General features: G+C 43.2%; 3 protein-coding genes across 3 annotated transcripts; 1 reads left to right on the top strand and 2 right to left on the bottom strand.

Moving 5' to 3' along the window:
- The first annotated feature begins 2,125 nt into the window (after positions 1–2,125).
- On the top strand, positions 2,126–4,654 carry LOC139932311 (Rieske domain-containing protein). Its single transcript, XM_071926034.2, has 3 exons — positions 2,126–2,225; positions 2,667–2,782; positions 3,856–4,654. Exons 1-3 carry the CDS (start codon positions 2,135–2,137, stop codon positions 3,952–3,954), a joined length of 306 nt encoding a protein of 101 aa, XP_071782135.1. The 5' UTR covers positions 2,126–2,134; the 3' UTR covers positions 3,955–4,654.
- Positions 4,655–10,948: 6,294 nt separating this feature from the next.
- cilp2 (cartilage intermediate layer protein 2) lies at positions 10,949–29,434 on the bottom strand. The gene is made up of 9 exons (XM_071926029.2): positions 29,371–29,434; positions 21,210–21,305; positions 19,846–20,115; positions 19,088–19,270; positions 17,477–17,632; positions 17,016–17,333; positions 16,336–16,444; positions 15,463–15,620; positions 10,949–13,368 (listed from the first exon to the last, which is right to left on the bottom strand). Exons 1-9 carry the CDS (start codon positions 29,432–29,434, stop codon positions 10,949–10,951), a joined length of 3,774 nt encoding a protein of 1,257 aa, XP_071782130.2.
- Positions 29,435–32,197: 2,763 nt separating this feature from the next.
- On the bottom strand, positions 32,198–52,919 carry yjefn3 (YjeF N-terminal domain containing 3). Its single transcript, XM_078285654.1, has 6 exons — positions 52,877–52,919; positions 50,823–50,962; positions 39,122–39,232; positions 34,342–34,455; positions 33,509–33,659; positions 32,198–32,987 (listed from the first exon to the last, which is right to left on the bottom strand). The coding sequence occupies exons 1-6, from the start codon at positions 52,917–52,919 to the stop codon at positions 32,791–32,793; spliced, it is 756 nt and encodes a 251-aa protein (XP_078141780.1). The 3' UTR covers positions 32,198–32,790.
- Between the last annotated feature and the right edge of the window lie 581 nt (positions 52,920–53,500).

Below are 53,500 nucleotides of genomic sequence, written 5' to 3'. Positions count from 1 at the left end.
CTCAGTTGTAAAAAATGATGCTGAGCAATGGCCTGAGGTATAACCTCCTGCAAGACAACAGCAACATGTCAAAGAAGTGAAAAGAAGTTGTCTGTTAGCAAAGGCCAATCCCTGCAGAGAACAACACAGACTTCCACAATACCATTATGCTAAAAGCTAGTCCCGAACCTTAACATTCAAAACTGTTGGGCATGTAGACGTCTAATATTGAGATGCCCCTTCCAACATCCCTCAGACCTCATATATCTACCTGGCAGTTGCCTCTTAAAAGGTCAAAGATACACACTGGCAACATAAGTAAGTTATAATGATTAGCTTTCTGCCAGTCTGCTTAGCATGCACACAGCATGTTCCTGGTTTAGGTAGCTCAGGTTTCCCTATGCTGACTTTCCCTTTTCCTCACTGAATCGACATCCAAAGCACATTTGCTCTTGCTGGGATCCAGTGACACAGAATATTCTGACAAGAGGCAGCACCATTCCTTCTTCCTACCCGCAGCACGTATTCACAGCAGTATAGCTTTCCCCTGTGCTCATGCTGCAAACTTATACACGAGTCCGTTTCTCAAAGTCAGGATCAGAACAAGCGGCCTCTGTTATGCATTGGTCCAGTCTAGACAGTAACTCACATAACTTATAGGCTATACTGCCAGCACAATTACTACTACTATTGGCATAATAAAGAGATGGAGACGCAGTGAATAAAAGTTGAAGAAACACAGAGCATTAAAAAAAAATTTACTTTGCCAATTGGGCAAATTTGTGGCTCCCACTTAAAAACTCGACCTCAATGCCACTGGAAAAATCTGTTTTATGTATTGGTGATTAATAGAACTCGTTAATCTTCTTTGATCACAGATAGATGGTTGACTTATTCACAAACGCTCTATAAAAGCTGTCATCAGCAGCAGACTGACTGAGGCTTTGAGAAAAGTTGGAGGTCCTATCTCATGATGAAGTGTTATCTTCCTGAGGTTTCAGTTTAAATGTTATGTGTCCCGTCAGTCGACAAAGGTCAAAGAACTGCTGACTTCTTCATTTTTAAAATTGAATTATTTTATATGCAGTGAGTGATAACATCATACATACAACTAAAACACTGGCTGAGACACAGCTGGGTTCACAAACAATTTGAAATATTGTTAAGAAACTACATTGTGGAAAACTCAACCTGAAGAAACCTCTTGGCCAAATACCTGTCTGGAGCAGACTGCTTTCCACCTAATTATGAGTCTGCCATAGAAGGACAATAACAGGCATTATAATTGATAATTGAGAAATGGTTTTGAACTATTTGCTCACTACATAAAACGTAATGTTCCACATTTACCACACACTTGGGGAATAATTCCAAGTCTCTGTATACTTAGCTGTGCTCAGCTCTAATAAACTGAAAAGGCCACCAAGAAAGATTACAAAATGCAATGAGCTGCATTGTTTGAAAATAAAACAGAGTGAGGTAATGTCACAGACTGGCCCTAATCATAGAAGCAGCGGATAAGTAGGTTTTGTTTCTAGGCTCAGTCATAATGAAAGATCTACTCTGATCATTGGCCAAATCTGAAAACCTAGGTTTGTTTTGGATGCTGCTTCGAGTAAAATTAGAGGTTTAGATCACTGAAAACATTTTTGCAACAGTTGCATGTAGGTTAGCCTATTTGTGTCCTATTTCTAACTTGATAGTGCCACAGCATCATTAGACCTAAAGGGTTTGAATTTCATGCGTTGAGCACAATGCTCATTTAATAATCTATGACACACTATAAACCTCCATCTTTGAGAAAATGTCGAGCTCGAATGACAAAAATGAAAAGCAATGAAGCAAACAAGCAAACAACGGCAGTCTCCTGCAGCGAAAGGCAGGCGGCTGCTGGGACGGAGGAAGCACAATCCACACATGGCTGATTGTCATACCAGTCGGCGTGGTTATTATGGAATATTTTCACGGAGCAAATTGCCAAATCCATTTGCACCGGCGAAAAAGAGCCCTATAACGAGTGGCGCAAATTAGAAACCAGTTCATTTCGCTGTTCTTTATGGCTTCTGGCTCTGGGAATGAAGAGGGAAATGCGGAAAGCGTTTCATGGAGACTCATAGGCCCAGCCTCGGAGCTTTCCAAGAAGCAATGCCGTCTGATGTACTCCTCCCTCGGCTACGACTCTGATGTCTGCCTCTTCTATGTAAAGGGCGAGTTCTTTGCCATGGATGCCCGTTGTTCTCACTCCGGTAAAACCTCAACCTGTCAACATCCAAATCGCGCGTTATTCCTATATTCCGATTAACCCTTCAGATGACTATAAAGCGAGGATAACGCAGTATATCCGTATTATTAAAATGAAAGTAATCATTTTGCGCAGCAGTGAAAGCGCCTATTGGGCGTAATAGGGAATAGATGCTAGATGCTAGGGAACGATGCTGTGAGCCAGACTGCAGTTGAAAATAACCCAAAACAAAAAATGTGAACCTGTGTGTTGTTTTTCCATCACGGCCAAACAAAAACACACAGCAGCGTCATGCCCCCTGCTGTCACACAGGCTTGTCTGTTTTACACCAGGCTCTTTTTGTTTTTCCAGCAGCATCCCTGCACTTCATCCTAGAACAAGACAGCTCCAATTATTGTTTCTCGGAAGAAAGTGTTATTGACCGTGTGTTTCCCGTGTGCGCCAGGTGGCCCTCTGTGTGATGGAGACATCGAGGAGGCCGACGGGGTCCTGCAGGTCTTCTGCCCCTGGCACGACTATGACTTTAATCTCAGAACCGGGAGGTCAGGAACCGGGTTACAGGTCAGTCTAGCTATTACTCACATGGCCAGGTTTACACCATCTGCACACTGTGACCCCTCATAATTTGCCTGACATGTATTTTTTTTTTTACATAAGACTGTAAAATAAACAATGTATTGCCATATGAACCAAAGTTGCAGCTAGAAATTGTGTGTGTGCTGAGCATAAAAAAGGATAGCACGTGTACATATACCCCAATATAACGCCATTTTTAACATACAGTTAAAAAACACATGAATCAGTCTGATGAAGCATAAATCTCCAAAAATGTTTGATGTAAAACAGGCCAAGCATGATCATTTTTGAGCCCCTGTATGAACTGTGGATTCACTTATTGTCTGGGTGTTGCCCTGTATATTCTCACTGTTTATGTAGACAAATCATCCTCCTCCATTTGATGTAGGTCCAACTGATTGACATGAGACAAATCAAAGCTCATCAGTCACAGCTGCATTATGTTCTCATTTTGTTTTATTATATGATCAACATCTTTCTTACCCATTTCAGTTGCTTGGATGAGTGAATCAATGAACATATGTTTTGATGTTTCATATTTTCTGCAGTGAAAACAGTCCAAAATAAGAGCTTCACTTTCCCGTAAACGTTTCATCCTCTTTTTCCATTAATCAGTTCTTTACAAGCTAATATTTCACCTGTACTACATCAAACATGAGCAACTACAAGGAGAAACTGAGCTGAGTGCATGAGCTCATCAAAGTCTCACAGGAACATGATTTGAGTTTTCATGATCCCGCATGAGGTATTTGGATCTTTGGAAATGCATACAGTTGTTGTTGTGATTGTGTATGATATTGTTGAAGTGAGTTGCTCAATTAATGAATTTAATTGGTGAAAAGTGGAATATACTGTCAGCCTTCCCTTACAGTAAGCAAAAATGGCAGCAGTAGTTTGTGCTTTGACTCATGAATGTGCTGTGTGTGTGTGTGCGTGTGCGTGTGCGTGTGTGTGTGTGTGTGTGTGTGCTGAGTCCTCACTTCAGCAAGGAAATGTGTTTCTTTTCTACTTTTCCAGCTGCCACATTCCTTTTATTTTATGTGTTTTGATTGTTTTAGCAACAAGTATATGAAGTCAAGCTGGAGGACGGCAGTGTGTATGTGAAGCACGGGAGTCCTCTGTCCTTACAGCCTTTCCCCGCAGACCAGAAGAGCTGAACAACCTGAGCGGCTGTTTCATCCTCAAGCCCTGCGCCAGGCCATCAATTCTCTGATTATGGAGCCTCCTGTCTGTAGCAAGCCTACTTTGGCTATTTTTAAGATTTATTCCGTAAGCCCAAGCCATCCGAAACATTCCTAAGCCTTATCTGTCATTTTCACAGACCTTTTCCACTTGGATTGCTGTGAACTCAGGACAATATCAAGAGCATCGTCTGAGGAAGACATGACGCCATTGAATTGTTTTGAATTCTTTTTTTCCAGCTGAGATACTGGCTGGAGAATCATCGCTGGCGCTAAAAAGGGAACAAGCTTACAGCTGATTCTGATAACACCTCACACAGTAGCAATGGTTTACCTCTGTCCAACATAAAGTACATTATTTAACTTGCCACAACCCATATTATAGAACCAACCAGCATAACTGGCTATTATGAATTTAAGGGAGGTTTATATATTGAATTGTTTTTGAGAAGTAGTCTTGAATGAGATAATTTCTGATGGGAACATGTTGATATGAAAGTGTTTTGAAGTTTTTCTTGCCCCTCATCTTATGTTAGCAGTCACTGTCTGTCCCTGATAGCTTTTGCTCTAGCCATTACCTCATCAGAACGTCTGAATTGAAATCCACTTACCTCATGGCTCCTAATCCACCAAAGTACATCTAAAAACACAGAATTCTCTTCTCTCTAGTCTACTTATTACCTACTGTCTATTATCTATCTGTCTTATCTGACAATCAGTGTGATGATAATATTGTTGCACTCGTGTGTGCTTGTTTGGAAATGATTTATTTTATTAGAATTTGGACGTGGATGTGGAAATGCTCCAAAATGTATTTTTCATTTAAATACAAAGCGTGCGATCATACTTCACAAATCCAACCAGTATTTACAATGGTGGAATACACATGCAAGACATAAAGTGAAGACTTGAAAGTGTTTTTGGATGTATTTTGGAGCTATTTTAGAGGAAATGGGAGTCAGTACAAGATATGCATAATATATAATGCAGTACTAATTTGTAAATGCACAAAAAATGCACAAAATATGGGTCAGTTTAAAGAAAGAGATGAATATTAGAGATGAGGAAAAACTTGATAATACCAATGTGATCCCTTAAGAAGTGTAGATATGATTTGTCAAATGTGGTGTATTGAAATAAGCAGGTCTTCTGTTTTTTTGGACATAAAAACTTCCATTTATTTTGTTATGTTATTATGTTTTCGCTGCTGTTTGTGTTCCTGATCAGACACCTGAACAAGTGAAGTCCTGTCTACTGTAATGGTGGCCTGATGTACGCCATACTGTCCCCATCTGGATCAACTCCCCCTGCCAAACCTGTTGTCTATCTACAGTAGCTTCTCTGTATTTTACCTCAACCATTTAATAGTGAAAGTATAGTGACTGTATAATTTCCAGTGGCCAGGTTCTGACCTCGCCAAACTGTCTCATGCAGTGCTCATTACTCCTCCTGACCTTTTCAGCTGTCCTCTAAAACAACAGTTACCTGTGGCCTCACACAGACAAGCAGGCAAAGCTGTTGAGTTGTGGCCTTGAATACATTTAGACACTTCTTCCAGTGACGTCACATAACAGAAACTCCTCAGTATTACTAGTCTGGTATTAGACCATTTTTAGCCCGTAGTGAGTTCCAGCTAGCAGAACACACATGAATGGCACTGCAATTACGATTGGTTTGAGTCCCAGTGTTGAGAAGTCTCCATCAGCATTTCTCTCCACTCTTGGCTAACGCACAGACAAGTTTGTCCCTCATTGACGCAATGGGACTTAAAAGAAAAGGTCAGCGAGGCGTCGGAGAAGGTTCAGGACCTGAAACGCACCATTGACACTGAAGGGAAATGTATTTTTGCTGCTTTATGTGTATGTGTGTGTCTGTGTGTGTGTGTGTGTGTGTGTGCGTATAAACCCATCTGCACAAGTGTGTACTGTATGTTTAGATTCAAGTGTGTGTTCTCTATTCCTCACCGGTGAGAACATTCAGTCACTGCATTGCTGTCTGCTACATTTTCAGTGTGACGCACAGAGCTGCAGCCAAGAAGGTGTCAGTGAAAGTGTGGCTCGCCACTTTCCTCCCCTCTGCCTCCCCTGTTGTGCGACTTTATTACAATAATATTTCCATTGGCTCAAACTGTCTGTTGTGCGCACCAGGGGCCTTGCTGTGTGTATCATAATTCATCACCTGGAGGGTAATAGACACAATTGAGATGCAGCCATTGTGTGTTGCTAGAACAATCTAATTTTACGATGTCCAGCATGCTGCACAGGCCAGGAGTGGTTTTCACATCTTGGGAAACTTGACAAATATTCTGTTGTTTATCGTGTTGTATTACATCCACAGCTTGTCTTGACACGCTGGGGGAAACCAGCATTTATGTCAGTCCTTTGCTATTCATTACCTTAAGTTTATTTCATTATGCTCAGCTTGTCTTAATGTCATTTCAGGTTTTGTGGTACTATTTATGTGGCCTATATGCTAAAAATGTATTTGTCATTCTCCGGACTGCATTCACTAGCTCATTTTGTTTTTCCTGGCACATTTTTATTTCAATTACCTGTTTGTAAATTGTATTTAATGTTGTGAATTATGCAAAGTTGATAATTTAGTTTTTCTGTATAAAAGTGTTATTTAATTCCCAAATTATGGTATCATATTTTAGTAGCACTGTGATTTCATTATTATTCTAATATATATATATATATATATATATATATATATACACACACAGTATATATATATTATGAAATACTTTTTTTTTTTTTGAATCTTCAGTAATGTGAAATCATTAAACAATTATGATTTTCCAAAGTGTCCTTTAAGACATAAATCAATCAGGACATAATGTCAAAGTTTACAGAAAACAATTTATTTACAATTCTTTGTTTGCACATTTATAGTAGATATCATACAATACACAATTTACACATAAAAACCTAAATCAGAGAGAAAAACAAAAGAGACGGGCAACACCATGCAATAGTTAATGCTATATAACGGTTTGCAGAGCATTTTCAGTAATTGGTTTACATAATGCATTTTTGGGGAATCAGCGTGGCTTCCTGGAGCACAGTGGCAAATATACAACTCTCCTTTTATAGTCCAGACAATGATGGAAAGGTTGGAGGATGACCTCCTGAATAAATTATGGTCTCCCTGAGACCAGCCAGACCAAGACTGATGAATCTGTTCTTGCTAGAGGCTCAGCAAAATTCTTGGTGTTCTGGTGTTTGAGAACTTTGTGCTTTTGCATTTCCTCCTTGACGTTAAATAGAGACAGTCAGTATTAGTTGCAACCCTTGCAATTTTGTGAGTGATGTTATTTCTTGAAAAAGTAGGTGACATTTTGAAAAGAAATGATCTTCACAGATTCATTATTTGAATTTCAAACATTGCAAAAATAATAGTTAAACTAAGATTAGCAAAAAAACGAAAGAAATAAAAGTGCCCTTGAGAAACATAATCACCAAGCACCCAAGACTTCAGTAACAATTATAACCTCCAAACAATAGTGTATATTAAAGGTGTGAAACAAAAAAGGCCGTTCTGATGTTCCTAACCAAAAGGCATCATGTGTAACTTATGGAAAATTGGTGGAAGGGTGACATTGTTGGGCTTATTTCATTAGGTGAAATGCTAATATTAAGCAAAAATCCTGTATTTTTGTTTAGTGTTGAGAATCAGAATGGCATTCTTTTTTACAATCAAAATAGTTAATAATCAACAAAATTTCATATGAGATGGGAGCCCACTGATTGATCGCCACAACCTGAAATCATTGAGCACAAAATCTTTTTGACATCAAAGACATTTTCTTTTCATTAAAACAGGAGTCTTAGCAATGTGTTTGTTATCTCTTGGATTCTCCCCACAGACTTTCCAAACTCCCTCTTATTTGATTCTAAAGACTTTGGAAACTCCAGAATTTTCCTTAACTCATTAAACCAAACATTTACAATGGTTCTTCAATCTTCTTTGAAGTTCCTCAGAAGACAAAGGAACTGTTTGGATAGCTCAGTTACATTCTCATGCGAGGCCTTACATAATGGTTAACTTAGGCTATTAGTGTTACCTTGTCCTTCAAACTCCCCTGATAGCTTCTCCTCATGAATAAGCCAATTCTCCTGTCAAAGCTTTCCCCTCCTAAAAACTGCATTCTTCCATGTGCAACCACTTTCGAAGCCTGAGATTCTGTAAGTGATGGACTGTGAGGCCAAAGACCACTAATATTTTCCCTTTCTTTCTTCCCTTTTCCAAACAGCTCCCCCAAATTATTAAAATCCATCACAAGATAATCTTGTTCCCCTTTCTCTTGATGTCTTTGGTCTAACATTTCCTCCAGTTGCTCTACAGCTGTTGGGCCTCCCTATAGCTGACCTCACACACCATTGCATTTTAATAGAACTTATCTCTTCCCGCACCTGGATTCAATTATTGTCATCTTCCACACAGCTTGGATGCTACGTCTGCGGCAGGGAGATGTTTGTTTTCATCTGGACATCTGAACTCTTCACTCGGAGGGCCCAGCAGGCCTGTGATTAGAGAGGTCAGTGATAATGGCTAGGGTACCATGAATTGTCACTTGTTTTGAGTGGTTGGAATGAGATTGTTTTCTGTTGTGTTTGAGGGCCAAGTGCAAGTATAGAATTACAGTATATGGTTTCCATTTACATAACTTCACATAATCTTGGCCCCTTTTAGCACATGCTAAGCAATAAATCTGTTGCACATTGGAAGTAAATGTAATCAGGCTGAAATGGACTGAGTCAAAAATACCTGCAAGACCGAGTTAACTGTACAGTGGGCTGTAGGCCATTTTGATTGTAAATGTGTTTGACCACATTTCTCTTGGGCCTGATTTATTGTTGTATACTCAACTTCATCCTTTGTATCCTGGAAGTGAATTTGTTAATCTGTTTGTGAAAGTCAGGGTCAAACTGTTTTAACAGTTCTCAAGAGGATATGTAATTTATTTCCTAATTAACAACAGGCTGATATTTACTTGCCAGCCCTGCCTGGTTCCTCCACAGACCACAGGCCCTCTCATTTGGGTTTGGATTAGTTCAGCTCGAGGAGCTCTTCCCCCATGGGTCTGAAGGGACCCACAAGTGCCCATTTTGGAGATAAACATGTTTGAACCTATTATCAGTGGGTGAAGTTTCTTCCTATTACTAACTCCAATTAAAACAGTCCTCTTTGAATGTCCCCCCCACTCATTATTTTAATGACAAAGCACTGATCTAAAGCTCGCAGACAGTGGGGAAATACCCTTTTTCTTATTGTTTTTTGAAAAAGTGTATACATAAAGTTCACTGAGTTAAAAATACCAGAAACATACTGTCACACTAGGAAGATCTGTGGAAATTGGTCCAGTAAATTCAGAGGTGTGTCAGCTCTTAATCCAAGCTACAGTATAAGAATCATGCAGTGGTTTTGGTCAATGAATTCAAGGCTCAAGAATTTAACTCCCACTAATAAGATTGCTCTCTGAAGTTGAAAAGATTACCGTGTGTGTGGTTTATTAATTGTAAAATCTACTGAGTCATGCAGCAAAATATGAAAAGGTTATTAGAATTGATGCAGCGTGGACGGCGTTGAAGAATGATTACATAGCAGTTAAATTATTTGGTGAAAATCACTCAAATTCAAATAAAACCTATACAAAATCCCATACAAAGACCTGTAACCACACTCCCTGCCACATTTACTGAGGGAGTAGCCTGCCTTGTTCACCAGCAGCACCCTTGCTTTACTATATTAGTTTGTCACATGCAATGATCTTCAAGGATTCTCAAGTTAAAATTGTATATAGTTATTGCACTTCAAGATACAAAGACAGACAGCCTTCCACCACCACATCCAACAACAACAAAGTCAATTTAGCCTCTGAATTGGCTTCGGTTATTATTTCTGAGTGGAGAGAGAGAGAGATACTGGGGAATGGTGCTAATGTGGAATGTGCAGAGGACAACAGGAAATTGTGTCATACCCTAGAATCTACTGTCCTGCTTTTAGGTTACTTACCGCAGGATATGTTTAGTCTACTGGTGAAATCCGTTTTGTTAAGGGATGCTTGTCTTGGCAAAGGCCTTGGTCTCGCACATTCTAAGTAGGTGTGGGAGGACGTTTGGCTGAATCACAGATGGCAATGTGGCAAACCAATGAAAAAAAAAAAAAGTTTAGAAGCATGACTGAAAAACGTCCTCTGTTCCACGGGCAACATGCCTCACCCCACTGCTCCCAATGTGTCTCTCTTAAATATGCCTCCCCTTGGTGGAGAGAGTTTCCCAGTTTCTAGAAAAAGGGCTCAGTGTCTGCTGCAGACAACAAGGACCTCATGTTTGCTTCTCTCTGATCTTGAAGGGGAAGTATGAGTTCAATGGAAAGCAAATTACCAATTATGAAGTGTTTGGGGCCTGAGGTGGCTTTTATAGTTACTGTAGGTTTGGATTCAACTCAAGCATTGAGAGACGTCAGCAAAAACACCCACCATGGGGAATGTGGAATGCCACAAATTAGAACTATAAAAGTTACATTCTCAAAAGTCGATTCAGTCTTTTCATTCATACAATCTTGCTAAAGCCAATTAAATAAATGTCCATCACTGCATTAATACAAGCTAGTGATGCATGTCTTGTAGGAGGAAGAAATGAATATGATTATGTATTGCCAAACCCTTCAAGTAAGTCTTAGACTAATGAATATCTTCAATTCAATCACGCTTGGTGGTTTTGCTGAATTGCTGTCTGCCTCAGTTTTGTGATTTTCATAGTCAGGAGGGAGTCCACACTCATCATCAACAGACTGACCAAGAATGACTTTTACTTCCTTGACTTGATGTCATCTTATCAATGTCAACCCAAGACCTAGAAATGAAAAGAAAAGATTATTTGTATTGTTAATAATTTTACACACATGCACACAAAAACACACATACACCACACCTTCTCTTATCTCAGCCTACCTCTCAGCACGTCTATTGACGTTGTTGTGTGCGCATGGATACTCTCCTCCTGGTTGTGCTGGAGCTGACTCTGCGGCTCTGGGTCCTGCCCCGCTGCTCTGAAGGATAGGCCACCACCTGGGTAGATGATCTCTGCACCTGCAGACCCTCCGACTCCCTCATGTCCCTGGCCATTTGAGACAGCGTCTGGCCCGGGTTAGTCTGCAGACGCTGGAAGAGGCTTTCCCTGCTAATTTTCCTCTCTGGGCAGCTGAAGGTCAGCGCCACTCCAGACTCCGTCTTCATCTCCCTGGAGAAACCATCTGAGGTGCCGTCAAAGCAGCGCCCAATTGCGATCTCCTTGGCGACCCTGGGATTCTGGTCTGTGACTGTGTAGATGCCGTAGTTGTGTCCCAGAGGATCAACGGGGGCTAACATGGTGAATGCGTGGGACTCGTTGTTTTGAGCGACTGGAGGATGTTTAATGAGATATTCTTGTAGGAGGCTGTTGGTGCCGACCCTGCGGCAGTTCCCCTGTGGAAGCACTGATATGAGGGATCTGTCCACCGCAGCTTGATCGAACAACATCCCGCTGCATTTGAACTCTACGCAGGCCGCTGAGGTGTTGGCCTCTCTCATGTCGCGGGTGCTGCGTATATCTCTAATGCCATAAAGTTTGCCTTTTGTCTCACGGTGCGTTCCTCCCATGTTCTTTGACCTGACCATCACTTCCTTCTGCCCGTGGATCTTCACCTTGATGAAGCATGCCCTGAACTCCTGGGGATTAGGCCACCAGGAGAGGTAGTCTCCTGTCCAGGTCGTCAAATCATTCTCCTGGAATGGAACAACATTGTATTCGTACTTGTCCTTTTCAACTCTGAAGAATCTGAAATGATTAGCATCAACAGGGGCATTTTCACAGGCTATTAAACTCTGATACGGATATATTGGCCCATTGGTCTCATCCAGATTATTAGAGTTAGGCTTTGCCAAGTTGATTTTAAAGGCTGTTTTCTTCAGGGCTGGATCCTCATGGTCGGAGCGCTGGTAGTCTATTTTATCCAGATATGGTTGAGACACTCCAATGATGTTTGGATTCATCTTGGGAGAGGAAGGAGCAGCCTCCAATTCTTCTCCACCCATGATTGCTGTGACATAGGCTGTGTAAGCATCAGGCCTCTGGGCGTCACAGAAAGCTGGTAAACAGGCCCCGTTATGTCCAGTTATGACACTGTCAAAGCGGCCCCATGCCCTGGGATTAGAGGAGTAGCCAGGCTTGGGTTCCAGGTTTATCAAGCTGATCACAACACCTTCCAGCTGCTCAGTAGGAAGGAACTTGTCACTCATGTAGGCCCGGACTTTGACATAGCAGCGTCGGTTTTCAGGCACATCCAGATTGAAGAGCCTGCGTTCTCTGATCTCCATGTTGCCTATGAGGAATGTGCGCTCCTCTCGTTTGCTCCTCCCATGGCCACCAGAAGTTGTCTGGCTGTAGGTAAAGTCACTCTCCTCCTCCCAGACTCCTGTGTCTGTGTTTAACGACCACAGCTTCATTTTGGGGATGTGCTCCTGCATTTTGACATGCTGTGTGTCAAGAAGGACCTGGACTGCTCCAGCTCCAAGGACATCGTTGTTGGTCTCATCCCTGAAGTCAACAGAGAACATGCCATAGGTCCTCAAAGGGAGCATATCACCCTCATCATCCACAAAGTTTAGGTCGCCAGGAGCTGCAGCAGCTGTGGTGATATTTCTAGGGTCAATGAATGTGACGCTGGCTTTCACAGTTCCTTCATAGATCTCTCCATTTTCCTTATGGAAGGAATTGGGAGGAATAACTAACTGACCTATGGGGTCCTCTCCTTTAATTTCCCCTAACTCAATAGTGTTGGTCTCCGCTGCGTTGATATCAATTGGCGTCTGCTTTCTCATCACTTTCACATCATGGTAGATGGATCCCCCCCTCTTGTCAAAGATGAACACTTTAGGAGTGTCAATAAACTTCTGCGTGGGGTCGACAAAATTCACCACTAATCTCTGCGTGTCCGGTGTAATTTGTAACGTGAAACCTCCTTGGTATCCGGTGGTGCCCACTCTCTCTTTACCAATGTAGATGTGCCCAAAACGCAGAGGCTCATTATTGTCAGCTGTGACCACTCTGCCGCGAACCTGCACAGTAGGCTCCATACACTTCTGACAGCTGCACTCTGTCACGGCCCGGACAGGAAGGCTGTAGCTCCCACAGTCAATTGTTCGACTTTCCATGCTTTGGACGCCACAGCAGAACCCAACTCCATCCCTGCAGCGCATATCGAAGTCCAGGGAGCCAGCGCATTTGTTGTGGAGGCAACGGCCAGCATTGTAGTACTTGGAATCAGTCCCAGGTTGAACGCAGTCCATCGGCAGTCTGATGAGGTGGGTCTCAGGGGTGGAATTACATGCTGGTGTTCCTTTTGCTGTGGATTACACAATACATTACAAGTTAGTGTTGATGTTGACACACAGAACATAAGTTTACAATGTGTTTTATGATTTGATATGTGCACAATATAGTATGTTGCTTTATGCCTGTATAAAAATTTCCCAAACTCCCATCTTGACAATTTTTGCTTTGATTGTGTACAAAGGAATGCAGATATGCCGTTTTGTACACACGCTGATTGGAAAAGTCCTATTCCAGATACCCTAACTGAATGAAAAGCTCTCAAGCCTATAGGATTTTAATCATAAAATCAATCACAGGCTGCTATGTAATCACATATTGCACCATGAGCTTAGAATAAGACAAGCACCCAGAATAAACAGCGACTTGTAAACTGTATTACTGTAAACCTGAGTATTTTCTCTTTTCTCTTCCCTTCTCTTCTCTTTCTCTCTCTGTCACTCTCTCTTTCTCCCCGTCTCTCTCACGCACACAATGTCTGCATGGCCTGAGAATACCTGTGACCAGCCAAGTTGGACTGTGAAATGTCCATGATGGGGTAATTAGACATGAAGTTGAAGAGAACATTTATTTACCGATCATCCAGATGGGAACTGGAAAGAAAGGATTATTGTTCACCCAGGCATTGGCAAAATAATTAATGTGCATGATATCATGGTCGAGTTTACAGTCCAGTATTCTTGTTAAACTCCCCATCTCCCAAATAAATCGATAATTGCAGACAGATGGATCCGTCTGATTTGCATGAAATGTCATTGCTGTACGGCTGATGGCTTTACCAACAACAGTTTGAATTTCCTTTGAAAGTAAAATATTTAGCTTTAAGTCACCTGAATGAACAGAAGTTAACAAGCTTTCACAGGAAGTCAAATTAAACTGAATACTTGAGTACAATGTAAAAAATGTGAAAAGAAACTACGCTCTGCCCTAGGAGTGAGGCAGGTTTGTCATTCTGCTCTCAGGTGTTGTCGTCCTTTTCACAGGGGGAGATATCTCATGCTATAATGACTTCAAGGGGTGCAGGGATTCTTCTGAAGAAGCCTGGGACAGATTACTTTAGCACACTCCCATTCAGACCTTTTCTGTTGATCTGTATCTTGGCTAACAAGCACCTGGGGAATATGAGCAATCTCCCACACGGATGTGGAAATGCATAGCTGTCTGACTCGACCAGCAGAGAGAGAGAAAAAAAGGAAACAGAATTTATTGACAATCTTGGATTTCACTTCAATACTGGGTGTTCTGGAGAGATTGGGCTTGAGGTTTTACAGTGTCTGGGGCCATCTCTCACAGTAAAGAATCTGTGTTTAGAAAGGAGCACTTTCAACCAATGTAAACATAATAAAAACTTGCTCCTCCAAGTGCAGCCAGATTCTGTGAGCCCTGCTATTTTATTTTCCCGTTTTCCTTATGTATAGTGTTGTTTTTTCTCTCAATGAAACAGATAGCCCATTAACCGACTTTTTTCTCACTCACTCAGTTGTAGGACACTGTGGTTTTGTTTCAGTCCTGTCAATGCATAGACTTGGTTCATGGATCACTTAGTTGGAGCTTAGTGTTGGCATTACTAGAAAGAGTATATTTAATCTCCATGGCAGCTGCACTTTATATTAGGAAATGCATTGCGCCTGTTAGCTTTTTTGTGAGTGGTTTTACTTTAACGTTAACCTGTGTAGGATTTTCACTAAATATATCACTGTCAAATGCACTGGGCTGACAACCATGTAGACCCTGTGAGCTATAGCCATAACATAGTGAGCTATCATAATTAATTATTTATCCCTCATGGCTGATTATGATACATTACAATTTACATTACATTACAACTTACATGTGTGCCATCTACTGGAAGTGAGATTTTTGTGTCTTACTGATCTTGAGAACTCCCAACTTCAACAAAATCAGATCACTGGGTCTCCTGTTTTTAACCTTAATATTCACATTGTTTTCTAGGACCGATATGTGTCATCAATATATGAATGAGGCAATTCCTACACATAGCATCTTCAACTACATAACTTGGTTAACTTGATGGTGGAAACGTCACTAAATAACTACACTGGTATAAAGATGAAATAGCTTTCTCAGTATGAGATCCAATACATACCAATTACAGTAAGGAAGGCTGGAGTGGACTTGATGCTGCCTGCATGGCTGCTGGCTTTGCAGTGGTACTGTCCTGACTGCTCAGACTTCAGGTCTCTCAGTACAAGGTCCTCTTCATACTTATACACCTTCCTGTCCAGCAGAGTCCCATTGTGATACCTGGAGGGTTGGAGATGAAGACAAATAGAGACAAAGAGAGAGAAAGTCAATTTAAATGTTAGCAGAGATAGACACAAATAAAATGTAAATAAAATGTATCTTGGTACAAATTGCAATATGCTCATCCAGTGTATCAAAATAAATGACAAAGTACCTGGTGTAAAGAATTGTATTCAATTAACTATCTGTAATTTGTATTTTCAAAATACAAATGTTAAGGCAAAGAAAAAGTGCAGCTTTTGTTTGGGCGCATAAAAATCTCTTTCACTGGGTTTTCATTAAAATTGCCGTTTCAGCCACATGGCCTTCATCGAAATTAAAACCAGAACAAAGACACAAGGGCACATACATAGTTTCTATCCTAATTATGTGTGATGTGGTGCAGCTGGCAAAATAGAAATGACCATTAGCCATAACAGAAAACAAAAAGTGGATGAATATGAATTTGATACTGCCTATTTTATTTTTAGAAAACATCTGGTCTATTCTAGAAATTACTGTAGTTTGAGTATTTTATAATAAAAACACAGCTCACAAAAGTATCTTGATATAAATGAAATCTTTTAACTACAGCCAAATGCAAATTGAACAATATTCAAAAGTAATCAAATACCTATTTCAGATACATTTATTAAAAAAAAATACTGCAGATTTCTGGAAGGTAGAACGTCTGGGATTTTCTGTGCTCCACAAATCTAAAAAACAGTCATCTTACCAGTAATATTTGTCGGGTGTGGGTGATCCTGTTGCCTTGCAGCACAGCAGCACCCGGCCTCCCTCGTAACGCACTTTGTCCTCAGGGTGCTTCACAATGTATGGCTTTTCTGTAGAAAACAGATGGAAGCAAATCCTCAATACTTCACTCTCATTGTTATGAATGGCACCGCAGAGTCTTCACACCCCATAAAACTCAATCAAGCCTTACACTTTAATCTCACATTGGTCTCCGTGCTTATGAAAAACTGTTGGTGTGGGAATTACAGTTTCAAATGCTGCACAGGTGGAAACCCCTTTGTTCAGTTGCTTTCCATATAACCAAGTGCGTGTAACTGCTCTTCCAATATCTTTCTATATTGTTGTTGTGACAATTTGTCATTTTGTTTCCTACAGTCTGGGAATATAGATGATTGGATGATATGATTGGATGCCTTCCTGGCTCTGTTAATGAGCGTCAGGATACTCATTCTCATGGGAATCGCTGACATTATAGCTAACCTGTACATTAAATAAATCACCTGTACACTTAACTATAATAGACCTTGAAACTGTATATTTTTATGGTCACTTGGGTTCGACAAGATCAGCTCAAGGGAAAACAACTTACAAGTGAACCTTCTATCTCTTAGCTTTTAATATAGTTCATGCCCACGCTCCTTTGTCCTCACTGAGACTCACCAGCTGACTTGAGGACAGCCCGTACCCAGGATAACCCTGTGGTGTTACTGGATGTGGAGGCGGCGGCCGGGGCAAACCTCTCCTTCCTGATGGAGAGCAAGGTGGAGCTGGAGGAGCAGACTCCTGGGAGCCTGAACTGGCCGTTGGCATCCGTACGGGCGCGGATGATCTTGGGCCGGTTGGCCAGCGCCACCCTGGCCCCCGCCACAGGAACGCCCGTCATACTGTACACTTCTCCTTGCAGCACGTGGCCGTCACACACACAGCGGCTGCAGTCCTCGCTGGGACGGCCCTCAGTGCACACATGCTGACATTTGGCTGTTTGGGAGAGAGAGACATGAACACAGGCAGATAGAGAAAAAGACGTTACTATGTATCATTTACAATGTCCACGATATATTATTTTCAACATCAGTTTGAATTCATATCTCTTCATATCATCTGTGTGCCTTCTACAGTACCTGGGCATGGGCTTTTCCCACACTTCTGTATTTCCACAGGTCGTCCAACACACTGCACTGTCTCCGAAGTCCTCATACAGGTCCTCCTCCTAATCCTACGACCTCCACCACAGGTCACTGAGCAGGTCCCCCACCGACCCCATGGTCTCCATTTGGCTAATCACACAGGGAGACAGGAGAGGACAATATGAGTTTGAAATTTAATCCCAAAATGAGATACACCCCATTAGACAAAAATGGCACTTACTTACCATGGCAAAATAATTGCTAGCATAAAAGTACAGCACATTATGGGTTACTGTTAAATGTATAACCCATCTGAAGACCTTTGCTTACAAAAACAGTTTTAGAGGGTGTTTTGAAATATTGAATAATGACTTTTATATACCAAATGTTTTTCCCAAGGGAAGCCAAGAGGAAGAGGAAAGTATAGCTAATGTTTTCAATGCCAGAATCATCACCAAATATTAGCGTTTATTCCCTCTTGGTAAAACACTATTACGTTTGTTTCTGTAATTCTAATTAATGAAGAAAAGAATCGGAAAGAACAAGAGAGCAGCTAGACGTGTGGACCTGTCATGCCTAGTGGGGACTTGACAGTGAAGCTCAGTGTGAAGAGTGTGACCTGGCTTGTCATGTATTTGCTGTTCTCCCCCAGTGGGACAGGCAGAGAGACATTAGGTGACAGCCCTCCGCTGATCAAAGGCCCTAGAGCTCTATTCACATCAAATGTGCAGTTAATGAGAATGACAGATATTATTAATGGGGGTCCTGGTATTTCATGACAGACCTTTTTGGCAGTGGATAAATTACTCTGATTGTCCCAATATGATGATGACCTTGAAAGACTGGCTTTGATGTCGTGACGAAGGGGCTGTCATTGCCGAGAGAAGTTGAAATACCAGTCTAGTCTCAGCGGTTAACAGTGTTTTATGGCAAAATTTCATTCAAGTTTGAATTTGGTCTTCAACAAAACTGTTTATTTGACTATAAATTGATACAAATAAGGATATTCAATTCTATAGACGAACAAAAGTGCTATACCAGCTGTGATACTTTATTGATCCCCATGGGGAAATTATTTTTTCACTTGAACCCTCCACAGGCAGGTTAAGAGAGTGCAGGGTCAGCTACAAAACAGCTGGAGCTGGTAGGGATTCAGTGACTTGCTCAAGGACACCTCAGCAGGGAGGATGCCTGTCCACATAAGGGCTTGAACCTTGGTCCTCTAGTTCAAGTTCAAGTTTGTTTATTTATATATAGCTCTTTATCACATGCATGTCTCAAAGGACTTTACAAACTAGATCTAACTGATCAACAACAGAACAGAGTAATAGACAAACACCAGGAAATCCACAAGACATGAAAACCTTGTTAGGAAAAAAAATGGAAGAAACCTTAGGCGGGAGTCAAAGAGGGATCACCCACCGGGACGGCTGAGCATGCAATAGTGAACAAGAAAACAGTGACAAGAACATGGACAATGACAATGACATGGGGAAAACAGAAAAACAGATGGGGCAGAGAGATGGAAGGTTGCTCATTATATACATGTGTGATGTTATCACAGTGCATAACGTACAGTAGTTTTCTGGCACGTTGGATCCTCACCTGTGCATGGAGCGGTGGCACACTCCCTCCTCTCTGAATGATGCCCCTGGCAGGCCGGTACCAACAGCAGAGGGAGGGGCTGGGTGCTCACACACGTCCTCTGGCGGACTTGGATGCCGACGTCGTTACAAAGCGTGGTGGAACAGGGACCCCACTCATTCCAGTCAGTCCAATAAGCCTGGACTGAACACACACAATGAACAGCAGAGCATGACATCCTGAGCACAAGTGAAGGAGTCTTAAAGTCACACTGAAATGCAAAATGATTTCTTACCTTTTTAGCTCATTCAAACCATCATACCATACACCTATTTGACAATTTATGCAAAAAAAAAAAAAAAAAAAAAAGACAAAAAATGTATTTTTCTATGAAAATCTCATTACTTTTACTTCCTGGAAAACCAAAAAATCTTCAGTGGGGACTTTCAAAAATACATCAAATGAAATTGCCTTTCTCTCCCTAACTGATATCTCACTGGTTTACACTTTTGAATGATCCCATCCTGCATTATGTCCCGCATTATCACATTAAGGAAGCAGGATGCTTTCAAAATGAGGTTTCATTGTCACTTTGATGAGCAAACTCATTTCACGGCAGGAAGCTTTAGAGGGTTTATCACTGTTGACTCTTCACTGTGCCCAGTGCACATAAGCCTGCATGTGAAAATCCTGTGTGTGTTTGTCTGAATTTCTATATGAATATTCACATCTGTAAAGTAACAATGTGTGCCGCCCTGAGCTGCTGTGGTCAGCGCTACCTGGGGGACACTGGAAGCGGACATGGTAGTTGGAGCAGATGCGTCCGTAGGGCTGCTCCTTGTTAATGCACCAGAAGCCCTTCTCCAGGCTGGAGTGGACCACTTCCCCGGTGTCCGCTGCTGCCACCCAGTCGGTAGTGCGGGCCTCCATGGCCGTGGGCCGGGCACAGACTCTCTCTCTGTAGTAGAAACGGATGGCCTCCAGGCGCTCGTAGTCTCCATTCCCCCCAGGATGGTCGATGTTGAACCATGATGTCCATTCTGTCACGCCTGGAGGTGCATGGAGGGGAGACATGTGTGAAAACCACAGGAGTAGGGGGATTATTCATCAGGGGCGAGAGACAGAATGGAGAAGAAAGAAAAAGAGAGAAGAAAAGAAACATGGAGGGGAGGCATCGGTCAGGACCAAGAGGGAGAAAGAAGGAAGAAAACGGTGAAAGAGCGGGGAAGGGTTACAAAGTTTAAGAGGAGGTCTGCTACTGCCATTTGAGACTGAGTTCATGCACCCCAGGGAGGTCTGCATTATCCAGGTTCTTTCCAAGCCCCCTGACTTGACAGATGAGGCACATTGTCTAGCTTTTCGTCTGCCACATGTTCTCAACTCAAGGGATGTGAGGAAATAACTGTGTAGCAATGCATTAGCACCATACTGACAGAGTATCTTTCTTTCACTGAGCAAATACATTGCCACTCTAATAAATGATGCCCTTGGGGGAATATAGGGTGACGTGGTGTGTACAGATGGAGGGTTTGCTTTCAGAGATATGTGCTGTAGCCGGCAATCTGGATACTGGCGCTGCTTGTTCAATTAAAAACAGTTGTTAAATCATCAAAAGCCCATGCTTTTCAACTCCAAGACGACAGAGACATTTAATTCTAATTTCCTTTGCCTGTGGCTACAACACAGTGTGTGTTGGCTCAGATATTAACTGTGACAGAATGCAATGAATAGTCAATCAGTGTGAACTGCTCTCAACTACATTTAATGTTCCAACATTTCTGTGTCACTGGGTTCCCTAATTTAATACACATTATGTTTTTTGAAAGGATGTGGGCCAAAATTATCCCTATGGAAAGTCAGTTATAATAAAACACTTTGGCCTTGTGATATAGTCAACTTGAAGTTAATTAAAATATAATTGCGTTGTCTTACAGCCGTCAGGCTCTGGTTCATACTGTTGTGGATTTGCACCTTGCGCTGAAGCATTTCATAAATCTGAAACTGTTTGAATAATGCTGGTTTATCTCTGAGTGATACAGCATGATCATATTAATGTTATAGACTACATAACTAAACTACAGTTTATCAGAGTGTGGCGTAATCCACAGATAAATCAGACATGAATGACTGATGGATACGGTACCTGTAGTCTGTGTGTCAGTTAACCTGTTGTGGGCCACCTTCCTGTTCCTGTCTGTCTGGCTCCAGGTCCTGAGCAGAGTGCTGTTCCAGACTGGACCTGCACACAGTGAGGAAAACAACAGGAGGTAAAACACAGAGATGAGCACACAGATGACACCAGCACACTCAATCTCCGGTCCAAATCCCTGAATCTATTTATCCCCCTTCTCTCTGAGAAGCTTGTTTTTAAGAGTTTCAGTTCAATGATAGTACAGGGAACGCCTGGGTTTGGAACGGAGAATGAATGATGGTTCATTCCCAAATGTTTTATAGTTTGTTTCTGAGTCCATCTACAGCACATTCCACTGTTTTGCCTCAGTGTCTGTTTACTTTATGTAACTCTAGGACGTGGGTGCACAGGGAAAGCCCTTGTTATCCTGTGTGTGTGTGTGTGTGTGTGTGTGTGTGATGGATCCATGAATATGAGTGCAGTTGAGTCTGATGCGAACAGTTGTTGACACTTGATCCCAAGTTATAATACATTCCACATACAAAACCACATACACACACACACACACACACAATGACAATGCACACACATTACATTGTGCAGCAGTCTGAGCACGTTCTGCTCTTTGATCAAGGCACAGGGGCTTTCAGCTTGAAGTGAGACACTCTCATTACAAAGCCTCGGTCCGCATGGAAAAGTACTGCTGACACTTTTTCTCCATTCTTTACTCTTTATTCTCTCCATCCCTTTCATTCTCTTATTCATTTTTTTTTCCTTAGGCCTTCTATCCTTTTTTATGCACCGTTCATCTGTGCTGAAACAATCACTGGGCCAAGGTCTTCTATTAACAGAGTGGATAAAGAAATGGAGAGGCAGGGAGAGCCAGGCAGTTAGACACACAGGCAAACAGACAGACAGACAAATGGGACAGACAAATAGAAGCAGTATAGGTTTTTACTTTTAGTTTCTTTGAGCCATGTCAAAGAAGTCACATCCTGTGCGAGTTAGCATGCCGACGTCTCAATATACTGTCTGCAACTTTTATATGATCAGAATACTCTCCTTCATCCTTTCCTTTCGCACGGCACCCTCCTCCTCTTAGATCCTTTCATCCACCTCACTCCTCTACTTCCATCTCCTCTTCCTTCCCCCTCTGCTCGCCCTCTTGCTCCTTCTCCTCCTCCTCTGCCTGCTTTTCCTCCTCCCTCTTCTCGCTCCTTCGCTATCTCTTCCCCTCCTCTTGCTCCCGCTGTCTGCTACTCCTCTTGCCTCTTCACCTCCCTCCTCTGGGTCATCCTGTCCCTCTTCCCCCACCTCCTCCTCCTCCTCTCCTCCCTCCTTGCTAATTGCCGTACTTCTTTTCATCCTTCACCTCGCCGTCCTCTCCCCTGCTTCTCCTCCTCCCGTCCTTCCTCCTCCTCTTGGATCCGTCAGCAAGCGGCCGCTGTTGAGGACGCTAATCAAGCCCCAGCTGAGACAAATCAGTGCATGCGGAGTCATCTGTTAAGCTGCGGCTGAGCCAGCAAACACAGCCAAGCCTTCACTTTAGCCTGCTCCGTCTCCTGTCACAGAGCACGCACACACACACACACACACATACCTGCACGCAACTTACACACCCATTTCTTACGCATTTCATTTTTATGATCCTTTTGACACATGCATCTGCACACAAACACACGTATGCATGCACACACGCACACACACAGCATGTCGCTCTTATATCTTCTTCCCACGGGTCAATGCTGTCTGGCGCAACATGTTGACAACAGCAGATCCTCATTCCTACTGTCTGCCTCCCATCCAGCTTTCATCTCCTCCTCCTCCGTCTTTCTCCATCTGTCTCTCTCTCTCTCTCTCTCTCTCTCTCCCTCTCTCTCTCTCTGTCCTTTACACTCTCTGTGTATCTGATTCTGTCATTAGACGCACTGCATGGCATCCCTCCTCTGTGATTACATACTCTCCCCATTTGAGGCTGTGCCAGGCGTCATAGGGGCCACCATTTCTCAACAGTATCAGCACACACACACACACACAAATACACACTTACACACACACACACTCTCCCTTTTCTCACACATCCACTTTAAAAAGCATCAGCACAACAGCAAATATAAGATGGAAGCAACCATGACCTTTCTTGGACTGAGAAAGACATTCACACTGACACTCATTGTTAACTTTTCGATTTATTAGGCATGTGCTATGTTTTCTCCCATGCTTTGAAGTATAATGAATCATTTTCCTACAGTACCAGCTTTTAATGTTTTCAAAACCGTCAGCTGTTTGCTTGACATTTCATCCCGGAGTTTAACTCGGGCTGTGCGGAAAAAATAAACGTCATGGCCCATGACAGAAATATTTTGAGGAAAAAGTAGCTTCAACAGCCTCTCTATATGTGCGTGTGTCTGTGCGAGCACTTAGTACTTTAGTAGGGACACCGCTGAGTTTACGATCAGAGACACCCAGCACCGAGGCGAGCATCGATCCCAGTCCCCGCTGGTTTTACGGCTCACTGCGCCTCTTTATTGTTATGCCAAACCCATTTATTTTCAATCCTTAACCTCTATGATAGATTTTGCAAAGCGGGACGGCTGCTCAACAAAACAAAGATAGACTGAAATGCATTACATAAGTTTCAGTTAAACGTTGATCCAACAGGTGTTTGTTTAAAGGACAATCAGCAGACCTTCATGGTGGATTTTTATGCCCCTGGCTTGAAAAACCATTGATAGCTTTTCATATCAGCTATGATACATTGGAATGGCTGGATAAACAGAAACAAATGTTTCCACACTGTTTCTGCTGGACAGATGTGGCTCATGCAGGTTCTGTAACGGTACAAATCCAACCAAATAGTTTTTGCCCGTTTCTCCTTTTGTCTCCTTGGTATTGTTTCCCTGCTGATTATGATTTACAGTTAAACGAAAGCTTTTTTCTACCACATTATTGCACAACAGAATATTTCTGTTGATAACACACTAAATCGTTGAAGTACAACAGTTTACAGTGTGGATTTTTCAGTGCGATAGCGTGCTCTCATGAATTCTATGAGGAGAAACTTTAACAAACTTTGTTAAGAGAAAGCATATGGAGTTGGGACACAAACAACCCGGCTGTGCCACTTAATTAACATTGATTTAAATAGCACCCAATGCCAAGAGGCTCCCAATCACTTCAGAGCCTCCGGAGCTACTGTTGCATGGAGTCCCAGACGTCTTGTGAATAATTACATTCCAGCACCTACTCTGAAGTGCATCCAACTTTTTTTTTTTTTTTTAGGAAATCAAAAAGCAGTTTTTAGTTTTCTCCTCTTGTTACATAACAAGTCTTCTGCCCTCACACCAAGACAAAGGACTGGGGATTTCACGGCCAAACCATTTGGCTTGTGATTATCACTTCAAGATGTTTGATAATGAAAACGAAACAGTAAAACATTATTAGGGTCATTTACGAGGTGACTAATGGTATTAGAAGGTTAATAAAGGAACACAAATCAGCTACAGTAGACTGCAAATGTTTGGGTGGTGACTTCAGTTATGGGCCTGGTTCCCACTGCAGACTCACAGACCTTATAGTTCTTTTGAATGGCATGTTAACACTTTATGAATTTTAAAAGCCAGAGATTTTATTGTGCACTACTTCATGCAGCTGGTACGTGACTGAATTTACCTCATCAAGTAGCAAGTTCAAACACTGTTTTTCAAACCAGAGGGAACAAAGTTAGAACTTTTGATTTCTTCTTTCTTGTTTAGACAAATCCATCCTCAGGTGTCCTGCTGGTTGAATAGATTGGTGTGCTTGTGTGGGAAACCCATTAAAATTGGTTTGGTTTAAATTGGCCCTGCCACACATCTCTCTCCTTTCTTTCCTTCACTACATTGTCTGGAAATCTAGTGCAATTCTGTGGGGATAGTGGAATGCACATTGTCTTTAAAAAGACATATCAATTTTCTAGTACAGTTTCACCTTTGACATGAACTCCCACACACAAGGGCTACAATAAATCCTTAGTCAGCCTCACCATGACCCTCATAAACCAAGGGCAGGGTAACAAGATACAGTAAAGTGGCAAAATATAGCAGAGGTGATGGAAACAATACATTAGCAATAAGAACTAACTGCGTCTCTGGGCTTGTTAACAGCTAGGTTCTACATATAGACATATGGCATGAGTCTGGGCCTCTTAATAAACCTGAATACCAAGCTATGTCATTGTCATCGTTTGAAATCTCAGCTTTGGATTAGCATTTATCCCACACTGCAGGGATTGTCTGTCTTTACCCACCCTGAGTTTGCACCTGATAGTGTTGTGACAACTGCAATCCCTATTTTAGACACAGTGCTATTCAAGGTGTAGGCTTGGATTTAACATGATTTACGTCACAGTGCTTCATTCTGAAATACAACTTGTGTGCTTCAGTTACAGCCAGGCTACACAAAGGCAAATCATCTATTAATAATCACCAGTGCCCTTTGCAAAGGGCAGTCTTTCTCTCTCCATCACTTTCTAAGCGAAGCGGGAGTTTTCCAAGAGTATGCACATGCTGCCTTTGCCAGAGGCTAATAAAAAGCTGCAGAAGAGAGGGAGGGGGAAACGCAGGACTTTATGAAGTTGCACCCAGAATGGTTTCAGACAGATTAGAGAGGTATCGTTGTGCCAGATGTATGTTGGCAGAAAGACAGGCATAAACCAGCAGGTCTGGACCTTGTTTACGATATTCCACATCCTTACAAGAAGGAGAAAACACCCCCTCTCCCTATATTATGTAACATATTGGACAGTGAGGCTCGCTATAAGAGCAAAGTTGTATTTGTTGATGCAGCTTGTCTTGCCATGCCCCGGCCCTGTACTTAAGTGCAATAGCAGGAGTGTGCTGTGAAGTGTTAATGCAACTGGAAACATCTGTCACAGAAGTCTAGCCCTTTTGAAATTTAGGTAATAAGGAGGTATTTGTTCTAAATCAGAGGCATTTTATTTCTACAAGGATTAGTAGCGCGAACCAGTGGGATGAAAATTCAAGTCTGCTCCTCTCATATGAATTAAGGGATGTGATGTGTGTGTGTGTGTGTGTGTGTGTGTGTGTGTGTGTGTGTGTGAGTAGAGAGTAAGACAGAGAGTGAGTTGTGCGTGTGTACGTGATCATTTGATTGCCATGTAGTCATGTGGAAGTTGTTTATGTGTTTGGCTAGCTTCTTAGTTGAGGTGTGCTCTCTCTCTCTCTCTTCTCTCTCTGTCTTTCTCTCTCTCGCTCTCTCTCTCTCTCTCTCTCTCTCTCTTTTCATCTCTCACATCTACAAAAAAAGACTCCTAGAGCATGTGTACCCCATTAAAATCTGCAATTTTGCTCCTGACATTAACTAATGATGAAAATCAACCATGAGGATTAAAAAAATAAAGGTATAACACTGGCTTTGTGTTCTCACCAGAAGGTCTTCACACCACTCTGTATTTCCTCATGCTATTAAGGATACAACTGGGCGGCATTGAATTTCCCCATTAAAAAAACGTCTGGAAGTCCTTGCTTGAACTTCTGCACCTCTGCAAAGGTACAGCGCCAGGAGCTGGAAATAGCTCAAAGCAGCTGATATAGCATTACACTAAATAATTGTACTCCACTTTTTTCCTCACACATCCACATATGTGCATCTACTCTCACACACAGGAGAGAGAGAAAGAGAGAGAGAGAGAGAGAGAGAGAGAGAGATATTTGATCTGCCTTGATGTTGTCATTTATGGGAATTTGCGCCTTTTACTTTGATCCCTTATAATCCCTGTCTCAGTCGTTAAAGTCGGCAGGATAGACAGGCAGGCCTGTGTGCAGCGACTGGACCAGACTGTGGTCAGCATCTGGAGAACTGGCCCTCCTGTCTGACTCACTAAGGCCCTCCAGCTCCTCACACACACCGTCTGCCTGTGTCTTGGCCTGGCAATCATACAACGGCTATGGGAGAATAGGATAGAATAGAAGAGAATGAACATCCGTATAAACGGTGGCAAAGTAGCAACTGCTTTTTGAGTAAGCTAGAGAAAAAGATGAATTAATTATCCCCAGTGGCACAGGTTGATAGTCCACTGGTACTCCCACAGCATTACAGCCCATTTGGGTCGAACAGCCTGGCTAAGCAGCTAAGAGCGGGACTTAGGCTGAGCAGCGGTAATGCCTCACTGTTCCCCTTCTGAGTTACACAGGGCATTCAGCAACAGCTGCCGCCTTCAAATAGGAAAACAGCTCATAAATCTGTAAACTCTGAGGGGGATGGAGAGAGTGACGGAGAACAAGGCGAAGAGAGAATTTGATGGAGTGGGGGAGAGAGAAATAGGTGGAGAAAGGGGGAAGAAGGAGTTTGATGGAGTGAGGCAGCAGCAAAGAGGTGGAGAAAGCGGAAAGAGGGAGTTTGATGGAGTGAGGGAGAGACAGAATGGAGAAAAGTGGGGAAAAGGAGAAAACACTTGTGAGGAGAGGGGAAGTTACTGGAAGAGGGAGATAGAGAGGGGGAAACAAAGATAAACAGAGACAAACAGGGGCAGAAGGAGTTAATTACATAGTGATGGACAGAATGCAGCGAAGAGGGCAATCAGAAAAGGAAAGAGTGACATATTGGCTGATTGGACAGGGGAAACGAGGAAGGTAAAGTAATTTCACCTGTGCTCCCTCTCCCTCCCTTCATTCCTTTATCTCACTGAGCACAAACCCAGCAGGTGGGAAAGTGGGTCACTTGGTTTGTCGTTATTGCTATTTTCCAAGGTGACTGGGTTTTATATCTTGGGGACTGCTGCCACTGGGTTTGAGGGTGAAATAAGGACACATGCAAAACCACCTTACTGTAAGGCGTGGTCGAAGGAGTGCGTTAGAAAATATGAAATTTTACGATCCATTTTAAGGGAGTGTGTGGCTCTGCATGCACCCAAAGCAGCACATATACTCTGAGAGTCAATTTGAATTACCACTGTTACACTAACTTTCCTTACATACACCCAATGTGTATACATCTTATGATATACTTCTCACTAAATGGCATACAGCCTCAGTAAGACATCTGTTGCTCTGTCTGCAGGTCTCTGAGTCCAACAAGATTAGGGTGTATTCACACTATTCTGCTTTTTCAAACTGCCTGCTCCATTTTTACGTTCACGTTAATGGGGAACAGCCGTAGACGGACAGTGGCGGCTTTAGAAAAAGCGCTGCTACTAGCTTCTTTTTAGGCAGAGCGGAGTGCTTTCTAAGGGTGAGAGCAAGAGGAGCGCTCATGACCCAGACCGCTATTATCAGGATGAAGAAGATGCAGGGTGTCATGCAGGGTGGGTAGCTGACAGTTTACCACAATATCAACAACCAGAATGAAAATGGAGAAAATTGGGATTAGTCAGCATGAAGCGCACTGGCTGTGCTGTGGGAGCTTGTGGTGTGAGAGTTGGGACATAAGGCCTGCTGATGGCTGATAGTGGCAGCTACTGCAGCTGGTCGTTATGGAAACAAAGTGTGTGCCGCACGACCCGCTTTTCATTATCAGCTCAAAATGCAGTTGAGGCAGGGCTTTTTCTACTTTAAAAAAAGTGGAATACTACACCCTTAGGCTAAACATACAGGCAGACAGCAAGCAGTGTAATCACTGAGTTAAGAGCTTTTAACCTCCACTGCACTGTAGCCAGATGTTGTTGATTAGCCTGGAAGTGGAACGTGCTGGTGACTTAACATTAGGGATTAACAACTACTGTGGTGGTCTATAAACCAAGACACACACACACACACACACACACAAATACTACCCTTATCATATGACCTCACCACCAGACAGTTCTCCACCAGTCCGACACTGACATCCTCTGGGAAATGTCGTCAACTTCGAAAAGTCTGCAGTCATGTCACTTAATGGTGAGCATGTGTGAGTTGTCATACTATGTTTTTTGGGGTTTTTTTTTAATCATTTTTGATTATTAGAAATGACAAGGCAGATACAAATGAGTTGAAAGTTGATCACTCAGTGGAATAAAGATATTGCTTTCAGAGGCACAAAATTGATCTTAGTGATTTCTAATGTTGACTTTCTTTCAGCGATATTTTTGTTGGCAATTCTACAGATTTATATCAACTTTCTGTCAATGTGTCATCATGGCATCCGCTTTTGAAATTGAAACAGTTGAACAACAGTCAAAACTATCTTCACTTACCTTGAGCCAGAGCCACTGAAGCCAGGAAAGACAGCAGGACTGCCACCTTAGTTAAGTCCCACATGGTGCCACTCTCTCAGTTACAGATGATCTCTCTATTTCTCTGATCCTCTATGGCATAGACATAAGTTGGAAAATTGTTGAGTCTTCAAACTCGCAGGTAGCACTGAGAGTCGGCCGATGGGGTCCTCAGGTGCGAGTGATGCTGCTGGTAGAGGAGAGCCTTGTCGCTGCTCTTGCTCAGATGAGAGTTGTTGAGTTGGACAGGAGCACAGGAGTTTTAAAAGAAGGGGCATCGTGAGTGCACACCAATCCAGCCCCTCTCTGCTCGCCATTGGCCAATGCAGTGCAACATCTGGGTCCCCCATATCAGCTTCCAAAAAAAGGTAATGGTATGGAGGGGGGTAGAGAGAGAGAGAGAGAGAGAGAAGAGAGTGAAGAAAGTGTGTGTGTGAGTATGAGTAGGGGCGGGTGTTTGTGGGTGATATTACTTCAAATAAAAGGGTGTTTTCCAGTAATTCCACCAGGGAATATTTCATAAGTTCTGACTTCTTTGCAATAATATTTCCATCTTTCCATGCTTTGTAATATGTTGTTTTCTCCAAGGTAGTTAAATTTACCCTCAGAACAGGTGTGTGTTTATGTGTGTGTGTGTGTCTGTGTCTACCTGTGTTTCCATCGATAAGGCTTTATCTCTTTTTCTGTGTATGTCTGTGTGGCTGCATGATGCTTGAGGTATACATTATCAAAAGCACATGAATTGTTGCAGCTTTTCCACTCCACCTCAGAAACTTAATGTACTTTGACTGACGGCTGCTCAAACAAGACCCGAGCCCATTTACAGCAGTATTTATTTTTGATAGTTCCAAATATATGAAACTGGTTAGAGAGAAATAAATTATGTTTTTGTCATGCCATTCATCATAATAACTCAAGGCTATTCTAGCTACAGTCTTAATCATCCTCAGAGTTTCGAGCTCTCTCATATAATGTTATGTCCTTTGTTGCGTCACTTGGGCCTCCCCCCTCTCTCTCTCTCTCTGTGTGTCTCTCTCTCCGTCTCACTCTTTCTCTCTCTCTCTCTCTGTATCCGTCTTTCTCATACTCTCTCACCGGCACAAGACAGCGCCAGATGCTGCGCTCCCTCTGGTTCGACTTCTGGTTCAGTTTTGTAACTTTTTAACAGTCGCTGATTGCAGGGCGATGCGCTGCCAAAGAGTGGAAGTGGCGTCATATGGCATGCCATTCAGGAAAAACTCTTCAAAACACAGACACGAGACACGCTTATGAGGTGCAATGCACTAAGGCTCATTTGCAGCGTCTGAATCATTACAATTTAGGAACAAGGCTCGTAAAATCCTTGCAAAATTAAAGACGTTAATTGGATTTAGCGCTTTCACAAGTCCGTGGTGAAAGCACATTTAGACTCAAAATTTTAAAAAGTGATACGGCAGGGGACTATTTAAAGAATTTATTTTCAGACTGAATCCACCTCTTGAAAATGCCATCTGTTGTACTCATGCTAACTAAATGGCTGGTAAATGGTAAATTAAGTTGTTTTTGACATACACTTTTGACAAAACACTTTTTGAATAATACATATGCAATGACTTTTTTCCCCAAAATGGACATTTAACATTATGGAAAAGAACTGGAACCCTTTTGGTTCCAGTTAAGCTGTTAAACTTTAAGCTTTTAGTGTGAAGTCTGTTGTACATAGAAAGCAGAGGATTTGAAACTGCCTGCGTCTCTGCTTCACGCTGTGTCACTGAACTCCCGAAACCCTCTGAGCACATTTCTCCTCCATGCAGGAATCACAGGATATTACGACTGCTGCTGTCAGTCATGATCATTCAATTCTACGGGCCACCAACGATTCCCAAGCTCATTACTCACAGCCTTTTATGAAAAGAACAAATGAATGAATGGTGACAAGTCTTAGTGTCCTGAAAGGAATGGGAAAGGAGTGAAAGACAGGACCGGTGAGTGCTCCGACATATTGCTGTAACCCTCGTCAGTTTGGTCCTGACAGGTTTAACACCGCCGTGCGCTGAGGGGATCAGCATTCCATTTCACTGACTTCTTACACCCACTCACACATGTGTGCACAGCGCACACACACACACACATCAGGCATTAGTATTCAGAAGAGGCTCCCGTTAGTATAAATACACATTACCTCATCCATAAACAGCACTGCAACCTCACTCACAGTCATCCTCAATGAGCCTATTATAAACATATTTAAACCCTTAGCTAAATGATGAGAGGCCTTCCTCTAGAACTGATTATAGCCCTATCACACCTGTTTATGGCTTTCATTACCAAATCAAATCCAGTTGGGAACCAATAAACAAAAGCAACGGTGTGCGCTCATCTGAGACATGAGTAGCCCCTCTAAAATTACATGTGATGTGCGTATAAGACAGCTAGGAGGCCTAGTGATTAGACTTGTTTAATAGAATGACCTGGGTTCAAGTCCTTCATCGAGACACTGATTCGCTACCAGCTCCAGCGGCGCTGTGGTGTAGCTGACCCCATGACCCCAGGGGGCCGAGCGAAAACAGAATTTCCCCATGAGGATCAATAAATTTTCATATTATTTATCATAACCTTCCCACACATGCTAGTACACCTGATGATATAAGCTAAAAGAATGTAATGAAGAAGAATGAAAGAAAATCGTGTCACTGTTTTGACTAGCTTTAGTGAGATGATGAGCTCTTCCTTTTGATATGTGCCACATCATATCTGTGTTTCTTTGTGTGAAGCAAAATAAAACATCAGAAATCGAGCCACCTGTTGAATGGGATCTTTTTATTGGACAAAGAGAACCGTCTGGGCCTACTGTATCAGCTAATGGACTGACAACAAAAGAAATGCAGCAGTGCAGGCTGACCAAACAAACAGATATAAACAGATGGAATGGAAAGTTACTAACCAACTCACCTAAAAAAGCTTCAATAAGAAATAAAACGTAAGAACATAAAAGCATAAGAACATGAACATAAAATAAAAAACGTTTTGAAAAATAGCGTTCAAGTGGTTGGTACCATAGAAAACATATCTTCCAAACAACTCATCCTTTTTCGCTGGCTGTGGAAAAAGACATTTCTGGATTTTGCAAAGTAATCAGAAAAAAGTAGAATGCTACAGCTTACAAGAAGACTGACACAAAAACTCCTCGAACCATTCCCTAAAAGACACGACTCAAACCACAGTTTCTAAATATGATCCTTCTACTGTAGCTTTATAACAGAGCAAATTTTGGCTAAGGTGCAACCTGCTCTACACAATTGAGAGATAGCACGTTAACATTAAATCACGGTAACAATCTATAAAATACAAAACATGAGAATAGATCAACCATATGTATTCAAAATGAGGAGCGGCCAGATTGGGTTGTGTGTTTTGCATGTGTTACAATTCTATAAGACAGTCTGTGCCGGGGTACTCTGGGAGGTTCAGCTCGTATTTTTTCTGGATGTCGTAGGGCAGGAAGCGTCCGGCCAAGAAATGCTTCCCCGAGAAGCTGGTGGCGCACTTCTTTGGCGCTGTAAGTGAGATGAGAACGTCTGGGTTTATCCCGTCCTGACTCGCCTCTTCTACGTCCCAACCTGAGATACGAGAGGAGGCAGGGAGCGAGAGGAAGACAAATAGAGAAAAAGAGACACAGACACTTAAAAAGAGGAGCATCGTGATTTCTTGCCTTTTATGTTGAAAGCGAGCTTGATGTTTTGCAGATGAGCCACCTGCTAGGGAAATTGCATTCCAGCATGAGCCATGGAGAAAGTGTGTGTGTGATAGAAGGCTGAGTAACAAGCCAAATGGATGTTCAACAGTAGATTACATTAGTTACTGATCAAGAACCAAGTTGGCGTAAGAAAAAAGCTATCGGGTGTTGCTGACAGCTACAAATTAAGGCTTGTTGTGCTCACACTCAGCGAGTAGTGCATTTGTGGTATGATGAGCTCACACTATGCTGACTGTAGCATAAGATTTATCCCTCACGTGTGCCTCCAGACTTGGAAAAGTCCAGCTTGGGAGCCAGATCTCCTCGGGAGCTGCCTGAAGGCTCATTTATCATGTAGGCTTCTGAGCCCCGAGCCAGATACGACCACTTAGTATCAGCATTTACCTGAGGGCACATCCAAGCTAGCAATGGGGATCTTGACTTGCTTGAGGGTGACCAGAATGCCAGAGTAGGGCTCCTTAACATTGGCCAGGTCTGTCTCCGGCCCCAGGATGGCATCAATCACTAGGTTGTAGGCATCGTTTATCAGCTGCACCTGAATATGACAGACCTCAGTATGAATAAACAAGTTTTGTTCCTAAATATGATTCAACTAAATTAGATTGCACATTGCAAAAAAATTACTTCTTAACAAGTGATTTAGTCTATTATTGAGTCCTGAAATCTTTTTTTTTTTTTTAAATAAGGGAAAAAATCTGTCAATGGGGTTAGATGATTTCACTTGTTTCCAACGCAAATCAATTTGTATGAAGAATGTTGTAGACTCAAGTGTCATTTTCTTGATAGTAGTGATCTGCCTTATTCTGACTTGTTTCAAGATATTGACACTCATTTCTAGAAAATTCCTGAAACAAGTAAAACTTAGTTACTGTATATCACCTCATTGGCAGAATGACCAGGTTTCTCCTGGTTTTTCAAAAAATAAGATTTGAAGGCTTGAAGATTTGAATATAAGACTAAATGACTTAAATGGCGTTTTTTGCAGTGCACCATTTGATTGTACTGTTACAAATGCATTGACAGTGAATAGTTAAAACAAACTGTGGTACTTTTTAAAAATGTCTTTTAATTTGAGTCGTCAAGATCAAATCTAATTGTGTCAGCTCAAATTTAAAGTTTAATTGTGTCCATATAGTTAAAACAACCTCAGATTCCACAGCATGCAACACCACTGAGGCCCGTGCCCAAAAGTGTTCTTGTGTTTTGATGCTGCTGACCTCTGTGGGGAGATAGGAGAGGAAGGGGATGTCCATCTTCTCACACTGAACTGTGAAGTCCTGGTGGAGACTGTGAGAGGAGCGCTTAGGGTAGTAGATGGTGGGCTCGTACTCCTGGACAGCATAGAGAGAGAGAGAGAGAGAGAGAGAGAGAGAGAGAGAGAGAGAGAGAGAGAGAGAGAGAGAGAGAGAGAGAGAGAGAGAGAGAAGAGTAAAAAGACAAAAATAGAAAAAAGGTTACGTAATATCAAGGCTGCGGCCAGCGATTACAGCCAGCACTAACTTGATCGAGTGGATGTATCAGTGTACATTTAGCCTGCAGTTAATAGCAAGTAATCCACCCATCCATATCACACGAGTGTTTTTCTCCGGTCTGCTCCCTCAATGAATGCTCCCCTTATAAACGGGATGCTGAGAAGAGTAGAAATTCAGACACCTGCAGTCTGAAAGGCCTGTGATGCTAAACAGCGACCACCCCTGATCCATGACCTTTACACAGCCTCGAGGTGAATCTAAAAACGTAGGACCCCCGGTGGGTAGTATGTGTGTGTGTGTGTGAGTGTGTAAGTAGGTGGTTGATGCTCCTGTCAAACTGGGTGGAAAAAAGGTACAGTATATCGATCATGGAGAAAGTTCCTATTCTCCTTATTTTAAAAACATAATCCATGATGACTAAATGTGTGGGGAGAGGTTGAAGTTTTTACATAACACAGATTTTCAAAAAGACGTGTAGCAGTGTTCAAACTGCATTGTCGGCACTCATGGTGCATACAGCAGAGATGCAAACCTTCGTCATGAGTGTGTTGAAGGCTTCTGTCCCTGATTCAAAATGGATCACACATTGCCTCTTCAAAACTGGCCAATGTCTCCTATCCCTTTAGCATTATTTCTGGCTGCTGTTTGGCTGCTGTTTGTGTGGTAATTAATAAGAAGATTACCAGACAATGAATTCAAGTTTCACCTGGTTCTTTTCCTACACTAAGGCCAAAAACCATTTCAGTGATATCACATGAGAAACAAAAATCAGGCATTGTTCTTTGAAATGTGGCTGGCGTCTGCCGAAGGAAGTGATCTGTCAGTACAGACAGACTGCTGCTTCCTTGGGGACTCTAAACCAATCAGAGCTCCGCGGCCACAGATCACCTGACTTCATCTCCAGGGTGACCGCCAAAGAACACACAGCGAGCAGCCGAGCCGAATAACATCCACCGTGCGTCTGTCCGCCTCGGGGGTATCGGTGACCCCGGCATGCCCTTGACCTCAGCGGCAGTTACATCATCGACCTGAGGCAAACCGAGACGACCTACGGATGTGCCCGAAATGATTGTTAGCGTCATTGAGCATGAACAGAGCCGAAATGAGCCATGAGAGAGAAGCGAGTACGGGTTACAGACGGGTCATGGGCTTTTTTCCTGTTGATGCTCAGATCTAACACGGTTACACTTCCTCTCCCTGAGGGATGACAGTGTCCTAGCGATGTTAGTGTTCTGTTTTTAGGCACAGCACATTGAGAGTCACTGTGTTTCAGAACATCCAAACAAAGCCTGTAAAAGAATATAGTACAGGATCATGGAGGGGGGTTATTTGGCAAAATAATGAGAGGAGGGGAAACCACTTGTAATGCAGAAAGTAAGGAAATTTTGCGTTAGAAAGCTGTGGAACACTTATAACTGGCTTAATGCACACTTGGCAACATGTTTCAAGTCAGTACTCTTCCTCAGGCAGGGGGTTTATTTTAGTTCCTGCCATTCACAGCTTGACTAACCTTTGAAACATAAGATTCCATGCAGTATTTGTCCATAGAGCAACATGTAGGTAGCCCAACAGAACATCATGTCCAGTTGCTCTAATATGAATAATAGACTGGAACTAATGTGTATAGGCATTGTTTTTCATTCTCATCCAAGATGAGCTTTGACTGGGGAATATCTGTGCGTTCCCGTATGTTACTTTTCCACGTACCTAGCAGTGGAAAGAATCAGAGACGCGTGGCAGATCCACTCACACACACGCTGGTTCTGTGAACACGGATGGCTTGGAGTGACGTGAGAAGCAAGCTGGCCTGTTAGCCTGCAACTGATCATTCATTTCTATGCTCTGTCTAATCACATTCACAGCTCTGGATCAGCGGCTCAAGGCTGTGCGTGTGCCTGCGTGTGTGTGTGTGAGTGAGTGAGTGAGTGAGTGTGTGTGAGTGTGTGTGCGTCTCACGTGTACGCTTGCATGTCTTCCTGCTGTACTTCTGCACTGACAGGGATCATATCGCACCAATGAAAAACATATACTCTTACACCGAGAGAACGCTTCATAGTCCAAAGTAAATACTCAGGTTTCTAGGTAGGGCAGCCTCATACAAGTGTGGTCCCAATCCACCTACTGCAGTGTGCTGTCACCTTTCAGAACCTCTCAACCACAACGGTTCGTCTGTCTGGGGGAAGAAGTGCAAGGAGAAACAGAAGGATAATGCAGTGGTCAGGGAGTCATTGCCCGATGATTCGTTTCCTTTGGATCTAAGTTATGGAGAAGCGTCTTATGCATTCCTGGAATGCCGGTGTAAAATATATCTGCCTGAAAGCTGACCTCTGGCCTTGCCCTTGGTCATGAGAGAGAGAGAGAGAGAGAGACAGACAAAGAGAAAGAGAGAGAGAGAGAGAGAGAGAGAGAGAGTGCAGGCGAGAGGGAGACGGAGACTCCACAGAGAGCCATCAGACATCTTAAACAGGCTCCATCAAACATGGTTTTAATCAGAGCTATCAATGCACTGTAAATCTAGCATGTCAGACACATATGGTAAAGTGCATAAGATACATTCCTTTCTAAACCAAAGATCCCCAAACACACATCCAACATTTCCTTTCCGATAGAGACGTAAAATCAGGCGGTCCTCCCATACATTGGAATGAATCGTTCAGTCTAAAACGATACTCCTTCAGTTAGGGTCGTGATCTGTGATGTATTTGCGAAGGATGAATCCTCCCTGCCGAAGAAATTTGTCAGAAACATCAGTCTACAGCATGCGGCCTGACGGGCAGACATCGTGGTCATGACATCATATCATGGCTGCCAACTATAAGATGCAGACGGCTTTAACGAGAGTAACAACAGCATGATGTCATGACTGTCTCAGTGCCCTCGCAGAGAAGGTAATGGGATAACTGCTCAGAGCCATTTACAGGAGCTGAGATTAAATTCTATAAAACACAGAGGGCCTGTATAGGGGGTCCCCTGTTATTCTCCACGCAAATGAAACTTTGCGAGAATTTTTTTCTCCTGTGATGTTGTCCAAATGTCTGTCTGTGTGAGCAGCAGGCTATACCTTTGTCCTGAGCTTGCCCTTCATGCATATGGGTGCAAGTTATAGTTGTGATCTCTGTCTACCCAGCCATGTTAAAGCAGGGTATATGCAGGAATCCTGAAGTTAAATTCAATACCTTTTAAGACCTTTTTTAAGACCTTTTCAATATATTTTAAGACCTCAACGCCACTTCGAGCTGTAACCGGTTACATCAGCGACACACCTTTAACTTACATTTACTATACATTGATTTTGAGATTGCAAAACTAAACAGTCTTAGTTTGCGATAAATTCTATGGACCACTGTATCAATACAACAGAATTCAGATAGGCCGGGAGGGAACAAAGCTCAAGAGAATAAATTGAGTGACTAACCCAAAGGCAAGGTTTATTAAAAGTAATAACAGTAACACGCTCACACACACACGCACGCATGCACACACACACACAACACGGTCATTAACAAAAACCTCTGTGGTCTTTGCATGCTTTGCTCTTGTGACTAGCACTGTGCATATGGGACCGGATAGCGTTGATCCCCATCGAGGTTACACTTATTGCTTTCTTACACACCGAACAATACGCCTCCCGGTTATTCCCAGTGACAGGCCTCAGCCATGGTGCAAATTCAGTGTCCTCCAACCACTTGTCCGAGAACTTGCATTTCCCCATTACGTTTGTTAGTTTAGTGACAGCCTACACAGAAGAATCCCACAAGCACTACATGGCTACGCAATTCGCCCGGTGCACAAGAGGGCGTCTCTTAACTTCCGGGTTATGCATTATTGTTTCCGGTTGTAGGTTGTTGTAGTAGTTGTGCGGAGCAAAATAAATAAATTCACACAAACTTTTAGCACACAAACTCTTTGGACAAATAGGCTATTCACATTGGAAAAAATAGCTACAAAATTTAATACCTCATAAAATGGCGATGAAGACTTTTTAATTCTTTTTAAGGGCCTTAATTTTCGCTAAATTGATTTATTACCTTTTAATACTTTTTAAGACCCCGCGGACACCCTGTAAAGGTCTAAAAGGGCAAACATAATAACGTATCAGCATACTGAAATTACAGTTAAAATTCACAACTATTCTGCTGCAGAAAATGCCGCGCTGATTCCCAACTGTCAAAACAACATGAGGAACATTTGGTGTATTTATTTACCAATTAAAATTAAGTCACAAATGCCTCAATGTCACAGCAACATTTTTTTTTCCAAATCTTGCATCGACCCTACAGATTCCTTTTTCTAGATTTAATCTTTGCAAATTTGTCAGTGACTGTCTTTATAAAGGTTATTAGAGTGAATTAGTGACGGAAAATAGTCTATGATTGTTGATATTATGCTTATTTATGAGCAATTTTTACCAATATTACTAACTTCCAAGGGATTCTCTACATTGTTGGCCGTGGGTGCCAGTCACCCACGGCACCCATTCAAGTTCCTCTTATGACTTAAATGCACAGTACAGTTGTCTACTTACAAATATGCGCAGGTGTCGGGCACACACCAGGCCAATCGCGCCATTTTGATCCGGACCGCAGACCACCAGCACCGTCGGCTGCTTCTTCCCCATGGAGCTGAGCGGGTAGGCCTGCAGGGAGAGGCAGAGGGTGAGACAGAGATTATGACTGATGGAAAGGATCAATAAGAGAGCGAGATAGAAGGGAGATAGAGGAAAAATAGAACAGGTTATTGATAGAGAACAATAGTGAGGCAAAAGCAGGGCGAAGATAGTCATCAGTATTCAGTATTTATCCCTTAGACCCTTCTTTTTCAGCGCAGGTCATCCGATCTGTGCCTCTGCCGCTCCATCATGCTCGGAGTGCCTGCCTGCAGCATGCCAGGCACGCCAGACTGGGGTGGAAATGGCACCGGTGCCATTGTCTGTTCTGTCTATGAGAAAAGGTCCAGTCTAATTAAAATAACCCTGGCAGCAGTGGAAAAAATGCCAGCGTCCTCGCCATGGGATGCTTCCGTATATATAACACACTTTCCACCGAGGCCCCGGCCACACTAGGTTACTGGCATCTCCCTCATTTATTGGCCGCACATTCCCTTGTAAATCACCTTGCACCTTCTTAAATGAGACGGTTATTCGCCTGAGGAACTGTCAACCTGAGTGGCTAATCTTCCTTCACCAACACCTAAACAGAGGCTGTGTGTGTGTGTGTGTGTGTGTGTGTGTGTGTGCATGCAAGAGCTGAGTCATGATCATCACTGGAAGCCCCAAAGGTGTGTTAGGCTTGACCCGATTAGCGGCTGGATTCACAGCAAAAGAGGCAGTGGTACGGTGCAACCAAAGGTGTTTATTCACCCACAAAAATGACATAACAAGACAAAAATGACACTAAGTTGCAAAAAATGAGAGCATGGCTATGAGCAGCTCTCCAGGGTCCTACCAATAGCTGAGGCAGATGAACACTGGCAGCCCTTTATACTCTGCCTCAGGTAATTAACCTGGATGCTACCAACTATAGGGGTCACTTGCATAACATTCAACAATACAATACACTGCCCCCTTTAACCTACCAGTCTACATATCTATCCGATACATACAGTCAAATTGATGTTGCTCTCAAACAATAAATACTGCAACATATAAACAATATACATTTGAGTTCAAACACCCACACAACACACAACACCCCCTCTGCTATCCCATCACATGGTCCCTCCCGGAACTATATATAGGTGCTCGGACACCCCGGGGAACTCTTTTGCCCGAACACCCTGGAACACAGACAAGACAGCACAGGTAAGTGATTGCATGAACCAACAATTAAAACCCTTACATTGCACCACTGTAGTATTGCACTTAGAAATATTGCACTTGCCCATACCAAATCATGATATTCAACCAAACAATGAAAACCCATTTCATGTCAGGTTGAGTACTGAACATTTGTTTGTTTCCTTCAGGTGGAGCTTCAATCCTTGACCATGCTGAGTAACTGCTCCAGCAGGACAAGATAAAATAACTCACACAAACAAACTTAAAATGTTTAGTAAAATATATATTCAATAAAATACTTTAAATCATGACTCTGTTTGCAATTATTAATGCTGTGCAAATATTACTGTGCAAACTATTTAATAAATCAAAGCGTACAATACAAATGTGCAAATAGTGCAAAGGATTAGTAACGAAGTGTGCCTTCGTTACATTTCCTCCCCCCTCTCCTGTGGGAGCACAGTACCTCAATCCTCATGGATACGGGACAGACAGTCAGCCACGACGTTGGACTTCCCTGACCTGTAGCGGACGGTGAAGTCATATGGCTGCAAGGAGAGGTACCAACCCGCGATGCGCATGTTTGCATCCCTCATGCGATTCAGCCACTGAAGTGCACGATGATCGGTCTCCAGGAAGAAGTGTCGTCCCAGCAGATAGTACCTGAGGGTGTCGATGGCCCACTTCATCGCCAAACACTCTTTTTCCACTGTAGAGTATCTTGTTTCTCTGTCCAACAGCTTGCGACTCAGGAATGCAACCGGCTTCATCTCTTCATCCACCTCCTGCAGCAGCACAGCTCCGAGGCCCACTCCAGAAGCATCTGTTTGCAGGGTGAATGGCTTATCAAAGTCTGGACTGTTGAGAACCGGATGGGTGCAGATTGCTTCCTTGAGGTCTCTGAATGCTCTGTCACACTCATCAGTCCAGCGCACTTTATTGGGGGCTGAGGCTCTTGTGAGGTCATTCAGCACTGCTGACCTCTCTGCACAGTGGGGAATGAACTTCCTGTACCACCCCACCAGGCCCACAAAGCCTTTCACCTTCCTCTTGGTGGTTGGAACAGGGAAGGAACGGATGGCTTCAACTTTCCCTAATTGTGGCTTGATTTTGCCAAACCCAATGACAAAACCCAAGTACTGAACTTCTCTCTGGGCAACAGCACACTTCCGAGGATTGATGGTTAGGCCAGCCACTCGGATGCATTGCAGGACTTGCTGCAGATGGGACATGTGCTCTTCCCAAGACCGGCTGAAGATCACCACGTCGTCCAGGTATGCTGCAGAGAACTCAGACACATCCCTCAACACATGGTCCATCAGTCTCTGGAATGTGGCAGGTGCCCCGTGGAGACCAAATGGCATCACACGGAACTGGTACATACCAAATGGTGTCTTGAACGCCGTCAGCTCCTTAGCCTCTGGTGCCAAGGCCAGCTGCCAGTAGCCTTTGCTGAGGTCCAGTGTGGTGATGTACCTCGCTCTGCCGACCCTCTCCACCATGTCATCGATTCGGGGCATCGGGTATGGATCAAAGGCGGATATGGCGTTGAGGTACCTGAAGTCAATACAAAACCGCAGAGAACCATCTTTCTTTGGCACAAGTACAATGGGACTGCACCACTCACTGTTGGAGACCTCAATTATCCCCAACTCCAACATCAACTTTATTTCCTTTTTCAGTGCTAGCACCAACCGCTCAGGAATCCTGTAACTCCTCTGCCGGACTGGAGCATCCTTCTTTAGACGAACCTTGTGTTGGACAACAGAGGTGAAACCTGGTGTCTCCTGGAAAAGCTCTGGGTCCAGGAGGGGCTTGACATCCTCTTGTTGGCTCGGTGACAGATGGGACAGATCCACTGGGGTGGGCTCTGCTGCACTGGTGGGAAAGAACTTCTCATTCACGTCCTCATCCTGGACTGCACGCACAAACAGCTGCTGGTGCACAGGCTCTGGCTGAACCTGGAATTCCTTCAACAAGTTTACATGAAAGATCTGGTGCTTTTTCACTCGCTCTGGCCTATAAAGTTCATAGGTGACCTTACCCATTCGTCTGGTGACTTTATATGGTCCATGCCATTTGGTCAGCAACTTGCTGTCACTGGTGGGAAGCAGCAACAGTACCTGCTGGCCTGGGCTGAAGACTCTCTCCCGGGCTTTCCGGTCATACCATGTTTTTTGGTATTGTTGAGCCGACCTCATGTTCTCCCGTGCAAGCGCTGTCATCTGCTCCAGTCTCTCCCTCATCTTGACCACATATGCCACAACGTTCTCTCCTTCTGGTTTGGGACTTTCCCAGTAGTCCTTCAGAAGGTCCAATGGCCCCCTCACTTGGCGACCATACACAAGTTCAAATGGCGAAAAACCTGTTGACACTTGTGGCACCTCTCGGTAAGCGAACAGCAGGTAAGGCAGCCATTGGTCCCAGTCAGCACCTGTGCAGGAGACAAACTTGCGCAGCATGTTTTTCAGTGTCTGGTTGTATCTTTCTACAAGCCCGTCCGTTTGGGGGTGGTAAGGGGTGGTCTTAATACCCTTGACTCCTAACAACTGGTAAACTTGCTGCAGCAGTTTAGACAAAAAGTTTGTCCCACAGTCTGTCAGGATCTCCTTGGCTATGCCTACCCTGGAAAACAGCTGTAACAGGCAATTTGCCACGTGTCTGGCCTTAACAGACCTAAGGGGGAAGGCTTCAGGGTACCGGGTTGCATAATCACATATGACCAATATGTAGCGATTGCCTGAGGAACTCTTCTCTAATGGTCCCACAACATCCATGGCTATTCTCTCAAAAGGTGTTTCAATGATTGGCAAAGGCTGCAACTGAGCACGCACCACCCCCCTTCCTGAAGTCAGCTGGCATTTTTCACAGGAACTACAAAACTGAGAGATTTGGGTATACATGCCTGGCCAAACAAAGTGACTAGCAATCCTATGAAGTGTTTTCTGGAATGCCATGTGTCCTGCCCATGGAATTGAATGTCCAAGTTCCATGACCCTGTGTCTGAATTGCTGTGGCAGTACCAAGGCCTCAACCTTTTCCTTCCGCTGGTAGAGTATCCCACCTTTTACCACATAGGTAGCCTCTTCAAGACAGTCTACACTGCCCTGCTTAACTCCCTCTACCTCGGTCACCTTCTCAAACCAAGGCTTTATGGTGGAGTCCTCTCTTTGCAGGCTACCTACATCTGGTGGGATCTCCCCGTCTAAAAGACAGCCTGGTGTTGACAGCTCCTGTATCCTCTGGCTGCTCCTGCACGCCATTCTTCTTTGCACCTCTTGTCATCACCTCTTTACTGTGGTGCGGGCCCCAACTTCTGACACCACTTGTTAGGCTTGACCCGATTAGCGGCTGGATTCACAGCAAAAGAGGCAGTGGTACGGTGCAACCAAAGGTGTTTATTCACCCACAAAAATGACATAACAAGACAAAAATGACACTAAGTTGCAAAAAATGAGAGCATGGCTATGAGCAGCTCTCCAGGGTCCTACCAATAGCTGAGGCAGATGAACACTGGCAGCCCTTTATACTCTGCCTCAGGTAATTAACCTGGATGCTACCAACTATAGGGGTCACTTGCATAACATTCAACAATACAATACACTGCCCCCTTTAACCTACCAGTCTACATATCTATCCGATACATACAGTCAAATTGATGTTGCTCTCAAACAATAAATACTGCAACATATAAACAATATACATTTGAGTTCAAACACCCACACAACACACAACACCCCCTCTGCTATCCCATCACATGGTCCCTCCCGGAACTATATATAGGTGCTCGGACACCCCGGGGAACTCTTTTGCCCGAACACCCTGGAACACAGACAAGACAGCACAGGTAAGTGATTGCATGAACCAACAATTAAAACCCTTACATTGCACCACTGTAGTATTGCACTTAGAAATATTGCACTTGCCCATACCAAATCATGATATTCAACCAAACAATGAAAACCCATTTCATGTCAGGTTGAGTACTGAACATTTGTTTGTTTCCTTCAGGTGGAGCTTCAATCCTTGACCATGCTGAGTAACTGCTCCAGCAGGACAAGATAAAATAACTCACACAAACAAACTTAAAATGTTTAGTAAAATATATATTCAATAAAATACTTTAAATCATGACTCTGTTTGCAATTATTAATGCTGTGCAAATATTACTGTGCAAACTATTTAATAAATCAAAGCGTACAATACAAATGTGCAAATAGTGCAAAGGATTAGTAACGAAGTGTGCCTTCGTTACAAGGTGTCTGGCCTCATTTTCCACAGACCCTTTGAAGCACAAAAGAACCCCGATGCCACAGTATTTATTGTTTGCTGAGGTTTTTTGTTTATTTTTATTTCTGCAGAGTTATAGATTGTACAATAATGAACAACTAAAGGTCACGATATTACCTATCATTTCGGAAACTAGAACAGCTGAGATGGATGCATGTAGGTCGTGAATTGTACTGTGGAAATCCTTTCTGTAGTCCAATTAGAGCCCAATAAATGTGTCGTGTAAGACCAATTACCCCAATTTGCTTTCACAGCCATGAAGGAATAGATTATGACTGCAGCACACATTGAAAAAAAAAATCCATTTCAAGCCTATCTCCAACACTTGGGGAAACTTCAACAGTTCACTGCTTGTGCTGCTCTAAAAGAGAGATGAAGTCATTCACCGTCGATCCTCGGCCTCTGCACATGCCTCCCGATTTTGAAGATGAGCTTGAAATTCGGACTATTCTGCCACTGGGGACGAACACATTTACCTATACACTTCCATTAAGGTATTCACGACAGGGGAAACTTCATATGGAGAAATAGGCCATTCCCCACATAGTGTAATTGGGTATAACAAGAGAACATTAATTAGAGCGATGAATCCAGGAGAACAGACAGCAGCCGTTATCTCCATCGTAACAGCTCAGCCGGGAAAACATCACACAGACTCAATGAGATGGAGAAGAGATGGTTATGGCTGTTTAGGGGCATAGGGTTGATGGTAATAATGGCAGAGCGAGATAGGGAACAATTGAGAGGAAGAGAGAGAGAGAGAGAGAGAGAGGCAGAAACGGAGACAGAGAGAAAGTAGAACAAGAACGAGAAAGAGGGCGACGTGCTTCATTTTCTTATCTAATGAGTCTGAAGCAGTCTCTTAGTGCGTTTCACACTGTGTAACCTGATGTTAATGACACTTTTCACTGAGCTAATTTACAGGAGCACCCTTTGTGCATGTGTGTGTATGTGTGTGTGAGTGTATGTGTGTGGCATTAATGTGAGACTGCCTGTGCTGACCTGCTCCCTATAGAGGGAAATGCTGACTCTAATTACTCCAGCCCACCATTAATGACCAGCCTTCTCCGATAAGACTGTGAGTCACCTGGCTGCAAATAAAAGGAGCAGCAGGAGCAAATAAACAGAGAGGCAGACTGGATTTTAATCTGTTCTCCATATAATTTTCTTCATGAAAGGAATCTGCATTTGTTTTGTCTTCTCTCTTCTTATCCTTTCCCCTTCGTTTCTACTCAGGCCTTTCTCTCGCTCTCTCTTTTTCTGTCTCCCTCGCTTCCCCTCTTTCTTTTTAACACAAACACACACACACACAACACACTAAAGCCCATTAGTGTTGATAACCTCTGCTCTAAATGTCGAGGCGGTATAGGGAGGATCAGCGATGTCGGTGCTGGGGCCATTTCACGCGGCTGAGGAAACCATTTTAGAGCTGCACTCCGCTGCAGATGGGACACCTAAATTGGATGCAGTGCCGGATCAATTCCAGCCGTGCTCTGGTGCTTTTTGAAGCATTTTCTAATCTCAGTGGCAACACAGGCTTGATAATTTGCAAAAATATCTATCTTAACAAGTAATTTCGTCTAGTATTGGGTCTTAAAAAGAGAGAATACAGAGTGCTTCCACTGGGGTTCGGTCTGTGGAGACATTTGTTGAAGGTGCTCTTGGGTTTGGGATTGTTGCTTGATGAAAAAAGTTTCTTCAGGCAAAAGTCAAAGCCTTTATTTCATGGCTAGTTCAAAATAATGTATTAAAAACATTTTGTCCATGCTGTGGCCTTCACCAGGGAGTAGCATGATTTTGCGCTTCATGCAGTTTATTGTGCTACTCCACAGCAGAAGGCCACAGCAGGGACAAAATGTTTTTAGTATTTTCTATTGAACTAGCCATGGAATAAAGGCTTTTTTTATGTCTTGAGTGCCTTGGAAGTCCTTCTTTTTTCATTAAGAAATGAGCAAATAGAGATGAGAGAGTTTTAGTCATACACCTTATTCCAGGATATTGTCACTTCTTTCAATACAATTCTCAAAACAGAGAGTGTATTGGAAACACAGTTATCTTACCACATTGGGAGATTTTTTCAAGGAAACAAAGATTTTAAGACTCAGAACTACAGACTGACTTGTCAAGATGGCCATTTTTACAGTGCAGGAGGTTCTTAGAAGTTAAGATCAGATCAGATGGTTTGACGTCGCATCTCTTCAGGTCTTTGCTCTGGTTGTCTCTCTTTATCTGTCTTCCTCTGGATCTTTTTGGACTGCTTAGTTTGCTGTAGAGGACCTTGCATCATGACAGGTGGTGGTCTGGCATTAAAGTCACATGCCACAGCCAACTGGAGCACCATGTGGCACGAGGGGCCCGCGATACAGAGGGGGCTGCAGGGAGTTCAGATGGCACAGTGTGGAACGCAGCTCTCCCAGTTAAGCTGAGAATGCTTTACAGACAGCGGTGTGAAAGGCCTCAAGTGGCTTTATGTGGCGTTTAGAAGTGGTTGATGTCTCTTAGCCATAAAGGAGTGTGGGAATGCATTCAGCAATCAACAGACATGTTACTTAGGGTTTTCAGGTTTGTGTTGTTGAATTCCCTTGAACAAAGATGTCCAAAAACAGTCTGGAGTGAGTGGATGACATCATCTGGGCAGTATGGGCAATTTTGGGAGATAAAACTAAAAAGCTCCAATCCAGAAATACAAAATTTGTACATAAACTTGAGAAACGACATAGCCATCGTTGTCAGTGTATAGGGTAGTGTATATTTAGAATATTGGTCATTTTATCAATCATTTTTGCAACTTTCTCACTTTTATTAATTGTTTTTCTAAATCAACTGGCCCGTCGATGCCGGTGTCCACTCCTCACTAACTTCCAGTTTGGGGAAATGACAGTGTCAAGCTAAGTCAACTGGGGAACAACTTTGAGAGGGAGCCCAATTAAGAGAAAGGTTAGGAGTGTGCAGGGTCTAGTGCCAAACACACACACACACACACACACACAGGAAACATACGAAATATGGCTGCCTTGATTGTAATAAGGTCTCTAAGGTAAAAACTCCTTGAAAATATGGTAATGAGACATGCGCTCTCAACTCTAATCAGCCTGAAACACACACTGAGCCTGAGTAAATATTTTCAGGATCCTAAAAACACAAATACGCTCACTTACACTCTTACACACACACAGAACCGGTGCCTATTAATACAAGTACATACACCCGTGTCCCTCAGTTCATTATGAGGCTGCTGACAGAGATTGAACGAGTCCCTAGAAGACCAAACTGGAACCCAGGGACTTCTGTAATCCATAGTTCACCGCTGCATGGAAGCAGAATATTCGCTGTCTCCACTCAGGTGTTGAAAAGCCTCAGTCTTCATAAGCCAAGCCAAAGCTACATCCAGTGAACTGCTGCAAACACTATCAGGACGTCAGAAAAACACCCACAAAGAAACACACAGAAACACATATAACACAATCTGGGCCTGTGTGGCTGTTGCTGCTGGGGTTTTGGAACAGCGGAGGGATTACTTTCTGAGAACCTATAATCTCTCTGGCAGCCAGAAGGTGTGTGTGTGTGTGTGTGTGTGTGTGTGTGTGTGTGTGTGTGTGTGTGTGTGTGTGCGTGTGTGTGTGTGCGTGTGTGTGAGCACATGTGCACGTGCATGTATGCATGTTTGTGTGGTGTATTTGGAAGCCAGCGCTAGACCAGCAGTGAAATCAGACTGTCTGCATCTCCTTCTACTGTAATTTTCCTTAAATAGCGGTGATGTCATGCGGGCAGCCGGTAACCGGTAGCGCGCTGCTGGCTGGTCCCGGGACGTCCAGCCTGTGTTTGTCTAGTAAGGCTATGCTGTCGGGGCCCGCGGTGGAGGGCCAGGCAAGGGGCCAGTGGTGGCTGATGATAATAGAGGGGAAGTGGATGTGGTGGGTTTAATCACACACTCTGAGGGAGAGCACACAGACTCTCTGCCACTCTGCCTTGTCATTATCCTTCTCTCTTTTTTATTCTCTCCCTCTCTCTTTTAACTGTCTCTCTCTGTATCTGTCTGTCTCTCACCCTCTCAGAGTCAGAATGGCTTTATTAGCATGACCAGTATGCTTGTGTTGCCAAAGCTTGTGTTGCCAAAGCAGTAAATATTAGTAAGAATTAATATAAAATGAAAGCAAGTTCATACATGCATGCAATATTTACAGCTATATCACACACAAAAACAATGAAATATTTATATTCATACTTATATAATGACATAAGTAGACAAGATTTGTCCTTGATTCTATGACAAAAGATTGGGAAATCCACATCTCTAACAGGGTGATATTGGGCAGTGTGACAGGACATGTGTCGCATCTTCAATCTCATTTTGTTTGCAATGTCAACAGCAATGTTTGTGTCTTTCTTGCCATGAATTTTAATGATTCTCTCACTGTATGTCTGTCTCTCTCTCTCTCTCTCTCTCTCTCTCTCTCTGTATTTGTCTCTTATTCTCTCTCTCTCTCCCTCTCTCTCTCTGTATTTGTCTGTTACTCTCTCTCTCTCTCTCTCTCTGTCTCTCTCTGTCCCTCTCTCTCTCTTTCTCTCTCTCTCTCTGTCTGTCTCTCTCGCCCCCTCTTTTTCTGTATCTATTTCTCTCTTCCTCTCTCTGTCTGTCTCTTTGCCTAGACTTATTTTTTATTTCTCTCCCACTCTCTTTTGCTCTCCTTTTCCTGTAAATCACACATATCTGTTTTTGTTTCTGTCTGTCTCTCTGTCTCCCTCTCTCTCTGTTAGTCTTTGTCTCTCTCCCTCTCCGTCTCTCCATCCCTCCTCCTGACAGCGAAGCAGGGTTCATGTGTCTGGTAGCTCGGACTCCTATTCATCACAGCCTGCGGAGGGCCCGCTGAGGAAACTAGTGTGGCGTTAAACCAAGCCAGTGGTCTGGTCAAAGGGAACCACATGTGTTCCTAACAGCCCTCCACTGACACAGTCCAGAGCGCTGCAGAATGCAACCGCAACCGCACCACAGAAGAAGAGCTGTGGTTCTGGACTGGTGTGAGGAGGAACAGCTCAGGTGTGCTGCCTGGAGGCGTAAAAGGAGTAAAAGTCAGAGGAAGTTCTAATTTCCTTCATATAATAATCAGACATTTTGGGTGGTAGTTAATGCAAATTGGGAAAGTGCAAGCCTAGCAGCAGCTGTGATTGTTTGCCCTCTTGTACAATCATACAAAGCTTCGGGTGACATTTTCAAGCAATCAATACAATTTGTGTACAGAGGAATTTTTCCGTTTCACTGCAACGCAATGACAGAACAGAGCAGAACAGAACAGGATAGAAAATAGGAGAAGAGAACAGAATAGAACAGATCAGAACAGAATATAAAATAAGAGAATCAAACAGAATATAAAATAAGAGAACAGAATAGAACAAAACAGTGGCAAAATGCAGAAAATAAGACAGACAGCAGAATAGAACTACAAAGCAAAGCACAGTAGAGCAGAATAGAATAGGATATAATAGAATAGAATAGAATAGAATAGAACAGAATCAGCACAGCAGACTAAACCAGACAAGACATTGCTAACACAGCTAGTAGAGGTACTGCTACTGATCACACACACACACATATGCACACACACACACACACACACACAGATATATGGGCCCCTGGTCTGGGCCAAGACATTGCACACACAGCAGATACAGCAGATATTTCACAGTAAATAGTGACCGCTGCTCAGCGGTGCCGCTGGTTTAATGGTCTGAGGAAACGAGGCTCCTAAGCGTGACAGTTCCTCCAAGCAAAGGTCCGTTTAACAATAAAAGCAAAACATTACGACCCTAATAAAAACCTACTGGAACAATGTTATTTGTCTCTCTCAGTCTGTAGTTACAGTGATCGCATGGATAGATGAAAGGGTGGATGGATGGATCGATGCCTCCTGAAAAAATGATTGTTAAAAAGAGAAGAGGGAAAGAGAAAGAGTTTGCCTCGTGTTCCGTTTTGCATTGTACTAGAACTAAAGAAAGAAAGAAAGAAAGAAAGAAAGAAAAAAAAAAGAAACAAAGAACTAATTCATCCACTCTCTAACTAAAAAAACAGCCACTCACTAACAATAACCACAGTTTTTTGGGAGAGAGGAGAGGGAGGAGAACAGGAACAGGAGCGGATATGAAAGCTGGAAGGCGTACGGACCTTAGTGATGGCGATGGCGCAGGCGTGTCCCCAAATCTCTACCAGCTGCTGCTGTCCAAACCTGTAGTCCTTCAGCAGCTCTGTCTCAATAGCTGCCGCCTCCACTTTACTGTAGGACACAGGACAAGATACAGTATATGCTTAGTAAGAGAGGCGTCATATTTACCCATCACGCTCATCATCAATGCAAACATCACCATCACCATAATTGCTGTTATCATACAGTATGTGTTAAGCCTCATCAAAAGGCTTAACAGATAACTCATGCGCTGCAGCAGGTGAGTCAAACGCCAAAGCGCAAAATCTAAATGAATAGTGCAAATCAAAAAGTCATTTCTGCCACTCCAGTGTGTGAGCGTGTTGCAGAGCTCACAGGAGGCCAACACTAAGTGGTATACCAGGCATTTATGAGGTGGCTTTTAGCATTTACGTGGCACAGAAATGATACATAATAGAGTTGTGGTATGAACTACACAGTAATCCATAAAGCACTAGGAAAAAGGTATTTACGACACAGCTAAGTCGGTCTGCTTACATGTACGCACGCTTAAGAGGTTCCGTGTCACATATTTTCTTTTTGCCAGAGCAACAACTGTGGTTGAGCGCTTCCAGTAAGTATTTCTCAAACAGGTACATGTCAAGGTCTAGGTCTACTCTTTACAAGCCTTAATGGCTTTTGGGAAGTGCGGTCATGAAACCCAAAGCAGACCGTCTGAGAGACAGACTCAACTGTGGCCTTTACAGTAGCTCACACATACCAGAGGGTGTGTGTGTGCGTGTGCATGTGTTCAACCTTGTGTGCATGTGTGTGAGTTATTGTATCTATCGTTCACATGTGTTGTTTCTGTGATGCCTCTCCCCGTTCTCTGCATGGTGACAGTGTGACTAATGCTGCTGTATTGGAGCCTGCTGGTGCTTCTTTTAGCATGTGTGTGTGTGTGGGTGTGTGTGTGTGTGTGTGTGTGTGTGTGTGTGTGTGTGACAAACAAGCTTAAGGCACCCTAGCATTGGACAGGTGACAGGGCTGCAGCCACAATGCTGTCACCTCTTATTTAGAGTATGAGCAGCAGCAACAGTCCAAGTGGAAATGATAAACAGCCTTCTTTCTTCTCAGAGAGCTGCTTGAGTTGCGGTACATCCCCATTACACTAGAGACACCTAGTGGCTCTCCTCAGTACTGCAGCTCATTAAGAAACACTGGATGATAAATAAAAGAAATTGTTATGAGGGGTGCAACAAAACAAGATTGGATGTATTAATTTTTTTCAAATTTGCTGTGCTTTGAAACCCCTCAGAGAATGAAAAGGAATCTCTGAAAACAAAAAAGGAATTATGCAGCAGGTAAATGATATTGAAAGGGCAGTTAAGATGTTATTAGATATTTCCGTCTACCCATAAAGATCAGTCTTGAGATCATTGCACACCAATGAGGCAGAGAAAGAGGAGGATCGATACACAAGATCAATACACTGCATCAAATCAGCACTGCATCAGCAGGGTCTCTCGGCTCTGCTTCAAACCTTTACCTCTCAAACAATCTTTAAAGAGCTGTGTGTGTGTGTGTGTGTGTGTGTGTGTGTGTGTGTGTGTGTGTGTGTATGAGCACGTACATGTGTGTGTTTGTTTGGCTATCTGCATGTCATGTCTTGTCATCAAAAGCCACCTAAGGATCCAGCAAAGAGCAAAGACAGCACACCACACCAACCTCTGTATCCAATATATATCATTCTATTCAAATGTTGCATAGTCAGCATTTTGTCATTAGCCTTAACTAAATACACACAGCACAACAGTGAACCTACAGAAAAGATAAGATAAACTGTACAACAGATTTTCTCTAGGCAGACTGGTTCAATCTAGTAGTTGAGATAGAACTGAGATCATCATTGTTCATGGAATAATTTGAATCTATTTTCCACAGAGAGTTTTGTGCTCGAAGCTAGAGACAGTATTAATGCTGCGTTGTATCACTGTCTCACAAACGCTTTTTAACTTTCTCCCTCTCTAAGAAAAAGAGTACACACACAAAACATTACACACACTATTTCTGTTACTTGAATGCTCAGCAATTACAGTGAAGGTCTCCAGGAGGGTCATTGTGATAATCCTGTGTCACAGCATATGTGAGCGTGTGTGTGTGCGTGTGTGTGTGTGTGTGTGTGTGTGTGTGTGTATGTGTGTGAGTCGGGGGGGGGGGGGGCACATTCATTCTGAACCCATTGTTTCTGTGCCACTCCTCTCCATTCTCTATATGGCGACAGGGTGACTAATGCTGAGCTTGCTGGTATTTCTTTTAAAACAGAGGTGTGTGCGTGTGTGTGTGTGTGTGTGTGTGTGTGTGTGTGTGTGTGTGTGTCTGTGTGTGTCAGCAAGCCAGTGTATCCGAGCGGGGCTGCTGGCATTTACCTGTGCCAGTGGAGCAGCAGCAGCTGTCACCCACGGCTCGCCTCGGGGATCTTTCCTGACTCACTGTGACAAGTTGATCTTTGGAAAGTTCACCTCGGTCCACAGGGTTCGCTTTCTATTCGCTGTCAGCTCCCAGCAGCACCAGCGCTCCGTACACTTTCCATTGAGCTGAATTGATCCGCCCTGTGGATGGGCTATTTGGTTTGCTCTCCTTTAATACGGAGAGGGCAATTCAATACCATGTGTGTAAAAAAAACACACACGTTCATGGT

This window comes from Centroberyx gerrardi, chromosome 9 (assembly GCF_048128805.1).
Source record: "Centroberyx gerrardi isolate f3 chromosome 9, fCenGer3.hap1.cur.20231027, whole genome shotgun sequence".
NCBI classification, from domain to species: domain Eukaryota; kingdom Metazoa; phylum Chordata; class Actinopteri; order Beryciformes; family Berycidae; genus Centroberyx; species Centroberyx gerrardi.
This window is presented reverse-complemented; position numbering and strand designations above follow the sequence as displayed.

What these genes read in the sequence shown, in the direction of transcription:
- cilp2 (XM_071926029.2), bottom strand. Translation starts at nt 29,434, where the DNA reads ATGTGGGACTTAACTAAGGTGGCAGTCCTGCTGTCTTTCCTGGCTTCA. An exon ending in TGGGAAAAGCCCATGCCCAG is followed by an intron (nt 17,334 to 17,476) that starts GTACTGTAGAAG and finishes TCTCCCAAACAG; the next exon opens with CCAAATGTCAGCATGTGTGC. An exon ending in GGCTGTCCTCAAGTCAGCTG is followed by an intron (nt 16,445 to 17,015) that starts GTGAGTCTCAGT and finishes TGTTTTCTACAG; the next exon opens with AAAAGCCATACATTGTGAAG.
- yjefn3 (XM_078285654.1), bottom strand. Translation starts at nt 52,919, where the DNA reads ATGACCCTCCTGGAGACCTTCACTGTAATTGCTGAGCATTCAA. An exon ending in CCCGACACCTGCGCATATTT is followed by an intron (nt 34,456 to 39,121) that starts GTAAGTAGACAA and finishes TATGCTGTCCAG; the next exon opens with GAGTACGAGCCCACCATCTA. An exon ending in TAGCTTGGATGTGCCCTCAG is followed by an intron (nt 32,988 to 33,508) that starts GTAAATGCTGAT and finishes CTCGTATCTCAG; the next exon opens with GTTGGGACGTAGAAGAGGCG.
- LOC139932311 (XM_071926034.2), top strand. Translation starts at nt 2,135, where the DNA reads ATGTACTCCTCCCTCGGCTACGACTCTGATGTCTGCCTCTTCTATGTA. An exon ending in TGCCCGTTGTTCTCACTCCG is followed by an intron (nt 2,226 to 2,666) that starts GTAAAACCTCAA and finishes CGTGTGCGCCAG; the next exon opens with GTGGCCCTCTGTGTGATGGA. An exon ending in GGTCAGGAACCGGGTTACAG is followed by an intron (nt 2,783 to 3,855) that starts GTCAGTCTAGCT and finishes TGATTGTTTTAG; the next exon opens with CAACAAGTATATGAAGTCAA.